This window comes from Telopea speciosissima, chromosome 5, assembly GCF_018873765.1.
Source record: "Telopea speciosissima isolate NSW1024214 ecotype Mountain lineage chromosome 5, Tspe_v1, whole genome shotgun sequence".
NCBI classification, from domain to species: domain Eukaryota; kingdom Viridiplantae; phylum Streptophyta; class Magnoliopsida; order Proteales; family Proteaceae; genus Telopea; species Telopea speciosissima.
In genome coordinates, this window is record NC_057920.1 from 22,642,860 (window position 1) to 22,706,920 (window position 64,061).

The 64,061-nt window shown below is 39.2% G+C and overlaps 5 protein-coding genes across 5 annotated transcripts in view; 1 reads left to right on the forward strand and 4 right to left on the reverse strand.

Annotated features, from left to right (window-relative positions):
* LOC122660920 (NADH dehydrogenase [ubiquinone] 1 beta subcomplex subunit 2) overlaps nucleotides 1-9,551 on the reverse strand; it is a 16,625-nt gene extending 7,074 nt beyond the window's left edge. The window contains exons 1-3 of the mRNA XM_043856177.1: nucleotides 9,343-9,551; nucleotides 8,211-8,256; nucleotides 8,047-8,112 (exon numbers count right to left, since the gene is read on the reverse strand). Coding sequence (XP_043712112.1) covers nucleotides 8,047-8,112; nucleotides 8,211-8,256; nucleotides 9,343-9,455 — 225 coding nt within the window. The 5' untranslated portion in view covers nucleotides 9,456-9,551. The remainder of the gene's footprint in view (nucleotides 1-8,046; nucleotides 8,113-8,210; nucleotides 8,257-9,342) is intronic.
* Nucleotides 9,552-13,450: 3,899 nt separating this feature from the next.
* Nucleotides 13,451-14,545, reverse strand: LOC122662873. The gene has a single exon (XM_043858580.1). It carries the CDS (start codon nucleotides 14,543-14,545, stop codon nucleotides 13,451-13,453), a length of 1,095 nt encoding a protein of 364 aa, XP_043714515.1.
* A 3,637-nt stretch (nucleotides 14,546-18,182) lies between these two features.
* On the reverse strand, nucleotides 18,183-18,767 carry LOC122662874 (uncharacterized mitochondrial protein AtMg00810-like). Its single transcript, XM_043858581.1, has one exon. It carries the CDS (start codon nucleotides 18,765-18,767, stop codon nucleotides 18,183-18,185), a length of 585 nt encoding a protein of 194 aa, XP_043714516.1.
* Nucleotides 18,768-28,134: 9,367 nt separating this feature from the next.
* LOC122660959 (expansin-like A2) lies at nucleotides 28,135-40,657 on the reverse strand. Its single transcript, XM_043856224.1, has 5 exons — nucleotides 40,483-40,657; nucleotides 40,265-40,374; nucleotides 39,990-40,171; nucleotides 39,385-39,762; nucleotides 28,135-28,146 (listed from the first exon to the last, which is right to left on the reverse strand). Coding segments are annotated over exons 1-5 (828 nt in total). The 5' UTR covers nucleotides 40,640-40,657; the 3' UTR covers nucleotides 28,135-28,145.
* An 8,980-nt stretch (nucleotides 40,658-49,637) lies between these two features.
* Nucleotides 49,638-53,393, forward strand: LOC122661628 (probable CoA ligase CCL5). Its single transcript, XM_043857086.1, has 5 exons — nucleotides 49,638-50,949; nucleotides 51,579-51,724; nucleotides 51,854-51,921; nucleotides 52,040-52,142; nucleotides 53,276-53,393. Exons 1-5 carry the CDS (start codon nucleotides 49,719-49,721, stop codon nucleotides 53,387-53,389), a joined length of 1,662 nt encoding a protein of 553 aa, XP_043713021.1. The 5' UTR covers nucleotides 49,638-49,718; the 3' UTR covers nucleotides 53,390-53,393.
* The last annotated feature ends 10,668 nt before the right edge of the window (nucleotides 53,394-64,061 follow it).

Sequence of the window (64,061 nt, forward strand, 5' to 3'; positions counted from 1 at the left end):
TGCTCATATACTTTGATGGTGCCTGGTTGGTTCATGGAATACAATGTGGCGTCCTCCCTCTAAAGGTGTGTCACATTCTTCTTTGACGACAATGGTTGTTTGATAAGAAGGCACAACATTGTAGTTATCTGAATACCTAGTCTTTTAAGAACAACATAGAAATGAAGCTTTTTCCCGCAAAGGACCTCAAAATTATTAAGCTAAAGAAGGTAACGGGATTGCTCCTCCTCCAGCGAGTTGACTCAAATGGCCTCCTTGGTCCTTACCCAAACTTGATAAAGTCGAGTTCTTCTCAAAGGAGGAGAGTCTAAGCAGTAGCATTGGAGTGGTTGGACCGATAAGACCGGGTTAAGAAACCTAAGCCCAAACAGAACCAACCCAAGTAAGTTTTTGGACCAACAAGGGTTGATAAGGAGTTCTTTGCTACTCCGGGATATCTTTGTAATTGCATTTTCTTTTGGTAGGACTCAGCCATACCTAGGAATTGTTTCAAGTTTAGTTTCTTATTTTGTTTTAACTTCTTAGTTGTTTAGATTTTTTACTAAGTTGGATTTGTAATCCCATCAATAGAAGAGGGTGAATAGAATTGAATGAAGAACAGTTGGGTTTGCTTACTTGCGTAATGTGACTATGCTCCCTCTCTCTGTTTCCTCTTTCTCCTTCCAAATCAGGTATTTGTTCCTTAGTTTCCTCCACTACTATTCTTTTTTTCTTTTCTTTTTTACTTACCTTTTACCTATTCCCCATTCCTCCTTCTATACCCTAGTCGTTATTTCTCTTCTCGGTAACGAAACTACCAGTCTGAGAAGAGTTTATTGGAACTCTTCTTTCATAACTCAGATCGACCCCAAACTCTAGGAGATGGATTTCCCTCCTAGGGCGACTCAACCCATAGATTCCTACCCCCAAAACAGCTCCCTATCATAAGACAACCAGAACCCTAGAGTGACCTGACTTCCCTCCTTACCACCAGGTTCTAGTTTCAGACCTAAATCTCTTCCTTCAGGTACTGTTCGGGCCGGTTATCACTGGTATTCAAAGGGGCTAGTAGTGAGGATTATTGGCCTGAAATCTCAGGCCAAATCAAGGTTTTGTGAGTGAGTTCTCCGCATCAAACTCATAGTTCACCGCCTGGTTCTGATATTGGGAGGTTGAAGAGAACCTCCCACCCCCCCTCCCAACAACAATATATTAGATTTTATCCATAGTTGTCACGGCGTCACGGCGATCCAAGTCAGTGGAGGGGTGTCACGTCAAAATATCGACATGGCGAGCATGTCGACCATGTTTTATTTTTTATTTTCTCTATTTTTAATGTTTTAATAGATGTATACTCAAGCCATGTTTTATTTTTTCTCTATTATTTCTCAAGTTTTAAGAAGAAAATTCAGAAATCGAAGAAGAAATCGAAGAGGGAAAGAAGAAATCGAAGAGGGAAAGAAGACAGGAAGAAGAAATCGAAGAAGAAATCGATGAAGAAATCGAAGAGGGAAAGAAGAAATCGAAAGAAATCGAAGAGGGAAAGAAAGACAGGAAGAAGAAATCAAAGAGGGACGCCATGGCGTAGGCCGCCATGCAACCTTCTCCAGTGCCAAGACGCCATGGCGCCGCCATGGCGATGCCATGACAACTATGATTTTATCCCTTATTCCCTTAGGCTATGTTTGGAAGCCAAGAAAAGAAAAATTGAAAAAAAAAATTGAAATTGAAGGGAGAGATAGACACATAAACCACTGATTGTATCATCATGTTTTTGTTTCATTATATTTTTTCTTTTCTTGACTTCCAAACATAGCCTTATTGCCCCTCCCCTTTCTTCTTATTCTTTTTAATCCTTACTTTAGTTTTGCTTCTAAGTTTACCCTCACTAAGTAAATGCTAATCCCCTTTATATCATTGTCTACCAAGAAGAAACTTATTCTGGTTATTTACCAGATTGCCACTCCCCCTTATAAGCCTAGGAATCTTTACTGTTTTGCCACTATACGCATATATTGAAATCCCTATTATCTATTAGGCCCACAACAAACCCAAACAGGGTTTTCAAACCCCGGGATCGCATTAGAAATAGCATCGATTTCTTTCTAAATCGGCATCCACATAGATATCAATCTTTAATGGAAAAAATAAGATAGTTATGGGAATCACATTTTATGCATCTCCACAGCACTAACAATAAAACATACAACTTTCCAAACAATTTCCCGAGCTCAAAGACAAGTTACGTTATACAATACTTTACATTTTCTTCCTTCAACCTCCATAATACACAAAACAAATTACCCAATTTCTGTTAAGTTTTAGAGAGGAAGAAGAAGAGAGGAGAAGAGAGGAGAAGCACTAAGAGAGCAAACACAATTTTGGGGATTATGTGTTATGTCTCAAACTAGAGACTAACTTGCTTATATTGAAAAGAATGAGTAACTACACAGAGGACCCTGGCCTAATACAAATAACAGAAGAAACATAAAAAAACATGGGGTTATGTACAAGAATACCCCTGAAACTACTAATTCTTAACACTCCCCCTCAAGCTGAGTGGTATATGTCATACATGCCCAGCTTGTTCAACAAATAGTCAAAGTGATGAGTGCTAAGTCCTTTGGTGAAGATGTCGGCCACTTGTTCATTTGTCTTCACAAAAGGAGTGCAAATGGTCTTTGACTCAATCTTTTCCTTGATAAAATGTCTATCGACCTCAACATGCTTTGTCCTGTCATGTTGCACTGGGTTGTGGGCAATACTTATGGCTGCCTTGTTATCACAATATAAACTCATAGGTTTAAAGTCTTAAATCCCAATTCTTGAACAAGTTTCTTCAACCACAAGATTTCACACACTCCGTGAGCCATGGCTCTAAATTCTGCCTCAGCGCTCGACCTAGCCACCACAGGTTGCTTCTTACTTCTCCAAGTAACCAAATTTCCACCAACAAAAGTACAATATCCTGAAGCGGATCTTTGATCAGAAATAGATCCAGCCCAGTCAACATCAGTGTATGCTTCAATCCTCAAATGACCATTTCTAGAGAAGAGAAGACCTTTTCCAAGGCATGACTTTAAATATCTAAGGATCCTGTAAACTGCATCAAGATGTCCCATTTTGGGTGCATGCATAAACTGACTTACCACTCCAATAGCATAAGCTATGTCAGGTCGGGTAAGGGAAAGATAGACTAGCTTGCCTACTAATCTCTGATATTTTTCCGCATCTACAAGAGGTTCACCACAATCTTCCCCTAGTTTGTAATTCTGATCAATAGGGGAGGAGACTGGTTTACATCCTACGTATTCTGTCTGTGTAAGTAGATCAAGGACAAACTTCCTTTGACAAACATTGATCCCTTGCTTGGATCTTAAAACTTCAATCCCCAGAAAATACTTCAATGGACCAGGATCTTTGATCTCAAACTGCCGAGCCAAGTAAAGTTTAAGCTTTGAGATTTCAGCCTCGCTGTTTCCCGTGACCATAATGTCATCAACATATACAATAAGAGCTGTAATAGTGCTGCCCTTCCTTTGTATAAACAAAGTGTGAGTGGCTTGACTTTGGGTGTATCCATTCTGTAGGATAGCTTGTCTAAACCTCTCAAACCAAGCCTTAGGAGATTGTTTGAGGCCATAAAGAGCCTTCCTAAGACGACACACTTTTCCATTGCCACCAGGATGCTTGAACCCAGGAGGAGAGTGCATATAGACCTCTTCTTCTAAGTCACCATGTAAGAATGCATTCTTTACATCAAGCTGGTACAATGGCCAATCAAGATTTGCAACCTTTGAGAAAAGTACCCGAATGGAATTATGCATGGCCACTGGAGCAAAGGTTTCTTGATAATCAATGTCATACGCCTGTGTATAGCCCTCGGCAACCAGTCTTGCCTTATACCTCTCCACAGTACTATCAGACTTGACCTTGACTGTGAATACCCATCTACATCCAACAGGAATTCTCCTCTTTGGGAGTTCAACAAGATCCCAAGTGTGATTCTTCTCAAGAGCCACCATCTCTATATTCATTGCTTCTCTCCATTTTGGGTCAGCCATAGGCTTCTGCTACATTCTTAGGAATAGATATGGAGGAGATAGCCACAGTGAAGGCAACACCTGTAGGGGAGATAGAATCATAGGAGACAAACTTGGCAATGGGATTAGTACATGCTCGTGTTCCCTTGCGATGAGCAATAGGGAGATCTAAGTCTGAGGATGTGGAATTAGAGGGAGGTATACCTGTCTCAATGGATGAAGACTCGGGATGAGGAGACAAAAGGGGATTTTGGCAGGTCTTCTTTATGGGAAGCCATGAAGAAGGATTTTGGCTGCCGATCTTCTTTGTATACACCAGTAACTCCCCCTGTTCTCTGTTCACCTATGCACAAGGTGGTTCCTTCTCAACAACAGTATCTACAAAACTCTCTCCCTCAACAAAGTATCCACAAAACTTTTCTTTCCCTTGTCAATGTGAAAAGGGAAAATAGGAACAAGAGTGGAGGAACGAAAGGAAACAAACTCAGGAACCTCTTCAACCTCACCACCAAGGGATGAACACTCCCCCTAAAGAGGTGATTGAAAATACGGGATGGTTTAAAAAAAATGGACATCTTTGGAGAGAAGGCACCAATGGGTAGGAGGGTGATAACATGTGTATCCTTTGGAGGTAGAGGAATACCCAAGAAAGAGGCACTTCAAGGCCTTAGGATCCAATTTAGTGCGGGCAAATTTGCTAATATGGACGTAGCAGATGCAACCAAATACCCTTGGGGGAAGGGAGACAGAAGAAGAAAGTGAGGGTAAGACATCAAGAGGGACTTTGAAGTTCAAGACACTGGAGGGCATATGATTGATAAGAAAGATAGCAGTGAGTTAGGCATCGGACAAAAAAGTTTTTGGAACATGCATTATAAACTAAAGAGACCGAGTCACTTCCAACAGGTGACGGTTTTTTCGTTCAGCAACCCCATTTTGTTGAGGGGTATCAACACAAGCCACCTGATGGATAATGCCATGGTCAGAAAAAAAGGTCTCCAAACCACCATACAAATACTCTCCACCTTTATCAGAACAGACAATCTGAATACGAGTTTGAAACTGGGTATACCAACTCATAAAAATTTTTAAACCCGGCATAGACATCACTCTTTTGTTTCAAGAGATAAACCCAAGTAACTCAAGAGAAGTCATCAATGAAAGAGACAAAGTAGCAGAAGCCACGTAAAGAAGTAACGGGGGAAGGACCCCAAACATTAATGTGAACAATGCGAAAAGGGGAAATAGATCTATTACCAGAAGATGGATAAACTGTCTTACAATTTTTTGCAAAAAGATAAGGTTCACAATGAAAAACATGATTGACAGGAAAAGAGGTAAATAAATGTGGCAACAGTTTCCTCATAACAGAAAAAGAAGGGTGTCCTAAACGCCGATGCCAAAGCAAAATATCCTCCCGTGTACGTCCGCCATGTTGCCCAAACACATAAGATTGAGCTTTCGCAACAGGGGAAGCACAAGTGTCCAGAACATATAATCCATCTACTTCATGTCCACTGCCAATCACCCTCTTCGTCACCAAATCTTGAAACAGAATGGGTAGGAAAAAGAAGATTTAGTCAATTGGCTAACTGAAAGAAGATTAGTAGCAAAGTTGGGAACATGAAAGACGGACTTCAAAGGGATAAATGGAGTAACTTGGATATCTACCTTACCCGAAATGGAAGATAGGGAACCATCAGCAATTTTTACCTTATCTTTCCCAGAACAAACAAAGTAGGAATTATAAAATTGAGACCTACCAATCATATGGTCTGTGGCCCCTGAGTCAATGACCCAGGGAGTGGTGCCAGAAGAGGTAGAGACCTGTAGAGCAGTAGAAGTACTGGTAGCAGTAGAGGAGGAACCATCCAAGTGGGCTACAATCGGGCGAAAAGCAGCTATGTCTTCCTTGGAGAGGGAGGATGGATCTGACTCATGAACTCCAACGTGGGCCTTAGGCCCATTCTTCTTCTGTCCTTTCTGTCCTCCAGATGAAGTAGAGGATGGTTTCCCATGAAGATCCCAACAAAACTCCTTATGCCCAGACTTGCCACAATAGTCACAGGAGAATTGACTTTTACCAGCCCCCTTAGTGAAGGGAGTACGGTCCTGAGGAATGGATGAAACAAGAGCAGAGCGCTCAACAGTGGGGGTGGTCTCCATAGCACCTCTACAGGTCTCCTCATTCTGTTGATAACCACACACCTCCTCCAGGGAGGGAAGACTTGGTCGGCCAAGGATCTGCACCCTTAAAGGTTCAAATTTAAGGTTAAGACCTCTAAGAAGGAGCAAGACCCTCTCCTTCTCAAACAACTGATGCACTTTAGGCTCATCAACAGGACACAGCTGGAGATCTTTGTAGTGATCATACTCCTCCCAAAGTCCCACGACAAGATTATAATACTCAGAGATACTTTTGTCACCCTGGCGCAAGCTAACAATCTGTTGGAGAAGTTGATAAACCTTTGTAGAGTCCCCCACTCTATCGAAAATACGAGCAACACTATCCCAAATGTCTTTGCCAGTCTCCTTGTTCATAAACCTTCTTCCAATCTGTGGCTTCATCGAAAAAATAAGCCAAGTCACCACAAGGGAATTCTCAGTTTCCCATTTGGAGTAACCTAGATCAGTGAATGGAGGAGCCTTAAAGCTCCCAGATATGTATCCCAACTTCCCCCTACTCCGAAGAATGAGCGTCATAGACCGTAACCAATCCAAGTAATTATGATTGTCAAGCTTGACAATGGGGAGCTGAACATTTGGATTCTCATATGAAGGGGTTAAAGGCAAGGCTATTGCAACAGTTGGGATCTCAAATGTCTCAGATGAGGAAAGTGGAGGTATGGCTGTGTCCACAGTTTTTTCACTCATTGTGACTTCAAAGCAAACCCTTAGGGGGCCAAACAACAGCACCGCAAGTAAAAACAGTTGGTTCTCAAGAAACAGTAGCAAAAACAGAGACAAACCAGACCAAAATACCTTGAAATAGCTTGTAGAACTTCACACAATCATCAAAGAGCAACGGAGTAAAAAGGAATAACCTTCCTTACCAAGAAACGATGGTAGATAGCCCAAAAACTCTCCCAAACCAAGCTCTATTGAAGAGCTCTGTCGAATCAACAACTCTGGCTGGCGGAAAAAGGAGCAGAAATGGCCTGGCCGAAATGCAATTCTGACCCTTAGTAGCTTCCAAGAGGCTTGAGGGGATACAAGGGGAAGAAAAAGGACTTTCAAACGAAACTAGAGCACTTGGTTGCTGTCCATTTGGATTGCAAACAAGAGAGAAACAGATCTGAGAAGGTATTCTAGGTTTTCATTCAAAGACCAACAAGAAACAAGGGAAAGGATTTGCTCTTCACCTTCCAAACAGCCTTCTATCATCTTCAAACTCCAGGAGCAAGATGCTCTGATACCATCTTAAGTTTTAAAGAGGAAGAAGAAGAGAGGAGAAGAGAGGAGAAGCTCTAAGAGAGCAAACACGATTTTGAGGATTATGTGTTATGTCTCAAATTAGAGACTAACTTGCTTATATTGAAAAGAATGAGTAATTACACAGAGGCCTTTGGCCTTATACAAATAACAGAAGAAACATAAAAAACATGGGGTTATGTACAAGAATACCCCTGAAACTACTATTCTTAACAATTTCAGCTACAGAAATAGTAAGAATCAACTTTCTAGAATTAAAATTTTTTCCTTTTTTTCCGGGTGGGGGGGGGATGGGGAGGCTTCATTCAGCAGACATCTTAATATTAGCAATTATTCATGTACAGCAATTCTTAGCTGCTCTATGGCATATCCAAATGAACTAAGACTAAAACATCGGAAAAAAAAAAAACTCATGATTGATCTGTTCAAAACTAGAATTAAGCCTGACCCACCCACACATGAGGCCATGTTTATGTTATGTTCTCTTCCCCTCTCCCTTCTCCTCTTCCTCTAGTTCAAATCCTTATCCATTATAACATTGCCTTAATTGATCTAAAATAAACTTCACCAATTTCAGTTTTAGTGTCAATACCTAATGATCATGCGATTCATGGCCATGACCATGGGAGTCATGCCCCTCCCAAGGATGCCGCCAACCCTGTACAGAAAACACCACATGCAAGTGAAACAAGTCCAAGGAGAGGAGAGGAAATGGTACCAATTATAAAGAAAGATAAGACAAAAATTGAAGCTTACCAAGACTACGGGGCCATCTTGCTTAGCCCTGTAGAATACCCAAAACCTACAAAAAACAGAAACAAACCAGTTATCAATCTATCAATAATCAGAGACTCCCAGTTATCATTTCTTTACAGATGTTGTCAGAATCAATTATTCTGCAGGGATTCAGAAAAGAGTTTTCATGATTTTAAGGTTCCCTTATTATGTCTTTCCAATAGTAGAAACCCCTGGAATTAATCCAAAATAGATTCCCACTTCAACTTTAACTTGTTACTGAAAAATACAAAATCAACTCAACTGTTCATGGGTTCCAGCAACCTTCAAGTATTCTACCAACATCATGTCCCAACATATTGTTCAACGAAACCCCCAAAATAGGGAAGGAGAAACATCACAAAACATTGAACTTGTGAAAATAAAGTAGACCAGACAACAACTCCCAATAAACCTGCATTCATCTTAACTAGAAAATCTCCATTGCATTGCATCCTGAACCAGATACTGAAAACATATCCAAACCAATAACTTCAGAGGACGACACCAACTGCCACGAGAAGGGCTACAGAAACAGCTCTAAAGGGATCTGAAAAGCCAAACCAGACATAGACTATATGGAACTGTCCCCGCTGGAATCTCAACCCAACCCTAAAGATCCGATCTTCAGCAACCGAAAGCCCTAATAAACTAGTTCTGTCCTCTACAATAGGACAGATTAAATTATACGTTCAATGGATATACTAATTCTTTGTTATCCGAGGTTTAAGTTTTTTTTCTAACAGTTCTCCTTAATTTCACAATTATCCAACTCATTTTGTTGTTCGTCTAATTCATAATCGAAAACGCCATAGTTTATTCTCTGGCCCAACAGTAATAATCCACGATTCCCAGATAAAAGAGGGGACGAGGATCTGGAAATTCTGAAACAGAGTAAAGAAAAGGAATGCATTTGATTTCTTATAGTACGAAAAGTGATCATCAAAGTGATGACTGATTTTCTCCCCAATTCCAGTTTTATGTAAAGATATCCATTAACTGCATCAATAAAAAATTAATAAACCAATATGGGAACAGAATTAGGATTTGAAGAATAGATAAGTGGAGAAAAGTAGGAGGAAGAAGATTGGAAAGGGGGTTTTGAGTATCGTACCACATGATGGCGCACAAACCCTTTCCGGTGACGGTATGCCATCGCTTAGGGCGATGCATGGTGAAGCCTTTGTAAGTCGTGCTGTGCCCATCGTCTCCATGTCCTCCTCCCATCTCTCTTTCTGTCTCTGAACGAGTTTCGAACACCGAGAACCCTACAGCAATACAGCCTGCTAATAAGTCATTCAAGAACAAGGACCACAAAATGAAATGGGATCAATAAGAGGAGCCGTACCTTTCGAAAATCCGTCGGATTAGAACCCTTGACTATTTTATGTCGAATATTAAGATGCCTGATCTTTGTTTTTTGGGTAAAGATTAAGATGCCGGGATCATGGTTACTAAAGTACTAAGTGCCAGCTTGATAACCTTACTGTTGTTTCTGTGCTGAAACTACGCTGATAAATAGCAGAACAGTTTTTCCCGAAACTGTACTGAGAAACCACTTTTGACCCTCTTGGTAAACCTGTTCTGAAAATGTGCTTATAAGGAAAAAAACCCAACAAGTAAGGTTTGAAATTTACAAGTAACCATGAAAGGGCTTTTACTCTGAATTTCCTAGGAATAAAGAATAACAGAATTCCATGTCTTTCAGCAAAGTTCTACAATTACTCCCATCAATATCTCATGCAAAAACTTCTTGCTGGCAATGACATGGAGCCCTTCTCTTTCAGTGGCTTCATCTAAGAGTGTGTTGATGTTAATTAGTTTAAGGCAGGAGGGTGGGCATAAGGGTGGGAGTACAGGAAGATAAAACAGAACACACACACACACACACACACACAAAATATGTACATTAGCACCAAGGTAACTGATTTCATTTGTAGGAAGGATTGTGATGCTAAATATCATACAACAATTTGAAGACAAAAAGTATTTTACAACACAATATATATACAGCCTGGTTTCACTTGCCTTCTCAACATGTCATCACGTAATTCAAATGCCCTAGTTAATTCTCCATTAACACAACACCCATATATCAATATATGCCAAAGTATCTGGCTTCAACCCCTTGTTCACCATTCTCTCCCATCTTGTTAAAAGTGACTCTGCTTCATCCACCTATGCATCTTTGCACAAAGAGTTAATCAAGGTATTGTAGGCAAACAAATTGGGTATTATTCCCATCTTTTCCAGCTTCTCAACCAGAGCAAAAGCCTCTGCAATATTCCCCTTTCTCCTCAACGCATCAACCAGGCAAGAGCAAACAGCTTCACTGGGAACAAGTCCTAATTCGAGCAATTCATCCATCATTGCCGAAGCCACTCCAATTTCTTCCACCTTGCAAAGGCCAAGAATTAGGGTACAGTACATCACAATGTCAGCTTGCAATCCTTTGTGCCTCAGCAAATTCTTCGCCTCAATAGCCTCCCATACTTTCTGGTTCTTTCAGAGACCATGGATCAAGACATTATAGGTCACAGTGCACAAATTACTCCCATCGGATTCCATGTGATAAATTACATTCTTAGCCCCAGAAAAATCCTTCAATTCACAAAAGCTACGAACCATCGCCGTGTAAACATAAAAATCTGGGCGAACACCAAACCTTAATATCTCTGCAAATATATCCAGAACAATATCAAAACCCTTAATTCTAACTAACCCATTCAATACTACGCTGAAAGGTCGAGAGATTACTTACATCGCGAGGCACTGTCGAACAGAGAGGAGAGTTGCAGAGAAGAAATTAGAGATTTGCAAAATCTAGGGTTATTGATTAGAGAAGAACGAAGGGGAAAATGCTCCAAAGCTATAGAGTTGGAGCATTTCTCTCATCATTGAACCCAATAAGGGCGGCAAAAATCAACAGCAAGCATGCTTCCGTTGAAGAATATCAAACCAGAGAGAGAGAGAGAGAAGAGTTGCAGAGAAGAGAGTATTGCAGAGAATAGAGGGTTGTAGAGATTACAGAGTACCTCGACGGTGGAGGGACAGCAGCGGTTAGCTTCGGTTGGGACAACACTGGTGAGCTTAGCCAGGCACGATGAGAGCTTGGCAAGGTCCTTCGCCGTTCTTGAGAGCTTGAGGACGATGAGAACTTTACAAGTTTTCTCTTTGAGGACAAGAGAGTTGGGAGTGTGTTTTATCGGGCACACTTTTACAACTTGTGCCCAGAAACGACAAAACATGTTGGACACGTTCTGTCAAAAGTCTTCCAGGGAGCATAAATTTTGATTTATGTTTCCAAAAACACTCATAAAAAATACTTCGTTATCAAGCGGTTTTTGGGTGTTTTTCCATTTCTCAGAATGGAAAAACACCAAAAACTGTTTCTCGTAAGGTTATCAAGCGGGCTCTAAGTTCGGGAACGGATACATACGACAGTCAAACAGATTATACGGCAATAATACTTTTCAAAAAATCTGGCGCAATAATACAATATGGTAATAATATGGTACGTGTTTAATACGTGTATAATACGGTTACTATGTAAAATTCGGAAACAAAAATATGGGCATATATTCACTATGCAGTAGACATGTACACCTAATAAACACAATAATAGCATTTACTGATGTGCCTAAATATATAGTTTGATTGGTTAACAAGCCTAGATTCATTACATTCTTTATTGTAGGGATTCGAACGGCCAATCAAAAGGAATGATTGAAATGAATATTGCTTATATCCCTGTTAAAGTCCAAAAAATAACAGTATGAAAAAATATAACCAACAAAGGTCATTGAATAGTTTCCTGAAACTGTGGATCAGGTCATTGAATAGTTTCTGGAAACTGTGGATCAATTTGAACAACAAATTCCTCAATGGAATGAAACAATAAATATGACAAAGTATAACATAATCAAAGTCTAACAGATACTCTACAAAATAAATCAAAACATCAAAGACAAAAATAACACATTATGTGTTATAGAACTATGAAAATCCCACAATATATCTATTACAAGAAAATGTAAAGATCATCCATCAAACTATCCTATGCAATCCACAAAACATAGTTCATATCATCAAGAAAACAAAACATCAATTGGTCCTCAAACTGATGGTGCTTGTGTCTCTAAATCATATGTGAAAGGAGTGATAATAGTACGCAGCTGACTTAAGTTGCCACTATAGATTGGAGCATAAGATTCATTAGAATTAAATGCAGATCCAAGCCCAAACTCTCTATCAAGCCATGTCTGATCATCTTCCACCATTATATCCCCCTCATCTTCAAGTCCAACTCTATCATCATCTTCATTGATTGGAATTTCAAGAAGTTTATCTCACACAATTGAGTCTTTGCTGAATTTTTCAATTTCCTTTGATTTGAGTTTCATAAGGTTATTCATCCTTACATAAATCAAATCTTGCAACATCTCAGGAGAGAGCTTGTTTCTCTTTTTGGTTTGCACAGCTTCAAAAGCACTCCAGTTTTTCTCATATGATGATGAAATACAAGGTTGACTCAAAATGCGAATAGCTATCTTTTGAAGCAAGGGAACACAACTTCCATGCATAGTCGACCATGAACCTACAAACATAAAAGTATAAAAAAAATAATAAAGAACAAATTCATTATTAAATTTATAAAAATAAAGAAGAAATAAAATAAGAATACAACAAAAATTATTAATTTTTTTTTACTTACGTGGATGGCAATCAACCATTAATAAAGAGAGTTCATGAAATAGCTTTTCTTCTTTCTCATAATAATTTCTAAACTCATTTGTAAATTGTCTCTTGTTATCTGGAGAAACCATAGTCTTTATGATATAGATTACTGCTTGTTGTACATCATTTTGGTAGTATAAAATTTTTCCATCATACATAAAAAAAGGATTCAAAAAAACTGCCATCACGCGCACAGGATATATTATGTTTGCCTCTTTTCTACTGTCAAACAATTGCAATAACCTCTTGTTCTTCGATAAATCTCTGTTTCAACGATCTCTGATGGTATTCCTTGCCCTTTCCATAGCCTCATACAAAAATGGACTTGTAGCTCCATCACCATCAACTAGGCGAAGGACTATGATAAGAGATTCTAAAATGGACAACACATCTTTTTCATTCAACCAAAACTCTATACTCTGAATTATTTAAGTTACCATTGCACCCAAATCAGACCTACAGTGCCTGTTGATCCTCCATTCTACTTATGCAACCATAATTCTCAACACATCCTCAACATCAAGAATAGATTTAAGCATTAAAAAATTAGAGGCAAATCTGGTCTTGCAAGGTTTTTTCAATTCTTTGCCTCCTATGCATTCCCTCATTAAAGCTAAAACAATCCCATGCTTGTACATAAAATCAACAACCAACTTTGCCTTGTCAAATACTTCTTTTACCCATGAAATTTGTGCATCAATGTCCTTTAATAGTAATTGCACTCCATGGGCTCCACACCTTACTCTATGAATGTGAGGATATTTCTCCATAATCAAAGAAATTGCAGCCCCATAGTTGGAAGTGTTATCTGAGATAAGTTGAACAACTTTCTTTGGTCCAATTTCCTCTATTATAGGCTCAAGTATATCTTCAAGAAATAGTCTAGTCTTAGAAGAATTAGAGCACTCAAAAGAGTTGAGGAAAACAACCCCCTTGGGTGAATATGCAATAATATTAATGAAGGAACGCTTTTTCATATCAGTCAATATGTTAGACATAATAGTGCATCTTGTAGTAGACCATGAGTCCTTGACTAAAGCAACATAACTTTCAATATCCTTCCTTGCCCTTTGTACCAATTTGGTCTTCAATGTAGAATAACTAGGTACGGCATAACTTAGACCATAACAACAAGCAGAACGTATCATCTGAATGAAACTAGGAGTTTGAATAACATTAAAGGAAATGTTATTCAAAATGAAACAACGAGCCAAATCATCATCAACTTCATCCTTGCTTTTCTGTTTAAACATTCCATCTACACTTGGTTGTTGAAGACTTGAAGACTGACCTATATGTGCTCTACTATCTAGGGGGTTTTGTGAAGTTCCAACATTACATGCAGTGGAATTTTCTCCAGTCTTAGCTTTCTTATTTTTCTTACTTAATGCATGGAGTGCCTCAGCATGGACATCATCAGGCACATTGCTACATATCCCAACATCATTTCCCTTCAAACAAGCTAAATGATATTTTACTCTTGAAATACCACCTGCATACTCCTTGTTATAAAATTTACATTTGAAACGCCCTTTTAAATCTTCCACATACTTCCATAATTGATCTCTTTGTTTAACCATTTTTCCTTAGTGTCCTAATAAACAAACAAATATAAAAAATAAAATAAACATTCCATAATACAAATAAATAAAAAAGGGATTGTTAAGCATGCAAAATCCAAACTCCTTTAATTCAATAACACATTACCAATTAGCTAGCTTGTTACATCCGCACCCAAGATTCTAATGGTTTATCTCTAACCTCGTGACATGTAGATGGTGCTACCATGTATGCTGGTGAGCTGTTCTCGATGATGGTCAAACCCAGCTACAAGATCATTGACTTTGACACGGGTATGCCCGTCGAGGAGAGGTTTCTCAATCGGCAGTGGGGGAAATTCATCGACTGTGATGTCACCGACTATCCTCCCAGTACAAGCCCTAAGAGCGAAGAGTACCGGAGGGAACACCCCGTGTCATGCCATATCGACACTTCGTCTCTCGATGAAGTAAGCATCGCTATGAGGAAACTCATTGGGGTCACGGAGGACACACCGTGACGGGCAAGGGGTAAGCTATTGACCCTATTTACTTTTCGTTACTACCCTCTCATAATTCTGAAGGTCCGGGCTAGTCTGTGGAGCTTTAACAGAAGGGTCGAGATAAGGACGTAAGTCCGCTGGTCAAATTCTGCTACTCTGGCAGATTGACTCTTGTTTAATTAAAATGGCATAACTTCTTCTTCTGAACATCATTTGCTTGCCTAAGGTTGACGCCTACTCCTCACCTATGTTTGTATTGCATCTCACAACACTATTCTGAATCACACAGAACATAGGAGCAAAGCCAAGCTTTATATTCATAAAATAAAATTCATATGCCTTAATGGCTGGTTACAAAAGTATATATAATCTCCAAATATGACTCATAAGTCATAACATGACTAGAATTAACCTAAACCAACTAGTAATCAAACTGGCTACTTAATTGACCAATAAAGACTTAAAACAACTGACTTAAGAACCTCCAGCTGTGTTTGGAATCCTAAACCAACTGGGACTTGTTATAATCATGGTTTAAGAACTCGGTTTCGGTACTGGTTTCACCCAGCCAAAAAAATGAGTTTGGCCAACATGTCGGCGAGTTGGTGAATTTTCTTTTTTTGAACTCGAAGGCTGGTTTCAATGGATTTTAGACCTAGTTTAGGCCTAAAACTTGGTACTCAGCCTATTTTAGGTCATTTAAACACAATGGCACTATCAGATTTTGCAAAAACAAAGTCCAAATAGGAGTTTCACTTCGGACCCTAGGTTGGTAGGTGACGACATACTAAAATACCTTATTCTACACATAATTTAGTAATAGAATGCATTCAATTAATGTAAAACAACTTAAATAAACATTAGAAATGTAGGTAGGGTATTTTACATCAAACTTAACATATATGATGTACTTCTATCCTTGCAAGCCATGTTTTCGAAGCCAGTAAGGCTCCGACTGTGCCACATATGATTCCCATGTCAAATTACTGCTGAAGAAATACCACACAGCTAGACTGTGCCACATAGGAAATGTAAAGTAGGGTATTCTACATCAATCTTAACATATATGATGTACCTCTATCCTTCCAAGCCATGTTTCCGAAGCTAGTAAGGCTCAAACTGTGCCACATATGATTCCCATGTTAAAGTGTTGTTGAACAAATGCGTGCAGTCTACCACACAGCCTAGCCTAGCCTATGCCACATAGGATTCCCATGTCAAAGTGTTACTGAATAAATGGTTTACCTTCAAAATTTCTTCAAATTTGAGATGATTTGTAACAAATCTTACAAGTTTGATGCAAGTAGGATGTTAATTGACGTCTCCGACAAGTTTTCCGTCGAAACAAGGTGGCAAAAGCTCAAAAATCAGCTCACCACTTGTTTCCTTGTCGAGTTCATCGAGACAGTCGAGTTTCTATCGAGATCTCGACTGTCTCGGTCGAGATCTTTCCCATTTTAAACATGGGTTTGATCCACATCTCGGTCAAACCGAGATCTCAACTGAGTCCATGTAACTTTTTATTTTGCCTCCCATCTCGACTCGCTAATTGAAAAAAAAAAAAAAAAAAAAAAAAAAGTTTTAAGCGAGATCTCGCCAAGTTTTTGAACCCCATAATGAAAGAAAATCAACTCATACCATGACTGAACTTTTCTAGATTCCTAATCCAGACTGAACTCGGACACATAAACATAATCAAAATAGGAAAAGAAACTGAAAACAGAACTCTACCTATATAATACTGCATAGAAGAGTAGGAATAGGATTCCTAGAGAAATTAGGAATTCTGAAATTCTTGAAACCAGACGTTGTTCTTCTCTTGGCACTACTGCTAGTGCCTAAATACTGCATCAGTTTTGCAATTGTGAAGTTGGGTGTGAGCTTATGGAGATGATCCATCAGAACTGCATGGACATACTTTGGGGGTGGGTATTCCATTACATGGGAGGGTATATGACTCAATTTGATGCTGAAATTTGACAGATGACCAATCCAAACCTTGACCTGCATAACCAATGATGGGAATTGCTAACATCATCTTGGAAGTAGGGCCATTTTCTGTTAGGTGTGATTTCGGAAGATCAATCCATAGATTTTCCCTTAAAAATATAAATTCTTCTCAGTAAAAGTGATCCTTAATAAGTTTAACAGACTAGCAAGAAACAACCGGAACCAAAATTTTGATAATCTTTGCCTTTGAGATGCACAATTGAAGTTGTAAGAAAAATGAATTTGTTTTGTGTGTTCTTCCTGATGATAATGAGAAAATGCAACAGAGTAAAGCAATAACACATGCCAATTCACAACGTTAGAAATATCAGAAACAAGACCAAAGCATAAAGTCAAAGATTCAGATGGTTTCATACCATATGATATTCATATATGCAGTAGCTCCCTAAACTTCCAGAAGGCAAATCAAGCGGGTATCCAGTTTGAATAAATATCTGCAGATAAGTACCAATAGAGTAAAGCAGTACAAGTTTTTCCTACTTCATGTTATGTGCAAAACATAAAAACCTGGAAGGAAACTTTAAAAGTTTTTCTGAATTATAAAATGATTATAACATCAAAAGGGAAATAGGCTCTTTGGATGCAGTAACAAAAAGATACAAAGCCCCCACCTCAGGATTTTTCACCATCTCTGCAGTAAGGGCTCCTATGGACCCAGGATGCAACCTAACATCATCGTCAAGAAATAACACATACTTGTTGTCTTTATGCGTCCTCTCCACCCCAACCTGCATAGCTAGACACAACATAAATAATGGAACTATTTGATTGAGAGGAATAATTAGACTGCCAGTGTGGCAGCCCTACTTTATTTACAATAAGTGACATACAGGTACAAGTACAATAATGCCCCTATGGACAGATTTACCGTTATACCCATATTACAACACTCCCCCCTCAAGTTGGTGCATAAATGTCACATATGCCCTACTTGCACACTATAGAATGAAACAACTTACTACTTAAACCCTAGGTAAAAAAATCTGTTAACTGATCTCCAAATTTTACAATAGGAATGCATATCAATCCTTGATCTAACTTTTCTTTGATGAAATGATGATATATCTCCACATGCTTGGTGCAATCGTGTTGGACTGGCTTGTGAGCTATACTAATTGCAAACTTTTTGTCATAATAAAGCATTATAGGAAGGGAAACAAGAAGGTCTAGATTTTCAAGAGACCTTGAAGCCACATCAACTCGTAGATGCCATGAGACATGACGAGAAATTCAGCTTGAGCACTAGACCGAGCAAAAACTGCCTGCTTCTTACTCCTCCAAGTAACCAAGTTGTCACCCACAAAAGTACCATAACCTGTGGTAGATCGTCGATAATCTAGAGAACTGGCCCAATCAGAATCGGTAAAGGCCTCAACTTGTAAATAACCATGGGAAGACAGGAGGATTTCCTTTCCTAGTACAAACTTCAGGTAGCACAAGATCCAAAACACAGCTTCTAAGTGTGAGGAATAAGGATCATGCATATACTGGCTTACCAGACTAACATCAAAGGCAATGTCTGGATGAGTGTGGGATAGGTAAATCAGCTTTCCAACGAATCGCTGATACTGACCCTTATCCACTAGATCATCGGTCTTGCTAGAAATATGAACATTTGCTTCAAGAGGAGCATTTGAAAGGTTACAACCCAACATCCCTGTTTCAAATAGAAGATCAAGAGTATATTTCTGATTTTTCATTGAGATAGGAAAATATCCTTGGTGGAGCAGGCAAAACCCCAATACCGACATTACCGAGAAAATAACATAGTTTACCTAGGTCCTTGATCTCAAACTCTTGACCAAGGTAAACCTTCACTCAAGAAATTTCCTCTATGTCACTTCCAATGACTTCAATGTCATCAACGTACACAATGAGAACATCAACCTTAGAACCAGTTCGCTTAATGAACAAAGTGTGATCAGCGTTGCTTTGAGTGTAACCTATAGACACCAACTTTGTGGAATCTCCCAAACCAGGCACGAGGAGATTGCTTTAACCCATACAGGGCTCTGTTGAGCTTGCAAACCTTTCCCTTGGTTTTTTGACATAAGAAACCAAGAGGCATTTCCATGTACACTTCTTCCAGTTCACCATGAAGAAATGTATTCTTGAGTCTTGACATCAAGTTGTTGCAAATCCCATCCTAGATTCATAGCACAAGAAAGAATCACACGGATGGTGTTCATTTTTGCAATTGGTGTGAACATCTCCTGGTAATCTAAACTAAAGTCTGAGTAAATCCTCTTGCAACCAACCTGGCCTTGTACCTATCCACTGTCTCATCCATACTTTGTTTTATAGTGAAATCCCATTTGCAACTCATTATCCTTTTCTATGGTGGAAGAGAGACCAGATCCCAGGTACCATTCTTTTTCAGGACTTGCATTTTTCTTCAATCATGGCTGCCTTCCATTGTGGTTCTGTGATAGCTTCCTACCAATTCTGGGGAATGGAAAAAAATGACAAGGAAGACACAAAGGTATGATATAAAGGAGAAAGAGAGTTGTACGAAACCACCTTAGCAATAAGGTGTTGAGTACAAGATCCCGTTCCCTTTTGAACAACAATGAGTAAGTCAATAGATGGATCAGAAATAATAGGATAATCAAAGTGAGTATTACCTGATAGAAAGTTAAGGCCAGGATCAGGAGATGACGATTGGCTAGATGGTGGTGTAGGTGTCATAGGTGCCACTAAGGTGGTGTCTATTCGCTGCTCACGATGACAATGAACATATACTTTCATGGGCGGCTGAATATGAACATGTGTTTCCCCCAGAACTGAAGGAAATTGAGAGGTAGAGTCATAGGCAAAACTAGGAACAGCCGAAGGCACATCTTCACTAAACATAAGTATCCCTAAAATTCATCTTCCCGTTTCTCGATGGCAGTAGCATCGGCAGTATAGGTTGCCTAAAAGGTGTCATAAAAGTCGAGCTCATGCCACAGACTACACAACTCAGAATAGTATTGAAAAAGAGTTTAGTCTTTCTGCTTGGTCTCATGAAGCTTCTTGCATAGCTCATAAACACGGGCATCATTCCCAACCTGAGAGTATGTGTCTTGAACTGCTTTCCAAATCTTGGTTGTAGTATCCAATAGGAGATAACCTCGAGCAATCTGAGGTTGCATAGAGGTGATGAGAAAGGCCATTACCAAGGAGTTGTTAGAACTCCACTTCCACTGTAACGCATTAGTAGTGGTTTGAATCTAGATTCATAGAGCTAAATTTTATTAGAAGAAGCCATTGTCCAATTTTGCCTCTAGGTGATCTGGAATTCCACTTGAAACCCAAATTTTTACTGTTGTTTTACTACTGGTCCTTTGCCACTGGTCGTTTCGGATCAACCACTTCGATAGACCAGTGCTATTGTCTTGTGTAAATTTCACACCTGGTGTGTGGGGCCCAGTGTCTCGCACCCTGAATCATCTCCCATCACCTAATTTGACCCGTGGGAGTATTGCCCCAGCAATGTGACCATGTGGGGCCCACTTATATGCTTAAGTGCTTAGGAATAGGCCTTGAAATGTGTTTTTCTTTAAAACCAACCTAGCCAAACAGACCCTAGGTCGTCTACCCATATATAAACCATCTTAATTCCAAAAATCTTTCCTTATTCATTTCGTTGGAGGCAAAGGAGAGAAAAGAGAAGTGAAAGAAGGAGAAGAAGAAGAGGATAGGAAGAAAGAGAGCTTGGATTACTCCTTTGTGCTTGAAATCACCAAGGTAATACCCTAACCCCATGATTTTCTCCTCTCTGAACTCTTGCTAGTTCTATTTTGTATCTTTTCTGAGGTATAAACCATAGATTTACCAATCTATTAGCCCCTCTATTAAATCCTTCATATGTATGAGCTTAGGAACCCAAACCCATGAAGATGCAACCTAATCTGTTGCTGTAAATCCTTTTCTTTAGGGTTCCAGAACATAAAACACATTAATATTCAGATGTTAAAATGGTATTGTTAATTGTAGTGGCAACTCATGCTCCCTACATATGAATCCCATGGTTAGAACCCCAAACCCCCATGTATGCAAGCCCAAAACCTCTCCTTGTTTACTCTCTTTAATTTCCAGAACTTAAACCTATCATGTATTTTAGTTGCAGCCATGAAATTAGGCTTTTCTCCCATGCATGTTCGATTTTCCTTTAGGACTATGAAATTTGTCATAGAAGTAACCTACCTGTACTTCCTGAGCTTTAATTCTAGCTTTGGATTTGTAAAACTAAGCCAAAACATTGAAACTATATAAATTTTTTGGCTGTACAGGTACTGGTCAATTGCCACTGGTCGTACCAATCGACCACTACCAGAAACCTTCCCCAAATGCAAGCTTGGTCAGCCCATGGCCTGTAAAACCTTGTACTAAGCCTTTTATGTTGAACCCATTACACCCTTTTCAATTTTTACAGCTGTGATCCTACTGGTCCATTGCCACTGGTCCATTGGATGGACCAGTACAATCGACCACTACAGGGATCTTGGACTTGTGTTGCCTCTGACCTACTCTAAGGTCTGGAACATCTTGCTAAGGGTCATTTGTGTGATCCATGTTGTGAACCATGCCAATCCAGTCCTATTCTTGTATTTGAAGCTTTGGGTTGATTGCCACTGGTCCATTGGATAGACCAGTCCAATCAACCAGTACCAACCTTGAATGAAAAACTTGACCTTAACATAGGGAATTACTTAGAATAGTACCTAGGGACCCCTTTGGTGTGAGACCATGAACCCTTCCTTGATCTTTGTTGCTGCAGCCCTACTGGTCCATTGCCATTGGTCCATTGGATGGACCAGTACCAATCGACCACTGCTACTGTCTTTCCAGATTTGAGTCTGGCCTTGGTTTAAAACTTAAACCAAGGGTACCCCTGGACTCCATAGCTATTTACATAGCTATTAATGTTTGCGTTTAGTTTATTTAACCCTAGGCTTTAACAACTTGTCCGCCAACACGTATCGGAGTGCTTTTGAGGACCGACAGTCCTTCGAGCAAATAGATCTTACCAAAGGTGAGTGGGTTTTGGGTGACTGGTTGGGTTTGAATATACTATTATTTATTATTATGCTACTGGTATCATTATCAAGCATATTGCATACTTGCATTATATAAATCTTGATTGATTGATGTGAATGTGACTGTGAAATGTATTCTTTCTTGTATCGGGTGACGGTGCCGGGAAGCACTGGTGCCGCAACCCCAATTATGTTTATATTACCTTCTATTGCCTGTCATATTGGTCTGTATGCATTGTGCCATGTTGGTACCGGGTGATAGATGGAATGGAACGTTGATGCACCCAGAATACCTCTCGGGACGATAGGACTTGCATGTAGTATATCTGTGACTAGGATCTTTGTTCCCTTATGCTACGACCCTTACCAACAGGGGTTTAGGTATTGGGTAACCAGAGCTCCGGATTCTGTGGAGCGTGAGAGAGGCCAATCATGGTAGTAATGGTTATCGGGGTCTGCCACTGGGTGGTTTTGGTGGCTTCGACAGGCGTAGGCCCCCTGGTGACAATTGAGGTTTCATTGTAGCGATAAGATAAGTGACCCACAGTGACTCTTGAGTTATCACAAGTAGCATACACGATTGACTTAGTTTATGTGCTAGGTGGAAAAATGAATCTAACATGTGCATGCATCATGAACCAATGATAACTATGTGGTTGTTGTTTGTGCATTCCCTTTTTCGCTATCACTAGCTCGGTGGAGCTAACCCCCCTTGTGTGCACCTTTTTAGATGTTGATGCAGGTGATGGTTATCTCGCTGGTCTCGAGGTACAGTCCTCAGATTACGATGACATCAGTACTGAGGATCTAGAGGCGGTGACTGAGGAGCATTGTGATGGATGTCCTTGTGATGACTGTGCCTTCGGGGCATACTGATGGTTGGGACTTGGTCCCTTGATATTTTGTCTTTTGGGGCCTTGAGCCTTGTAATAACATTATCTATCTTACTTAAATTTTGGTGTAGTTACCTCGTGGTTGGCTCAAGATGGAAACTATTAACTATATCTATCACTCAGTAGTTTAAACATGATGTAACTTTTATAGTAAACGCTTTCGCTTGTATTTTCTGATCTTTGGAATATAATATTCCTTATCTTCCGCACTCTGATATTAATGTGTATCAATGTTAGTTAATGACTGTGTATCGGGACACTGCATTTGTGATCCTAGTAGCTTATTGGGATGGCAGGTGTCATCCTAGTCATCCCTTTATTGTATTTTATTCCTTGTTGGGATGGGGGCGTGACATAGCTAGTGTTTAAGCATGCAAAATCCAAACACATTTAATCAAGTAATAACACATTACCAAGTAACTAGCTAGTGTTTTAACATGCAAAATCCAAACACATTTAATCAAGTAACACATTACATTTAACTAATCCACTCTTTTCAAGAGGATTTGCTCAAATTTAAAAAAATATGAGGGTCCTCTTTTTCAGTTTTTTACATTAACTACTTATTGGGTTAATAAGTTTGATCCTGCAATCAAACCAGGTATGCAGTATATTTTGTTCTTCCTATATTCCTATAACTTTAATTCCAAAAAAAAGATTACCCAAATAAAAAAAAATTCAAGTAAAGAGTTATTTCTCATGAAGTGAAGACTGATAATCAAGAACAAGAACAAGAACATTCAAAGATGCAGTCCTGTATACATTAATTAGATATATTATGTTTTCGCTAATGAAATCGCCGAAAAACAAGCAACAATGCATAGAGGAGACCAAATGAATATTGCTAGTCTTTGCTTTAAATAACCTAGCTAATATGGTCTCCCAATGTAATAGTATTGTTGAGGTAGTTTAATTTATTGAGATTAGCTTAATTAAGGTGTTCAACATTGGAGCTCTTCCCCAACCCCACCCCCCACCCCACAGCACAACACTTGGTATTCCGGCATTTTAGAAGAGATGCCACTGAAAATGACTGACAAAATTCCTAAAGGGCAACATCTAATAACTCCTAAGTTGATGAGCTCATTGATAGTGGTGTTATGACGCATAACGTAATAGGGAGCCCACTTAAGAAAATTCCAAATAAAAGCAATGACATCACTGTTAAATCCTAAACAGATAATAAAAAAAACCCATAGAAGATGCAACCTCAACTAACAGAAATCAAATAAAGATGCAGAGATCAAAACACTGTCATAGTTGTTAAATCCCAAATAAAGAAAAACAAGGGAAAAAAAATACTCAATCTAGCTTTTGAAAATAGAAAAAAATTAAAAAGGGGAAATCTCAGTTCATTGAAGCTCATACCTTTGGGTTTCTTGTTGAGCTAGAAAAACACACCACCAGGGTTGATGCTTGTAGAGATAGAATATGCAGCACCGCAAGGAGACACAAGAATATCTCCCTGAAACCAGAACAGCAATGGATATGAAAGAGGAAGAACTAGAGATAGAGTTACCGAAGTAATGGAGATTGTAAGGAATTGTGCCGCCGCTGAGCTACAGAGGACAACGTGGGAGAGAATGGAGAGTCCAAATGTTTCTTGCCCTAGGTTGCAGAGGAGATGCCTGCGCTTCTGCCCTAAAACCAGAACGGGATCTATATGAAAGAAGAAGAAATAGGGTGGGCGAGCGAGCAAGAGAGAGAAAGCAACAGATATGGGAAGTCTGCCGCCGCTAAGCTATAGGAGACCGGGAGGTTTGCTTTGCCCTACGTTGAGAATGGAGAAGTCGAGGATGAAAGGTTTGGTTTGAGTTTTTACTTTTTAGTTTTTACACAAAAACATTGAGACCCCTCTCATATGCGTATTATACGCGTTTCATTCGAGTGTCATACGACAACCCTTAAAATGCACGTATTTATCCGACTCTGAAGTATTATATGCAATACGGCATTTTTTTCATCCAAACATTCGGGTACGCGTATAATACATGCATTTACTAAATATGTGCCTGATCAACGAAGAGCATGCCAATGAGGTGCAGCAAAACAGTATCGTACATTCGAGGGCAACAAAGTCATTTCATGTGCGCAAGAGAGAGAAAGATAAATATAGAAATGTTATTGTACCCTACCCCTTGCATATGTTTAGAATTACATAGCTAGTGGCATTTTCATAAATATACTATCCCTCTTTTATTTTAATTTTCTTTTCATTTTGTATATACTATATATGAGCTGGTTTTCATGCATGGTCGTGTATAAGAGGAATCTTCTACACTGGTTTTTAGTAACCGTCAGATTCAAGGGTTTTACTCTAAACCGTCCAAGGATAAAGTATGGTAGATATTCCTCCTATACAGTTATATTTTCAAATACACATTTATTGTTGTCTTTTGTATTTATCAATAATGATTAAAAAAAATGAATCAAATTCCATTTTTCTCATTATCAGCAACTCAACTAAACCTTTTCTCTTGCACACAAAAAAAAAATTGAACCTTTTCTCTTCCGTAGAATACTCTCTCTTCCGCAAAACACCGGTTGCATCACCTCAATCTCAAATCCCAATCGAGCATAAATCTTTTCACCCTTTTTTCTCTCATCTCATCGCCAGCCTGGAAATTCTATCTCATACTATCTTCTCGTTCTCTGCATTTCTCGGTCGGACGAAAGCTATTTGGATCTATTGCTTAGGGCTTTCTTGCAGTACTGGTAAGCTATCATTCTCCACTCCCTATTGCTCTTTGATCTTTTTGAATTATTTATTTATTTTTACTTAGAGCGTGGGTTGTTGTTATCTTTGAAACTACTCTCGAAGTATCTTCTCGCTCTCTACAAATCACCATTTTATAGAAGTGTTTTTTTTTTCATTGCTTAAGGCTTTCTCATGGTTTAGCCAAAACTATCATTCTCCATACCCTAGCAATTTCTAGTCTTTTTTTTTTTTTTTTTTTTTGGGTGGCTTGAAGTATGTATTCAAATTGTGGATTATTGGTTTCTTTGCGACACTTGAAGTTGGGAAGTTTAATCTTGCCTCTTTTTTTTTCTCTATATTCTTAGAGCATAGTTGATGTTCTAGTAAGCTATCACCCTCCATTCCCTAACGCGCTGGTCTCTGTTTATACGGGAGAAGTCTGAAAAATACCCCCTTCTTTATTTTTTCTTTCCTGAATTTTTTAAAATTTTTTTTTTTTTGGCTTGGAGTTTGTAATTGAACGGTGGGTTATTATATTCTCTTTTGACACTTGAAATCTATGTTCTAGGAAGTGGAACTAGTTGATGCTTGATTATTGTTTTGTAAGGTCAGAAGTCGAAACCATTTAATCTTGTATACCACTGATTGTTGCAAATGCAGGCATCTCTGATCTTACCTTTCAATATGGACACATCAATAGATTATAGCATTCCTTATATGGAACATGGTAAAATATGAGTCATATCAACACCCAAAATATCTTCATATTTATTCTTATGTCCAAGCGCTTATTAGAATTGAAAGTAAATGAAGTGGAAGCCGATGAAGCTATAAGAGAAGAATCAGCAGTCAATAGAAGTCAATAGCCATTAGGAAAATAGTAATTCTGCTTTTGGGGATGATGATAATGATTTTGAATATGTGAATGCTACTGGATTAAACATGGATAGTTTGGAATTTGATTTGGACAATGATGAAAGCTCATCTCTTAAAGAAGCTCCCATTGATCATCAAGCCACACATGCATCTTGTATCCATGAAATCGATGAGAGTTTATTACCTTATATTGGGCAAGATTTTCTATCAATTTCATAATACATATGCCATGGTAATAGGGTTTAGTGTTCAAAAATCTCGAGTAGAGCGTTCACGTAAAAGGATGGAACCTGATGGAAAATGTGTCATATTGTCTATAGAGTTTGTATGCTCACAAGAGGGTCACAAGCAGGTGGACAAAAAAGCTAGAGTTAAGGAATAAAATCGACATGATGAAGTTAGAATTGGATGCCATGCTTCTTTCCGAGTTAGATGTATACATGGAGTTTGGGATGTTGATAGATTCGTTAAGGAGCACAACCATGACCTTGTGTTTGAAAAAGATGCATTTCGTCTCCATTCATATTATAGTGTGACTAAGTTGTGGGTTTTGTCCTTCAACAATATTTGATGTTGTGCAACAAACATTAGGGGCCTATGCTAATGTAGGTGTCTTGGAGCAAGTGCTTATGAACTATTTAAAGCGGAAGAGTAGCAAGTACTTAGGTCGGGATTGTAAGCACATGCTACAATACTTTGATCGTGCTCAATTATAGGATCCCAATTTTATATACTCAATATCCACAAATGACGAAGGTACGTTGAATCGATTATTTTGGGCCGATGGGAGGACAAGAACTGCATATGAAGTGTTTGGGGATGCTGTGGTTTTTTACACAACCTATAAGAAAAACAGATATAGATGGCCATTTGGTCCTTTCACTGGCGTTAATCACCATGATCAATCAATTCTATTTGGGTGTAGACTAATATTTGACGAGACAAATGTATCATTTGAGTTGTTGTTTAATGCCTGAAAAAGGGTAATGGGGGATAGAGATCGAGCAACACTTGCAATAATCAAGGGTAAGGGTAAGGGAATCATAGCATCAATCCCTTGTGTATTTCCAGGGTCAAAACACTGATTTGGCTCTAGGCATATTGGCAAACACACAATAGAACACTGGGGATGTTATTTAATGCAAATGAGGATTTGAAAAATGATTATGGGTATAGTTTATATTGGAAAAAGTCTATGGAAGAATTTAAGATATGTTGAAAAAAATATCAATTGACTAAATAAAAATGGTTGGACATGTATGCTTTACGTGAACATTGGGTGCTAGTCTATTTACGAGGGACCTTCTTTGGTGGTATGAGTTCTACACAGCGTAGTGAGGGCCTTAACTATTACTTCCGAGATTATTTCAAACTATCCACCTCACTTTAGATGTTTGTTAAATAATGTGAAAGGGCAGTCGATCGTCGACGTGAGAAAGAGGTTGGTAAGGATTCTATGACATTGACTACTACCGCAAACATAACTTCAGGGAGCCCAATTAAGTTACAGGCTTTGAAGGTTTATACAAGATCAGTATTTAAGATTTTTAAAAAGCACTCTTACCAGAGTTCTTTTTTGACTGCGAATGAGACACCCTTCGATAGAGATAGTTGAAAATTTTATGTTGGCATTTTCAATGTTCTGAATTAGCATAGATGTGTTGTGACATACAATAAAGCCCAAGATAAAATTAGATGTGCATGCAAGATGTATGAATTCATGAGACTTTGTTGCAAACAAATTTTAAAGATCCTCCAAAAGCTTGATTGCCAAGGGATTCCATTGAAGTATATACTAAATCATGGACTATTGATGCTAGGAATATGATAAGTGCTCGTGACATGAGGGATGATAGGATGGGTGCTATCGTTCCTTGTTATTTCTGAGATTTGCAAGATGTCATTAAGAAGGTCATGGATGTTGCATGCTTATCATGGGAGCATTGTGATGGTGCAATTCTTGGTTTGAAAGAATTTTTTCAAAAGGTTACCCTTATGCCACCTCCTGTTGTAACACATGTTTCACAAGACTTCACACTGCCTAGCGAGTTTGTAGGACTTGGTTATGGGAATGATTGTATGGGCACTCTTAAGAATCTCATACCAACGACAATAGTTGGCCGTCCTAAGCAGTCCCAAGAGAAGCATTCTATGGAAGAAAATAATAAGAGACAAAACAAATATTCGATTTGTAAGGAGCTTGGGCACAATCGGCTCACCAGTAAGAAGGTATACTTTAATTGCATATCTTTTAAACCCTCATACGAACAATCAATTGTAAAATTACTTGCCAAATTTTATATCCCACTTATAAGCTAAATATTTTGTTATATTTGACTCAATGTTTGGTGTTGCAGACAAGGGTTACTATAGCGGGATGACCCATGCTTGTACCGCTCCACACTTAGTGAAGTAAATGGTATGGCTATAGAGGTTCTTCAGTAGGATTTAAAATTGTCGATTTTGAGATAATAGAATGAATCTTAAATTGATTTAAGACTGTTAACTAATACTCATCCAAAAAAATAACAAGAGCTAACTAATAGAAGATAGGAGTTATTTATATCCAATTATAATTGTTTCATGCCTTCTCATTATTCTGTTATGTAACTACTATTTGTTAGGGTTTATCGTCTCATTAGCTAAACTCAACCTAAACATACCATTTAAAGAGTAAGCACATCCAAAATAGAAAGAATTAACAGACAGTGCTACTCTACCACTATTAAAAATAATAGACATGTCAGCATCAAGCAAAATTTCAATTGAAATTAAGTTATTTTCAAAACCAGGAAAGACATTAACATTTTTCAAAGTAAGTATTTTGTCTGATGATAGAACCAAGTTCGCTATCCCTTGTTGAGCCACTTCCACGATGTTTTCATTTGCAACAGTGACAGTCTCTGCGACTTAAACAACATCAGTTAGCAGGTTCTTGTTATTACAAACATGACAAGTCGCTCCAGAGTCTAACCACCAATCTGAAGATGTACTGGCCAACCCCTTACCCTTGCCAACTATGGGGACAAAGTTAGTAGGTTCAGTCTTGTCCACTATCATGTGAACTTCATTCTTTGGTGTGTCAGTGTTTCCTTTCTTAGGACCCCTACACTCATATGCATAGTGACCTCACTTTCCACAGTTGTGGCACTTGCCCTTCTTTTTAAAGTTAGTCTTTTTGACCTCCAACTGTTGGGGTTCTTTCTTAGATGGCTTGGACTTCCTAAGATTTTTCTTGGATTATGAAACTAAATTGGCAGATGCTTGTTGTTGTTTCATCATCTCCAAGTTGTTCTTGGCTCTATTCTCGTCTTCGATTCTAATGAACTGTTTGAGATCATCCAGCCCCATTTGTGCTTTCTTCCTATACATCTCAGTTTTAAAGGAATACCAGGTAGAGGGTAACTTGAAAATAATTGTACCCACTAAGAATGCATCAACAACAGGGATATTCTCTTGGTTCAATTTTGTTCTCAAGTTCTCAAAGTCTGTTATTTGAGGAAGTATTTTCTTGTCTTCTTGAAACTTGAAATCCATGAACTTATCAACCAAGTGGGTCTTTGATAGTTCCTCATCTTTTTTGAATTGGGCTTCTAGGTTTTCCCAAATCTCTTTTGCAGTCTTATATCTACTATAGGTCTCTGTCAGCCTATCTGACAGTCAGTTCAATAGGTAGTCTTTGTAAAAGTTCTCATCACTTATCCATTGGGCTTCAGTTAGATCCGTGCAATCAGAAAATTCATTTACCATAGTGTAGAAAATATTAAGGTACTTCAGTCCAAACTGAGTCCTCCTTTTTCAAGAACTGAACTTAGAGCCACTAAATCTTTCCAATTTGACCATCTTAATTGGAACAACATGTTTCTCCATTATTATGTGATTTATTTATATGTCCAAGGAAAAATTCAAATAAAAATAAATGTTCCAAGGAACAATCACACCTGAGATGGAGAACCCTGGATTTAGGCGGTGGAGGAAGGATCGCGACGTTGCAATGACGTCGATACTCGCGACGTGAATGCTGGTGCTGGTTAGCGCGGGTCGCCGGCTGCAGGTGGCTTTGATTGGTTGTGAATAACCAAAAGCTTTTAACAAGAACGGTGCCTTCAAAATTACCCTTTTTGGATTTCCTTTAACCAAAACCAATTAAACTTTGAGGATAAACCGAATTCTGCTAGATATCCTTTGCTCTCCTTTCCTTTTTTTTTGTGGTCAATCAATCCAATCAAAAACTTAAAAGTTTTGACAAATAAAAAATAAAAGGTTCTCTGCTAAAAACGAATCCAGCAAGCTTCCTTTGGTTTTCCTTTTTTTTTTTTAATCAAATCAAACTTTGATTAATGCTTACGGAATCAATGCAAAATTTGTTCTTTTGTTGCTTTATTGACAATCAATCAAGGCTGCCCATCACTCAATGTTACCCATCAATCAAAGCCTTTTGGAAAACCTATTTGACACACAGAAGACTTCTATTGTTGTTTCAAAATCAGAGTCGTAACCGTGATGAACGAGAGAAGACAAAAACCAGAGTCGCGTACCTTTTTTTTCATTGTTAATCACCAAACCACCAACGCCGATCACCAGAGACGTGATTCCAATAGCTGAAGCCGATCTCTCAAAAAACCTGTAGAATTACGACGTACGATCAACAAGGCACAAACTTGATTCTAAAATCCGAAAAGGTTTTGCACGATTGAGACGAACAATGAAGCCGATCGTTCTTCTCCAAAGCCGATCAAGGAGGGAAACAAAATTAATTTAATGCTTTAAGATTATTAGGGTTTAGGGTTTAAGCATTGGTTGCTTAAAGCATTATACCCTGTGTATCAAGTTTGGAATACCCAGGATGTTGCCTCCAGCTAGTATTTATAGGAAAACTACGGTTTAGGTCAGATGGGCTAATTACTAGATTACCCCTCACAGCCTGAGCCATCATACAAGTAGGATTATATTAGAACATATAAATGGATATTACCATAATACCCTTACACTATTTACACTAATGATTTTCCATTACCCCTGAATAGGAGAGATTATTCTTCAGCTTCATTAACACTAACATTTCTTGTTCCAATGCCTATCCATTTCAAGGTATATATGGATTTTTATGTTATATCTATATACATATTTGGCTTGTATAGGATCTGAATAAGATATGTTTGGCTGTATTTTCTCAGTAGGTCGTAAGTTGGCCACAATGAGTAGTTGCGTTACAACATTATTGTTTAATGCAATATTGGGTATTAGACTTCTTATATATGCTTCATATTTTACATTTTATAATTGTTTTTTACTAGCATGATTTTCTGGCTTAAGATGTAGAATGGATAACAATAATTCAAATAATGTATGTAATTGTTTCTTAGAAGTGTGATTTCAGTCTTAAATGATTGATATTCTTGAAGGAGCTCTGCTAATAAGAAATGCGTATCTACCATTTATAAAGGAACATGGAAAGATAAGCTCCAACTGGTAGTAATCCCAACCTGTATATATATATATATATATATATATAGGGTCATTTCTTATTTTTTGAACATATAAAGAACTTGTGAGACTGAAACACAATCATTTGAGTTCTTATGTCCATTGAAGTGAAAATAGAGGTAAGCTACTCATATCATCTATCACCCTTCCACCTCCAATAAAACTTGCTGGTCTTTCCACCAAGTCTATTCATGTGACGTTCTTCCATTGGCAAGAATTGTGCAATATGACATCTTTAGACTGATGCATCCACCCACAAAAACGTGTTTTGATAGCAGTTTGTTGTGATAGAAGGTCCTTGGGAAATTTAGGACCATAGAAGCAAGCGTGGGTAATTTAATAAGGAACTATGTTTAATTACATTTTCCTTACCCAATATGGAGAGAAAATTTACAAGTGATTTAAAGGAACGGCCTCATCCAAGATAGCCAACAAGGTAAACATCGATCTTTGGACAAAGTTATTGGAGTGAATACTAGAACTCTTCCCATCATAATGTTCAACTTGCAATCTTTCTCATTCTTAACTCTCTCACAAACAAGAATATAGACTACACAATCAAATAAACTGACCAATACCAATTAGCAAAGCTTCAACTGTGAAGATTTCATCCAGTTAAAATAAGGCATACAAAGAGTAACAACTCAAGACAAATTGGTCAATATCAATTAGCAAAGCTTTAACTATGAAGATTTCATCCCGTCAAAATAAGGTATATAAAGAGTAACAACAATGGCAAATTGACCAACACCAATTAGCAAAGCTTCAATTGTGAAGATTTTATATAGCAAAAAAAAAACATACAAAAAGTAACAGCCATAGAGCTTTTGCCTTGAGCATTATAAGGAAATATATACTACTGGGCTAATACACCATCCTACTATAGAGTATCACTTCCGTCCCACTCTAAATCCTTCCAAAATTGAGTACCAACATGAACATTGCAAAATGAAAAAAAAATAAAAAAATATATATATATATATATATCGTAATAAGTAATGAGGAACAAAAAAGAGACAGAAGTCTCCAAAACTGGAAAATCCCCAAAATTCCGACCAAAGAGGTCTATAAACAAGACTTAATCAACTTCACTGAAGCCATAAGCACAGTCGAACAAACAATAGACTACAGCCCAAATATGCAGGAGATCTGCCTGCTTAACCCCAAAAGTCTTCAAGACCTAAAACAAAAATACAATTACGTCCACATCGGACTCATCCAAGTTGCTATCAAACCCCTTCACCGGGAAGGTCTCAATACCTCTGTCCTCTTAGCCCTAAGAGATACTAGGTTCCTCAAATTTGACGACTCCCTGATCGGAGCAATAGAGACCAGTATGTGCTACGGACCCGTACACTTCAACTGCTACCCAGACATAAGTCTAGGTCTCAAAGATGAGAACATATATATATATAAGTTTAATGTTAAGTTCATAACATTATCAGTTGGGAAAAAAAAATAACCCATACAATTAAATTACCTGGCAAAAAAATTGAATATGTGCTCTTGTACTATGTGTCACAATGCATAATTTTGAGGACAACAACCCAATTGCTTCAGCTAGTTCTCCAACAAAGTGCACTATGTTCATTTGAGTACCAACATAAACATAGTACTATAGGATGGAATTGATTTGATGTGTTCCTGTTCAGCTGTATAGTACTATATGATGAAATTGATTTGAACATGGTGCACTTTGTTGGAGAACATAGTACCATGTTCAACGGAGTATTTATCACCATTTATTTCCATATTAGTTATCTTTCCTTTGCAATTCATTTATCTTGTTTTGATTTCAACAAGAACACATCAAATCAATTTCCCTAAGCCTATAGCGGACAAAATGCATCATATTCTAATTGCATAGGGATTAGGGAAATTGATTTGATGTGTTCCTGTTGAAATAATCGAAACAAGATAAATGAATTGCAAAGGGAAGATAACTAATATTGGAATAAATGATAAACAAGGGTATGGAGTCCGTGGACTTAAGTGTGTGTGAAGTTCGCACAGTGTGTTTGTAAGGCTATATATAACCAGCTATATTTTCGTTATAAGTAGTCATTGCTCTACTTTCTTCTTCTTATAGTAAATTGGTACCAGAACCATGTTTGCTTAAGTCCTTCTTAGTCTTATTCGACAGAGCTGAGAGTGAGTGAAAGAGGGAGAGAGAGAGCAAGTGGAGAGAGTTTTTTTTTTTGATAAAGAAGTGGAGAGTGAGTGAGTGAGAGAATGAGAGAGGGGACCTCTTTAAGGAGTAAGAGGATGCGAGAGAGATAGAGAGAGGGAGCTGCAAATAAAGGGAATCTTAAAAATAAAGCTGAAAACATCTTATCAAGGTCGACATTTGACAAGATGTCATCTGCAGCAACAGAGTTCAAAGGCATTTTGCCCTATCCCCATGGGAACCAATGTACAAATTATATTTTATCCAATTTAATGCTGGCTTTTCCTATTGAGTATTACATAAATTGATATGTTTGTCCTCTAGTTACTAAACCAAATCTTGCCTTTCATTACCTAATAATTGCTCTGTCGAATAAGGCTAAGAAGGACTTAAGCAAACATGGTTCTAATACCAATTTACTATAAGAAGAAGAAGGTAGAGCAAAGGATGCTTATAACGAAAACATAGCTGACTATATATAGCCTTACAAACATATTGTACGAACTTCACATACACTTAAGTCCACTGACTCCATACCCTTACAAGCACACTAATGATACAACACAAAAGGTTAAAAGCAATCTTCACCCCATTACAAGATAAAATAAATATAAAAGACAACAGAATTGAGTGACTTTAATCAATATTTGGACCACTGTCACTATAGTAGGACCCATCAAAAAAATAAATGTCTGAAAATCCACGTAGTTCTCCATTATATGATGGATGTCTGGATCCTGAAGGACGTCATTTGTCTCTCATGCATGTCAAGTGGTATTAATAAGACACTTAGGTAAGTAAGAGGGGTCCACTTGATTATGAGAGCACAAGGTGCGCATAAATTGAAGTCATTCTTCCTTTTTTTTCAATATACTGGGCAAATAAGTCATATTCACTGGTGCTTAACAGTTAGAATGTGGGGCTGAAGGCCATATAATGGTTTGACAAGATATTGGGTTCAACAAAGTTGGGGTGGATGTGATCTGGAGGTCTGTGAAAAAGAATAGTGATAAAATTATCATCACTAGGGAGAGAAGACAAGATGTCATTCCATCTGAGGATAGGTGTAAACAGGGTAAGGAGTTTGGCAAAGTATGAGGATATTCGGAGACCTGGATAATCTCTTCGTCCTAGAGGGAGTTGGCTACTAATATACCTGATAAGGTAATGGTGAAGGACAGAAATGGGGAGGCAAAGGACTATGTGGTAGACTATAAAAAGATGCCAGAAAAAGACAAGGAATTCTTTCTCAAAGAGATAGAATTTGTCTATGGTAAAAAGAATGAGAGATGGATGAGAGGGATGACAGACCATCCACTTGTATTATAAATCATATTGGTATACAAAGACTGGGAGGAGGTCTTGGTAGGTTTGTTTGCTGTAAGCTATCATGGTTCTTCCAGAAGTTGTCACTATAGACTTCCGGTGGTAGCCTTAGTAAAAATGGGCTAGGATCTGGGGGTTCTCGGTCGTCAGGGGGTATGGAAGAGGATGAAGCTCCTGGGATTGGGGTAAAAAGCATACAAAGGGGGAAAACAGGTATAATGGTTTGGATTGTCTTTTCTCTTGATATGTTTGACTTTGAATGACCATTTGAAATCATCGGTGAAACCTCCTTTGTTGCGTGGATGAACGCAAAACCAAGCAATTGTGGCTCGCCTCAAAGCAAGATGTGGAATAGAGCTCCCCGGTATTTATAGAATAAGGAGGAGATGAGCGGTTGGGAGAGTCCTAGTATGGTAGAGTCCTTGTTGAAGGTTCTCCGCGTGGCGGAGTGGAGAGTTATTTTGGTCGGACTCTTATTAGGTAAGTCCATCGTGTTCGCCTCCTTGATTCTGGATGTCGTGAGATCCGGGTCAGGGAGCCTCGATGGAGGGGGCTCGCCTACGAGGTCGGCGTGGGTGGCCATGGAGATCGGCCGTGGGTGATGGAGTCGGCCGAGAGTTGTCTAGTGCTAAATCCATGCCGCCGCGAGGTGGTCCGATTGCACTTCAAACATTCAATCATTATTTATCATTATAAGGCGGAGATAACTAATATTGAAATCAATGGATGAGAAGATAAGTAGTACTGAAAGCACAAAATGAACCCTACTATTAAATCATTCATTTAAATGTCCAACAAATTTTGTATGGTGAACAAGAAGTTCAATGGAAGCATTGTAACATATCAATTTTCCTATTCATAACCTCATACTCATTGATTTATAACAAATCCCCGCAGAACCAGAAATTTTCTCACTAATATTGAAATCAATGGATAATCAATTAATCTATTCATTACCTCATACTCAATGAAAATTGTTATTGGGTTTCATTCGGTTTGATTTTGGTTTGGATATCGGTCAGCTTGGTGCGGTCCAATTTTCAGCCGGCCCCGTCATACCGGCATACCCCAACCTAAAACCAAACCGATAAGGATCGATTCGTTTCAGTCCAGGGTTTTTTTTTTTTTGTCGATTTCGGGCGTTTTTACCGGTTAGGGCTAGGTTTTGATACCATTGATGATGACTCTTTAGTTTCTTTTTCACCTTAAAAGGAGAATAAAAAGATTCCTTTCTAAAAGAACGAGGAATAAAAAATTTGCTCTTGTCACATTTGCCTCTAAGACTAATCAAAATTCAAAATATGAAATAAAAGTGCAATATTTTCCTTCAATTAAGTACTTGAAGTGTGCACAAAAAAGTTCTCTTCATTTTTATTTTTTTTGAAAGGAAAATATAGCAACATTGAAAAAATACAAATATGAGGTATTCGAACCAGCTTTTTTATTATTATTAATGGGTTGATGTTCTCTATGCCGAAGCACAGGCTGTGCAGACACGTGGGGGCAGCATTTCCACCATCCATGGAGGCGGGGTGGTCATTTCGCCCACCCCATGTGTCTGGGACAGTCTGCGGCCCCCAGCGCAGAGTACATTTTCCCTGTTATTATTATTATTATTTTGAGTGCAACCAACTTTAGTTTTTACCATGCTAGGCCGCATTATATATTAACTCTGGGTTGGGGTGTCAATTCCAAGTCCAGCTCGATTATTAATCGTGTTGGGCCTAATCCCGCTATGTTTATAATAGGTCGGTCCCGGAGTGGGATTCTAGTCCGCCAAGCGTTTGATCAGACCAACCGATTATAAGGCCGTAGTAGCCTGCCCGGTTAAAGCCCAACCCTTTAATATTGCTCGCAATTTCCATTTTTTATTATTTTTCCCTCCAATGCCCATAAACTAAATACAATTATCATAGAAACATCAATCAAACTGATTGAAAACATCTAGTGTTTTGTAAGAATCTATGGAAATCCTGAATATTTATTATTTCTATTTGTTTCTACTCTCTTCACAAAGAGGGAGGAAGATAACTGATTTGAAATATCTACCTCTCTCTCTCTCTCTCTGCTATGCTGATAGTTTCTGATATATCAATAGGGAGATGTTGATAAACTTGTTGGATAAGCTCTGTGAGTAAGAGAACGCCAAAATGGGGATGGGATCGAGCTCACCTCTCTGTGCATATAATTTTGTGTATCTTCCCATTGATTTCAGACACTTACCATACTCTCTACCTTTTTTAATCTTTCATTTCAGCCTTTGCTTGGAGTTGTTAAAGACAGTTTTAATAATTGCTTTCTCTCTTTTCTCTTTTAATTCCTTCATTCAGTACAAGGGTTAACAAGGATTAACCATTCGTTAACTTCACAAGTAAGGCAGTAGTTGATCGGTTTACAACTTCATAGCATGGATATAAATGGCATCTTTTTGCTACAAGGAAGACTATCAAATCGATGATGCAAGGTTACAGGTCCTTTCATTCTCTTTTCAAACTCTCATTTCTCATCTTTTTATGTGTTTTTGATCAGATTTTCTATTGGGCTGCACTGTTTAGAGCCTGTTTAAAGACCGTCTAGAGTTAAACGTGCCCATAGCCCGGTTAAGGCCCGATTCTAATATTCGATTATAACTTAAGATCGACCGAGCCCGTCCAAGTTTAGCCTGATTAGCTAAGTTGCCGGTCACAGTGCAGGGCTTGAAATTGGTTAAGTCTGATTAGGCCCAACCGATTGACACCCCTTGTCCCTGGGGTGCAGCTGGAGCCGTGCCAACCTGAGCCGGAGTTGGGACTTCCTCATTCTTTTTTGCCACCAATCCCAGCCCATGGGCTCGGGCATGGTTGTAGAATTGCTAACTTGAACTTGGGCTGAAGCAATTGATAATCCCTTCACCCATAGAGTAAAGCCTTTATCAATAAAAAATAATGCTCTCAAAAATATAATCCTTCATATAAATTTGACGATTCCACTCCTAAAATATAACCAACAACAAATGAATTACACTAATCTATAATAAATTAAAGGTAAAGGCCGGCACGTCAGCATTGTGCTCAACCTGAGTTTGTTTCTCTCCCACCCCCTAAACCCCCTACCCTTTGCGTTGAGCCCAAGCACAACCACTCTCTTCAGGAAAGCCAGCCACGTGCCCAACTCCTACATAATTTTTTTTTTTTATTTTGGTAATCCCTCTCCCTAAATTGAATAACCACCATTTAAGACTAAAATTATCATTGAAAAATAAATAAATTTCAAAAGTCCAATAAAATTTTCGTTAGGATAGGTAAAGTCAAATAAATTTGTTATGCAGTTGATGTAAAAGTCAAAAGTAGCAAGGGATTAATAGATATGAGCCATGAGATAGGGTTTTAACTAATGGGTTGGGCCTTAGAGCTTGCACATGTGCAGTGGCCAATGAGAATTACACGTGCAAGCATTGACTTGGGATCTTTTTTTCCTCCAGTTTTCTGCCCGCCCAGTCCCTCTAACAAGAAGGGAGGGCACAATGACCACCCTACCCTTGCCCAAACACATTGCCCGAGTGGGGTACACCTCCCCTTATTAGAGGGACTGAGGAACTAGGCCAGACAGGGAATTGGAGGAGATACTTATTGAGTAAGAGTTTTTACCTTTCAATAATGGAAGCAGGGCGGTATTGTGTCTAGGCGCAGCCGCGCAGGAGCCATGCGTCCAGAATGCGTTTTTTTTTTTTATCCCATGAATGATTTTATAAAAAGTTGGACAAAGAAACATGTTGTACATTGTGGGTCACAAAAATGTGAACATGTTTACAACAATTAGAAGCTCCTTATTTGGCTGCTTCTTTACAAGTAACGAATCAACCTAAAATGTGTATGGACTAAAAAAACTAAACCACTCTAGTAGTTCTACCATATGTACAACTACTTCCAATCCTTATCATCGCAAGTGGAACAACCTTCTTGGGCTATATCACTGATCTGAACACCAGTATCGTATATAACTCCAACCTTCCAATCAGCCGGAAGGACTTTAGTTGCCCACACCCACTTCCCATCATACCCTCCCGTCACCACCAACCGGAACTGCAACGATCCTGCCGGAACCCTACTTGTGTCCCACACCGCTCCATATTTCCTGCTCATGAAATTCCAACTTGAAGAACCAACCTGAGCTACATCCACGCCCATAATGTCCGTTTGCCCACCTTGGTACAGAAACTTGATTGCTAAGTAGTGTGGTTTTTGGCTTGTCTCTTCCACTCGTACAGATAGATTTTGGTTTTTATAATCACAGGGTATCCTGCACCATTCAATCAACAAATTCTACATCAAAATGGGGTCCATTCCTTTAATTTTCGTTCCATTTAGTTGACTTAAATGACACTTATGTACTTACAAAAAATAAATAAATAAATAAAAAATATGACACCTATGTTGATAATTGAAATACTAAATTCTGAAAAAAGATTGAGGCACAAGCACGCAATGTGTTTGGTTAATTGTCCCTAAGAGAAGAAGTCACTTTACCGTTTGTATTCCACGGGGACATTTACAAGCTTCAAAATGTCTTTTGCCATTCCCTTGCGGGCCATAGCCATGAATGCTCTCCCACTGAGAACGAAATCTGTTTGGTTATTCTTCTTATTAAGATCAGTTAAAATAACTTTAGTCCCTTCTCTGCTACACAGGTTCTGGTTCTTGCACCTTATCTGCAACAAAAATAAAAGTCCCCAAATACTTAATTTAACGTACAATCAACAATCAAAACAGAGGGAGATCTGGGAATTAACTGATCGACATACCTGAAAGCAACTTCCACAGCCAACTCCATCTCTATAAATCGAAGAAACAGCAGCAGCAAGGTGTCCACCATTAAAGCCCAAGGCCAAGGAGCTATACCCACAACTGCCAGCTGCGATAAATCAACAAAATAAACATTACCCATCAAGTATTTCAAAGCAATATCATCTGGGTCTCTGCCCTTTCCTCTAAAAATTGCAATTCAAAGAAAGGAACTTACAGGAAAGAGGAGCAGAGGAGGAGAAATAAGTCGCTTTGGATTGATGAACGCATCTGTCGCAAGCAGTTGCAGAGGAGAAGAGAATGAAAAGAAAACACAGGTAGATGGCCATCTTTGTGCGATTCTGATTACGAAAGAAGATAAGATCGTAATCCATTTATAGAGAAGAGTGGAGTACAGATGCTAATAAAAAACATTGACAGAGGTTGTAACGAAAGGGATAGGAATTTGCAAAAACGCGGCGCATAAAGGAAAATTTTTGGGCCATATCTCACCGACTCTCGAATCCCCTTCAGCACGCGCACAAAGTCCACAAAACAGGGAAACAAACAGATGTACTGTTTAAAACTTACCGCTGCTGTACTGCTGTGAGCGACAAAACGGAGTCCAGTTGTGTTTGATTGCTTTTGTTTATTGGTTTTCTTGACTCCATGGATGATATGTCCATGCAAAGAACGAAACTTCCACCATTGACTTCTTGTGGAATTTTTTACCTCTATGAACTTATCTACTCCTGTTCTTAGCTGTCGTTCTAGTTTGTACATAGAGAGAGCACTTTGGCTCTTTCTATGGATCCCTCCGGCCTAATGGTTCTGGTGAAAATGACAAAACAGCATTGGACCTATGGCCAACCTACCTCATAGGTAGGTAATTTGATTAGTAGGGTATTGGTGGGTTTCACATCAAAGATAAAAAAAAAATAGTCTTATATTGGAAATGAATGAAAAATATGGGAGTTTATAGGATACTTTGACACCCTCTTCTTAAATGATTAGGAGGATGAATTCTATCGAAGTCCTTAACAAGTGATATTAAAACCAGATTTGACAGGGTAAGGGTATGGGAACTCAATTTAAATCTTGAATGCTCCCTATTGATGGATAATTGAGAAGAAGATCCATTTTGAGCAGTGCATCAAAGTGAGCTATTACTTCATTTATGTTAGAAATTAACAACACAATGGAACAATGATTTACAAAAGAAAAACGTAGAAGAAGATCAAATACACACAAAACACAGATTTACGTGGTTCACCCAAGGTAGGCTAATTCCACAACTGAGTGATAAGTTGAGCTTTCACTATTTCGATGATAGTGATACAATACAAGCCCTAACCCCCTATATATAGCATCTCGCACAGTACATTATGAAGAAACCCTAATCTCTAAAAATACAAAATTGCCCCCAGTATGAACGACTCCCGAAAATTTGGGTAGAAAAAAGAATCACCAATACTTTTTGAATTAAACTGAGATCAGGCTTCACCAATAACAATTTCTGTTGGAGTGGAATCCGACATAAATGTTTATAGTGTAGTTTTTTTTTTTTGGGTAATAATGTTTGTAGTGTAGCTAATTGTGGGAATGTGGGTTCTAAGAGTAAGGTTGTGGAGTAGTGCTAAATATTGATTCTCTTCACTTCATCACAAAAATAGAGATGAAGAAAGGAATGTGTAAAGTGATCTTGAAGAATCGAGTAGGGTTCTACCAATGTCTATATTTCCCTCTTTCCAAGCAAGAATAATGGCACCAGAAACGCAACAGCTAGCTATGGTCCTAAATCTACAATAGAATATACACTAAAAGATAACTTGTGCTTCCCTAGTTACCACCTAAACCATTCTCTGTGTGGGTGGGTGGAGCTGCCAATAAAGCAAATCGTAAGTCCAATTGCTTTAAACTAAATAGATGGATTTTGTATTGTTGGGATACCATATGACTAGTGCAGGTTTGATCTCAGGTTATAGAGGGGGAGATTATTGAGATGTCGATGCATAAGATAAAAATAGTACTACATCAAATGGGTAATGTGAAGGATTTATAAGGACTTGTGCACCCTCTCCTTAACTCACAACCCACCTTGTGTCATCAAAATCAGATTTTATTACAGGACAAAGTTTTCCTCCACCCATAGAGGATGGTTCACCCACTATCCTAGGGTTTTAGTATATCCCAAAATAGCCTCCCGATACCCATTCCCATCCTTTCCTGTCCCTTGGTGAATGAGATCTCATTCACCGTTGGTGGAGGGAAACTCAATCCTTTATTATATTTTAATTTTTTTATCCTTGAAAATATGAAGTTGAAATAATCTTCAAAATGGTGTATGAATCCATGTGGATCATGCCGAAGTCCAATTTAACTCCATGGCTACCTCTCACAGATGATGAATCTTATGCATTAAATGCAATTTTGGTTCACTTTTATTTTAATGTTATCTTTTTTTATGGAATCAAATTAATATTATTAAACAATGTCTGAGGTGTGGTCATTAATTAGCGTGATTCTAGGTTGGTTCTTTTGGGTGGCTAACATGGGCCAGCAGAATGGTAGGGTGGGACTGAAAAAAAATATATTAGAATTGATGTCCGTGTGATACATGTGAAAAATTCAAGTTAAAAAAAAAAATCAAAATCTTTTTTTTTTTTTGTTAATAGAAAAGAATCAAAATTTAAACAATGAGAATGAGTATAAAAAATGGGAGAATATTCTCTATGCCACAGTGTAGCTTGCATCCAGGCACATGGGCAGTCTGTGCAGGGGGGCAGGATGATCGTTGCGCTCACCCCATGTGCTTGGGCGCAGGCTGTGCTGCGGCACAGAGAACAACGCCCCAGTAAAAAATTTATCCTTATACAAGAGAATTCTTCAATGTCAAATTCGATTTCAAGAACTCTACAAAATTTAAATTCGCTGAAGTTTTATCCAATGTAAAAGAAAACAATTTCTTTTCCGTAACCCATTCCATTAACCTGACTGATCTTATCCATGGTTTAGATATTGATTGACTTGGTTTCCTTCATCACGTACAGTGGCTTTTGTGTTGGAGTTTGCGAGTTCAAATGATTTAATTGGGAAAGAGCAAAAGATGACCCTAAAACATAGACAGGGTACGACACAGTAGCCAAAGCTGATCTACAAGGATAGCTGAAAACATGGGGAAGAAACAGCATTACATAAGAGGGAATTAGCTTCAGATTTCAGTCACAAACAACTATAAGTTTTGTTTGTTTCGGTGTAAAATTTTACCTAGAAAATTTTCACTTCAAAAATTTTGACTTATAAAATTTTACATGTATAAAAGTTTTCCAATACTTGTTTTTTTATGGAAACAAACATTGAAAAACTTTTCAACATGTAAAATTTACCGTGGAAAATTTTTCAGGTAAAATTTAAAGAGATTGGATCAATTTAGATCTCACTACTTACTAGTACTAGTGGGAAAGAGCAAGGTATGGGTATTGGAGTTCTAGTTGCCCTTATTCGGGCCTTTGACACTTCAATTTGATCATTTGATTTCCATCCTCAATAAATGGAAATGCTTCCTATATTAAGCCACTCGAGGATATAAGGTTATGAAGTGTAAATCGATGATTGGGCCTGGGCCAATTCGGGCCGCCGACAAGGGGTAGCCCGCGTGTGACCCAAACGATGGAGTGGGCGGTCACTTGAGTGACCGACTCCTCCCCCTCTTTCTTGTTTGCTTTAGACTTCTAGTGGAAGTCGACAAGGGGGATGCCCATTGGGTTTTGCCTATAATTAGGTGGCTTAAACCTAGAGACATTAATTAATTCATCTTCTTAGAGAAGCCGATCTCTCCCCCTCTTTCAAGTTCTGTGTTTTCTCTTGGGATTCCATCATAGCCTAGGGTTTTGTGGTGTGAAGTTCTCTGTGGAGAAGCTTGTCGTGATCGTGAAAATTCGTTCGGATGCTTGGAATCGGAAGTCGTATTCGATCATCCCTTCCGCTGCGATTCCATTCCTGTGAGGTAAGATCTAAACCTATATTTTATGTGGATTAGAATGCTCATATGCTAACAAAGATGAGGGTTTAGGACCCGTATATGTCTATTCTGCGAAACAAAGACGATTGACTCACATTGACTCACAATGGATAAGACATAGGTCTTCTAGATTTAGGGTAAGTTCAAGGTTACATGCTGGGAAGACTTTACACATCTAGACCTGCTCGAATAAAGGCTGGTTTCTTTCTATGTAGATCATTTATATCAGAATTGTTTACTTAATGACTAACATGCTTCAAAGGAAATCTTAATCTATATTAGACATCATGTATATATGCATATAAAATGTGGCAAAAAGGAAAAGGATAAAGATGACTAAGCCTAGGAAATAATATAGTTGCCCAAGCTGCCTACATACCCTTATTAAGGATCAAGTCAAGTGTAGTAATGGAAAATTTTGACAGTAGTTATACATGGCCATATGTTGGAAATAAATAACATAAACATGCATATCTTATGTGGAATCTAGAAATATTGTAAATATTTTGATTGGAAACCCTTTGCAGAAGACTCCTCTCGGTCTTTCTTCGTCAATAAGGGGAAGTGTGCTGAAAATCGAGCATGACTTCAGACATTTCAGGAATTATATATTTTATGGGGATGATTTTGGGAAAATCCACTGACGATGACCACGTGTTTAGTTGAGTTTCCCAGAAAGATTCCTTTTGGGGTTGGGATTTAGTAATCAAGATGCATATTTTGTTTTGGGCAGCACAACATACGAAATACAATTATTTAAAATGTTTTGGAAATCATTTGGGCAGCATAATGACATACATAAGTAGTTTATTATTTTTGAAAATCCTAAATAGGCATTATATAGACATAAATAAGAGACTTTTTAAGAAATCTATTTATGACAATTTCAACATTATAACAACATAAATAGGAGATGTGGAAATTCTATTTATGTCAATTTCATTATTATAACGACATAAATAGGAGTTTTGAAAATTACTTGAAAGGAAATTTAGACTACTACATAAATGAAGTGAGTTTAGGCCTTTAGGGTTAGGAGACTTACCTATTTGGCCCTTGAAAGGCTTAACCTGATTGGGTGGTGTTCTGACGCTTTTATGAGGATTTCTGTAGAACTTTGACTTAGGGGTGTGTTGGGGATTTCTAGGGTAAAAATCACAGAATCCTCTCTCTCTCTTTCTTCTTTTTTTCCCCCCTCCTTTTTTCTTCTCTTTTTTAGACTACTATTTATAGCAGTCAGGAGGCTAACCCCGGTGCAAGGGCTTTACATGTTGGCGACCAGCCGGTACACCAACAAATTGGGTGAGTTTGCTGGCGCATAGGGGTTTTATGCATCGATGCATGACCCTATACATCGACGAGTTCTGTCGGTGACATAATCGCCTTATTTTGGGTACCTTTAGTGCATAACTTGCGCGTAATGTGCGATTTGTGGGGGAAAACACCTAGGGGCGATATCTACCAATCGGGTCGTCGGAATTTCACAATCCAGGTAGCATCGGAAGGGTTTTCTCATGTACTACCCAATGGTATAAACATTGGGGTAAATTGCGCTAGGAAAGGGGGTTATTTGGCTGCACAATCTTTAGTGGGTTCAACCAATTTTATTTACGAGGTTTGGTGGAGGGGCAAAATTCAGTGTCAACAGGGGAATGCTATTGATTGCATTGCCAAGTTAGAGTTTTGTTGCACTTTTGCTAATATTTGGAAGGAGAGGCACTTTCGTATCTTTCAGAATAAAACCTACGCCTTGGTCATCCATCGTTAGAGATATCTAGACAAAAATTGGGGATTGCCATGTTGCGACTCTCAAGGGAAAGAGATCCCCTTGAAACCTTTTACTTGTAGAGAGTTTGGGGGGGGGGGGGGGTTGGCCCCCATTTGGTCCCTTAGATGATACCCTCGGTTCTGGGGTCTATTGTTCTCTTTTGTTTTTGTTTTTGTATTTGATCCTCTTGTGTTCTCCCCGGTAAGGGAAGTTGGGTTTCTTGTTTGGTGGTGTCTTGGGGCTTCTACCCTCTCATGTCCTTGTGAGGTAGGAGAGTTGCCTTCTTTTGTTTGTATATATTCTTCTGTTCATTGCTAATAAATACTTATAAAAAAACTTATACACCACATTTCTAAGACAACTAGATTGTCACATGGTAGATATAAATTAGAAAGAGCGGGTAAAAAAAAGAATAAGAAAAAAGAGGGTATGCTTGCACATAGGGCCATAGGGGTGTCAAAATTGGGATCAAACTGGGTAAATAAACCCGAATTGAACTGAACTGGTCGAGTCCAAACCAAAACAAGGCCTTATTGGTTCGGCTTTGGCTTGGGGGGGGGGGGTATTACAACCCTGAAACTGAACTGAACCTACCAGAAACCACAAAAACCTGACACTAAATCCGAAACTAGCTCAAAATCCAGACCGAAACCGAACCAAACCGATATGTCCCGATAAGAAATGATAACAGCCTGAAGCTCATTAAAAAAACATATTTTTTTTCGATAATGTTGTATAAATATGTATGTTAAGCTGAACCCAAACTGGGAAAAGAAAAAAAAGAAAAAAAAAAACTGAACCCAAATTAGACAAAAACTGAAATGAATCTAATAACAAACCGAATCGAAACCAAACTTTCCTTATTGGTTTGGTTTCCGATTCACCATTCCCACACCGAAACCAATTCAGCCCGAACCAAAATCGGCATGAACCGATTGATTGACACCCCTACTTGCACACACTCTCTTTATCTCTCTCCTCATTATATAAAATGACCTCACTACCCTTCTATATACGAAACCATTTCTGCACTCATTGTTGCGCTCTGGTATACCATTTGCTAAACAATACTCTCCCAAAAGATAAAAACATAAGAGGAAGAATTCACTGTAAGGGAGTATGGCCTACACACCCACAAGGGGGCTAATGGGAACACATGCGGAAGCATCAACAAAGTGAACATTTCTGCCTTTCACGGGATGGGGCAATCATTTGTCCCCCTTTGTGTCTAGTGCAGGGGCCATGCCACCGCCCCCACCAAAACCATATCCTCAAAATATAATGGTCACTAGCCACCAAAAAAAAAAAAAAAAAAAACCAAAGGAAATTATTACGGCCACCCCTTGAGGTTTACCAATATTTTAAGGCACCTACACTGAGTATCGAAATATCAACCGTTACCCATTTTTACATGGTGATAATAAAAGGGCTGTTAAGTAGTGATGTTAGTGGGTTAATTTTTTTTAAAAGACAATTCTGCCCTTATCAACTTTGAGGAGGGGGATTCAAAAAGAAAAAAAAAAAAATAGCAAAAACGGTTTTAGGGAGACCAGAAGGAAATTATTATGGCCACCCCTTGAGGTTCACCAATATTTTAAGGCACCTACACTAAGTATCGAAATATCAACCATTACCCATTATTAGATGGTGATAATAAAAGGGCTGTTAAGTAGTGATGTTAGTAGGTTAATTTTTTTTTAAAAGACAATTCTACCCTTATCCGCTTTGAGGAGGGGGATTTCAAAAAGATAAAAAATATAGCAAAAAGGGTTTTGGGGGAGATGAAGGAAGCTGAGACACCATCGCTGGACCTTCACCGAGCCACGAAGAACTATACCCAGCGGCTGCTTCTTCTTCTTCTATCTCTTATGTTTCTTCTTTTTCTGCTTCTTTTTCTTCTATAGTGGTACTCCACCTTAACCGAACCCATCTCCCACTGAACTTATTTTTTTCTTCTCAAACCCTACTTCTTTCCATTCCACATCTGAATCGCCATTCCTATTTCTTTCTCTTTTCATTCTTTTTCCTCATTTCTAAATTTGCAATCTCATTTCCAAGGTTCTAAAACTCGGGTTTCGACTAGTCAAAAACCGTTGATCTTGGTTTTAACCATATCTCGGTCGAAACCTAGGACTTTCTCCAGACTAACTCGAACCTTGGTTTCGAGGCTTAGAAGTTGTTTTATTTTGCCCTGATTCTTGTTGTGCGGCCTATTTTTGACATTTTAAACTCAATTCATGCATTAGTTTCATATAAAGAACACTAAAAATATTGCTTGTGGTTTCGATCCAAGTTTGATACTGTATATTGTTCTTGGACATAGTATCGAATAAGGTTTGATCGAAATATAATTCCTTCAATATAAATGAGATTTAAGCAATCTTGAATTTGTTAGAAAGCCTTGTTTTGATAGATCTCCAACAAGTCCAAGATTACTTAAATCTTATTATATTGAAGGAGGTATCTACTAATCAAACATAATTTGGTGTGTATGAATGTTGTCAAAATCGCTCTGAATGAAAATATTTTTTCAAAACAAATGAATATTTTACCGCACTTTTGGTTTTTAGCAATGTTTTACCATATTAAGATATATGAATTTTTTAGATTTAAGAAAAATCCCAACATTAAAAAATTGAAAATTGCACTTACCGTCGAAAATTCAGTTTTTGTTCTTGAACTGTGGGGTTGATTTTTTTTTTCTTGTGGAATTTGATTTTTTAACTATTTTTATTAGATTCAAATAGGGGGTATTTTCTTATTTATGAATAAAAATATTTTAAATGAAATACAAATTTATTTACTTAAATGATATAAGACATAGTGTCTGTCTTGATTTCTGGCATAATAACTTGTTTGTCCTAGTTTCGAATCAAGTTTCCCTTACTTTTGATGGTGTCTGTAATTGATTTTCGTTGATAGATGCCAACGATTTGCATTAGAGAGGGAGAGAAGCAACAACACAGAAGTATGATGATGCACCGTTGGATTGGGTTTTTTTATGTTTTAGTATAAAGCATTAATTTAATAAAATGTATTTTCGAAGCTATCACGGTTTAAAATTTTAAAGTTACAAATCCACAGAACCTGATTTTAGAGAACCTGATCCAGAATCCAAATCTAATTCTTCAAAACAACTGAACCAAACGCTTCCTAAAATATTGGTAAAAACTCACGGGTGCCGTTGATAATTTCCCAAATAAAAAAACCCATGATTCTGTGGTTTTGTTATCCACGTGCATTTTACTTCGTGGACCACACGAAGCCGAGAAGGCTTTACAGGTAGGACAGTCATCACAGTCCTTATAAATCGTGATGAATGTGTAGAAAAATGTGTCGGTGGGTTCCAGTTTGTCCGGCTTATTCTCTTGATCACCACCGTTCAACTAGGGGCCTCAAAACGTGCAGGGTTGGATCAATTTTAAATGAAATGGATCAGGATTCGCACATTGTCCCATCAATGGCCAACTCCGCATGCATTCCTCGCAATAATCGTTTTGTCCACCACTCGCATCACAATCTTTGACCTTTTTCCACCATAGTCGGCTTTAGCTTTACCGTAGTTCGTAAAGCCGTCTCAGTTTCACAGCTAACGAAGTCCACCTACAAAATCATTGTCCTCCTCAAGACATGTAAAACCAAATAGGTTTGTACAGAAGATCGGAAGTTGAGTAAAGTGTTAACCATGGCGTCTGATAGCAAACCCATCGAAATCGATCCAAGGAGCGGCTTCTGCAAATCCGATTCCGTCTACTACAGTAAACGAAAACCCATAGCTCTCCCGTGCAACGAATCCCTTGATGTCACCACCTTCATCTCCTCCCGTGCCCACAATGGTAAGATCGCTTTCATCGATGCCTCCACCGGTCGCTACCTCACCTTCCCGGAAGTCTGGCGTGCAGTTGATTCCGTCGCTTCCTGCCTATCGGAGATGGGTGTTCGAAAGGGCAACGTTGTCCTCCTCCTTTCTCCCAATTCCATCTTCTTCCCAGTTATTTGTCTCTCCGTTATGTCCCTCGGTGCCATCATCACCACCACAAACCCTCTCAACACCCCTCAAGAGATCCGTAAACAGATCGCCGATTCCAAACCCATTCTCGCCTTCACCACTCAACCTCTCCTCCCTAAACTCTCCGGCACCGGTCTTCCTGTAGTTCTAATCGGACAACATGACAACCTCTCTATCAAGCAGGCCAAGATCGTCTCCTCGCTTGAAGATATGATGAAGAAAGATCCGAGTGAACTCAGAAACCGAGTCAGGGAACGAGTGAGTCTAGACGACACGGCCACGCTGCTCTACTCCTCAGGCACCACCGGCGCCAGCAAAGGCGTGGTTTCGTCGCACCGGAACCTCATCGCGATGGTTCAGACGATCGTGAGCCGTTTCAGGTTGGAAGACGGAGAGCAGACCTTCATCTGCACCGTCCCCATGTTCCATATCTACGGTTTAGCAGCGTTCGCATCGGGACTGCTAGCATCGGGATCGACGATCGTGGTACTCTCCAAATTCGAGATGGATGAGATGCTCTCCGCCATCGCGAAGTACCGGGCGACTTATCTGCCGCTCGTGCCACCGATTCTGGTGGCGCTGATCAACCACGCGGAGATGGTGAAGGCGAAGTACGATCTGGGGACTCTACAATCAGTGTTGTCTGGTGGGGCCCCCTTGAGCAAGGAAGTGATCGAGGGGTTCTTGGAGAAGTATCCGACGGTGAGGATTCTTCAAGGGTATGGGTTGACGGAGACCACGGGGATAGGGGCATCGACGGATACGGCGGAGGAGAGCATGCGATACGGTACGGCGGGATTGTTGTCGCCAAGCTTGGAAGCTAAGATCGTTGATCCGGACACTGGTGAGGCCTTGCCGGTCAGTCGGACCGGTGAATTGTGGCTTCGTGGACCCTATGTAATGAAAGGTAAAAGCCAAAACTACCCGTGTGTCTTTTTCTTTTCTCTTTTAGTACGATGTCTCTTTTCCTTTTCCTATGATATAATTACAAAGGAAAAGTTGGAATCTATGAGAGTTAGGGCCTCATATGAGAAATTAATCAGTCTTTTCACCTTTGATATCAAATGTTAGGTTTCGTTTGTTTATCGGATAAAAAAAAGATGGAAAACTTGTGAGGATAGGTCCCATATGTTGTGAGTTGAGTTGATAAGGAAAAGAAAAAAAAGAATGGAATATACATTTTGTAGGGAAGTGAGATTTAGTGGGAGAAAGAGAAATGGACATGGGTTAGGATTCTATGGAAAAGCAAGGAAATAGGAAGATGAGAGAGATAGGCTCAAAAGTAATTTTTCCATGAATGGTGAAAGTGAATGGGGTGGGAAATTCACTAGACAAGAATAAATGCATTTAATAAGTTTGTTTGGAAGTTTTCCATCCCCTACATCCAAAGTTCAAGCACACACATCCTTGGTGTTTTGTGAGCAAATAGTACACTTTTCCCATCCTGTTTTGCCTATCCTACTTTTATCCGACAAACGAACGGACTTAATTTAACACCCAACTTTCAACCTTAAAGTTTGTGTTTCGTATGTGTAGGTTACTTCAGCAATGTAGAAGCAACAACATCGACATTAGATTCACAGGGATGGTTAAGGACGGGAGACATATGCTACATAGACGAGGATGGATACATATTCGTAGTGGATAGGTTGAAGGAGCTTATCAAATACAAGGGTTATCAGGTAGAGATTGATAGCTATTTTTTACATGCAGGATTATATATAGAAAGACAAACATGAGTAGTGCAAACTGACTCATGCATTATTACGTAATGGGGGGTTTGAGTTTGAAATGTTGTGTGAATGTGGCAGGTCCCTCCAGCAGAACTAGAGGCATTGTTGCTTACGCATCCAGAGATTGATGATGCTGCTGTCATACCGTAAGCAATTTCTTTATTACTGTTCTTTATTTTGGTTAAGAATAGTTTCTTAGTAATAGATTGTACTGGATAGCTGACTAAGAAGGATTTGCTGTTGTTGAAATTTGAATTGCCTCAGGTTTCCAGATAAGGAAGTTGGGCAGTTTCCTATGGCATATGTGGTGAGAAAAGCAGGAAGCAATTTGTCAGAGGGTGCTATTATGGACTTTGTAGCTAAACAGGTGAGTTCAAGAAACCATAATAACCCAAATACTAAGAAAAAGGTTGTTAAACCTTTGATTTTGACTTTTCAAACTTGGAAGTGCTCATGTCAACAATTATCATTGTTTCATGTAATTAGTTTAATTCTTAAAAGGGTTCACAGTAGATTTTCGTGGTGTTTATAGTTTTGGGGGAGGGATCTACATGCTCCTAGTAGGGGTGTCAATCAATTCGGGCTGGTTTCAGTGTGGGAATGGTGAATCCAAAACCAAACCTACATGGTTTTTGTGGTTTCAATGCGGTGTTGGTTCGGGTTCGGTTTGTGTTAATAAGTTTGAAATGGTTTGGGTTGGTTTTTAAACCAGTATCAAACCGTTAGCCGTCCTATTTTAGATCAAAACTCATTTGCCTGATGGGGACCTTATCAATTGAGCGGGGCTCCAATTTAAGTTTTACCTTTTCAAATGAACTGAGCTCCATTTTTAAATTTTGACCTTTTCAAATGGGTTGGGCTCCATTCTAAGTTGTTACCTTTTCAAATCAGCTGAGCTCCACTTTTAAGTTTTTACTTTTTCAAATGGGTCGGGTTCTATTTTATTTTTTTTTTTAAATTTATCCAAACAAGTTTGAAAGAGTAATGGAATGGAGTAATTATATATACTTGAAGTGTTTTCGGTTTGTACAGGGTCGGGTTTTTCGGTTCGGGGCTATCGGTTTTCAGTTTGGGTCTATCAGGGGACCATCGGTGTAGCCTGAACCACTCCTAAATTGAGGGATTTTAAATTGTTAAAACCGTACCCTGCCCTATAAGGACTCGGCTTGCCTCGATACGGTTAGATTCAGATCTTAGCAGTTTGAAGTTGGCCGGTTCTGTGCATGTGTTGACACACCTAACTGCTTACATTTATTGGCATTTCCACATAAGCCAATGGATACCTAGGATTGCGTCTCATTTGAATAGACAATCGGGCCTATATATTAAAGGAGGATAGAGTATGTTAAGAAAAAAAGAGAACCCACATGATTATAAAGGAGAAAAAATCTAAAAAAAGTGGGAGAGTGCAATAAGGCGTGCATTAGTGGTAGTATATTTTACATCAATTATTTCCTATAGTTTATTTATTGAGTTGTTAATTAATGTCTGGAAATGCAGGTGGCTCCATACAAGAGAATCCGTAGAGTGGCATTCGTGGGTGCCATCCCCAAGAACCCATCAGGCAAGATTCTTAGGAAGGATCTCATTAAGCTTGCTACCTCAAAGCTATGAGAATAGATGAGTTGGCCTACTCGTTAGTTTAGAGAATAAAATATCCATTTAGTGTGTAGCAGAAAAATGGATCTTCTTGGAAGTTTTTCTTGTAACCTTCTCACCATTTCTGTATCATTTCCGTATACTTATGTATCTTTATTTCTCGGTTACCAATTGCACTCGTAAATTTTTTTGTTTTTTGGGGGTAAAGTTGGGGTTGGGGGGGGGGGTGTTGTCTCTGTTTTTTTTTTTTTTTTTTTTGGCATTTGTTTGTCCGGCTAGCAATCAGATAAGTTTTCATATCCCCCAAGGACCTAGCTAGGCTGTGCAATTCATGCAGAACACTGTCAATGGTTAGATTCATTATGGACCAAGGATATTACCCTTATGGAATAAGACTCATGGAAATGGTTCCCAACTGCTTTTCTTGTTGCAGTGCTTGCAGCAGTCCACTTGCCTCTGCTTCCAATGCACTCCCAGTGTACTCAAAATCTATGAGAGTAGCAAGTTTTTTTCACAAATACTCATACTCCATTATAGCCAACAGAGAACCTTCCGATAACCATAAAGGATTGAGATGGAAGAAAGTAGCTAAAAGTAATCGTCTAAAAAGCCACATTAAGTATAATGAGATGGATATACCATGTTAGGAAGATGATCGAGGATTGCAATAAGTCTAAGTTCATGACCAATTTATCAATGTTCTTCATAATTTTGAACAATTAATTTGACATTTAGTCATCAAACCTTGGTTCCTAACCAACCATAAAAAAAAATAAGACGTAATGGAGAAAATTGAAAGTATGAAAGACATTTTTTTTTCTAGTGAAAGTGGAAAAGGTCACTAAATTTTCAAATAAAAAGGGCAATGAAGGAGTTTGAAGATACTTGGTCGTTTGCCCCAAAAATCCTACTGCTCAAATCCATTTTGCGAAAGGGCAAGACAAAAAGAGATGATACCAATCAAACTCTCTATTACAAATGCAAAAAGTGTACCGATCAACAATATTAAAAAATGACTAAAATTGGCCTTAGTAGCAATGTCTTTATTAAGATTTTTTCACATAAAAGTTTAGACAAGAGGGACCAAAGACATACAAAATCATTTGCTGATTAGGAAGAATTGGATTAGAATATCCTGCAGCTGAAGAAATGAAATTTGTTGCCACCTTGGTTGTCAAAATTCCATTATTTGTTAAGGGAGCAAAAAAGAAAATCATCATGAACATAGTTTGCTAAAAGAATCCTTAAAATCAACAGTACAACATCTTAAAGAAAAATAGAATTGACTAAGGAAGGATTCTAACACCTCCCAATTAATAAATCTGAAACCTTATCAACCTATTGACTATGATACGACATATCCATCTCAAGATATTTATTTCAATATCGAGGAATCCGAGGAATCCAAGGGTTTCTCCAAATATCAATAGAGATACCAAAACCTAATTTCCAACATACTACCATCCTTATTGTTGGGATTACATGAGAGATACTGATTTAGGCCCAAGAACCCCGCTTAAGAACACAATTATAAGATAAAATATTTGAATGTGGGAAATGTAGAGAATCTGAACAGCATTTCAATAATGTGAAGAAGTGTTTATATAATACAAGAGTTGATCTAACGGATCGGAGAATAATCTAGAACCTACCTGACCCACTTGGTCAAGGACTAGTAACTAACCCACGTGGGTTTGCTGAGGTGGCCTTCTCCTTTACACGCCCCCGCAAGCACAGCGGATCAAAGATCGCAAGCTTGGAATGAAGAAGCAAAAACCGAGTCTCTGGCAAAGCCTTTGTTAAAACATCAGCCACTTGATCAACCATGGAGACGTATCAGACTAGAAGACGTTTGGACGCAACAACAATTGGCGACCAAAAAATAGGCCCAAAGTGGAAGTGCCGCGTGCAAGTAACGAAGAATACTCACAACGATCCAATGGACATCCATCGGGGCATGCATAAATTGGGCAACTCTATTGACCACAAAACCAATGTCAGGCCGAGTGGCGGCCAGGTACTGTAACGCCCCCACAGTGCGACGATAATGTGTGCCATCAGATAGAGAAACCCCCATTTCGGCTGATGGGGCAATACCAGAAGCCTTTGGGGTGGAAAGGGGCTTGGCATCCTGCATGTGCGTGAACTCCAATAGATCCTTGATGTACTTTTGTTGGGTAAGGTGGAGACCATCTTGAGTCCGTTGGGCCTCAATACCAAGAAAAAACCGTAAGGTCCCAAGATCTTTGAGAGCAAATGAGGCTAATAAGGCCTTGATAAACTTGGTAATGGCAGAGGCATCGTTGCCTGTAACTAGAAGATCATCAACGTAGATCAAAAAATAGATGACAACAGTAGCGGAGCAATAGATAAACAGAGATGTGTCGGTTCATGTAGCAACAAAGCCTTGAGATATAACAAATTAACTTACTAAGCTTCGTATACCATGCATGCGGAGCTTGCTTGAGCCCATACAATGACTTGCGTAGATGACATACATGCGTGGGTAGAGATGCATCAACAAAACCAGGCGGCTGGGTCATAAACACTGACTCCGTAAGATCCCCGTGTAAAAAGGCATTAGATACATTGAGTTGCCTAATGGGCCAGTTGTGAGTAATAGCCAGAGAGAGGACAATATGAATAGTGATAGGCTTAACGATCGGGCTAAAGGTTTCGTCATAGTCAAACCCAGGGCGTAGGTGAAAACCCTTTGCAACCAAACGGGCTTTGTAGCGCTCAATGGATCCATCCGGGTTTCGTTTAATTCGGAATGCCCACTTGCAACCGATCACATTTTGAGTGGAACAAGGTGGTACCAAAACCCATGTACCAGTATTAATTAAAGCATTGAACTCATCTTGCATGGCTGATCGCCAATGAGAATGGCGGGCTGCTTCGGTAAAACAGGTTGGAACAGAGTCCATAGATGACTGTGTGGCCTCTTTTGTGGTCGCTAAAAGATTTAGGCGAGTAGGAGGAGGCTTCAGAGAGCTAGTACATGATCTGGTGACCATACGGGAAGGCCCAAGAACAAAAATAGCATCATTGGGGACCACCTGGGTGTTTGCTAAATCAGAAACAGATTTCAAAAGGCCACTTGAAGTAGGCCCATGTCCAATTGCAGAACCCAACAGTGCCGAGACAATAGTAGGTAGAGGCCCATTTATTACATTTTCAGTCGAGACAGTAGCAAGTTGGGGCACATTTACAATTACATTGTTAGTAGCATTTATATGCCTAGTTACAGTAGAAATTTCCCTTTCAACATTGGGTATTGGCCCAGATAAAGTAGGAAGTGGTGGGGACCCATCCTCTGATGTGTATGACAAAATAGGCACATCAACAAGCAAGTTATCAACAAGCTGCCGAGTAGTATCCACATTGGAACTCATAAGCAAATCACCAGCAATTTGATTTGTAGTGAGTTGAGTACTATCGTCACCTGTGGTCTATGCACCGTGAGGCTGAGCACTAACAATACTAGGAGTTTGCCGAGGACCAACAGGTAAACTAGAACATGGAAATAAGAGTGGAGACATAGCAAGAAACCAGGAAGAAGGAGGAACAGAAGGAGGACGAGTGGAAACCAACAAAGGATAGGGAAAGTGATCCTCAATAAACTGCACATGTCTAGAGATATAGATTTTGTGTGTAGCGGGATCATAGAAACAATACCCGAGATGAGTAAGGGAATAACCCAAAAATATGCAAGGATGGGACCGAGGATGAAGCTTTGTTAAATCCGTGCCCAAACCCCAGTTTAAAGCCCGGTCTAACCGGTCTGGTTAAACCTGTGTAGAATCGGCGGCGGTGTACTCCAGGGAGCTATGGGCAATGATACTCAAACCCTCCCACAAGATCGTTAACTTTGAGACGGGGGAGGTCGTCGAGGATAGGTTCATCGACAAGGACAGGGGGAGGTTTATCAACAAAGGAGTGTTCTTGGCGTACCCTCCGCAGGTGGACCCGCAGGGCCTGGCCCGATTTGATGTACCGCTTTACGACGACTGGGAGTAAGCCATTATTCTTATGCTCCATTTATAACATAGATAATTGATTGGGCTTGGGTGTGTAGCACCCCTTTAATTAAAGATAGAGATGGCTGATGGGCCTCAATAAGTTGAGGCCCAATAACTTAAACTTGAACCTAAGATGTGGTGTCCATCCAAACAGACCCTAGAACATGTAGGCCTATGGACCAATACCCAGCCAAACAAGCCCTAGGAATCTTTTGGGATAGATAAGGCCAAAAACCAATATTCCCATCTCACACTAAACATAAATCGATTTGGAAGAGAAGAACAGAAAGAAGGAGAGGAAGAAGGAAGAGAGGAAGGGAGGAGGATTCACTCACTCACCATCTCCATTTGGTAGGTCCCCCACCTAACCTCCATCATTTCTTTCATCTCCAATAATCCCTACCCTTTTGGATCTTGGATGGTGTCCTTCCATTAATGGCCTCACCAATCTATTGGAGGAACCATTAATGGAAGGTAATAATGTTTTCTTGTTGTGGAAGGTGACCTTAAATGCCTCCATTCCACCCCATTAGATGACCTAGACCATCAATGCCAACCCTAGCTCAAGGATGTGCAAGCTAGGGCTCATTGCTTCCAAAGCTATCACCTATCTCTTGTGCAAGATTGGGTTTATAAACCCTCTTGATAGTAATAGCTAAAACCCTAGATTAAGGTAACATTCTTGGCCATCATTGTATGGCATGACCCTAGGACATACCCATTTGAGCCTTGGAACCAAAGCCCCAAGTCAAATATTCAATATGAACTTGTTTTTGTAAAAAGGTAGTTATAGTCGGGCTAAAACGGTAGGAGCGGCCCTCGTGCCTTCCTACCTTTTTAAGCCTTGCCTTCCTACCTTTTTCTCTCTGTGAAAAACAGAAGGAGAAATCGGTAGGAACAGTCCAGAAATGCATCTACCGTTTTACAATTTTTACCCTTTTAAACCCCTCTTGATTCCTACTCTTTTGGGGACCTTAGCACTAGTCTCTTGGGTGTCTTTTTGTACAACTAGGGCACCCGAATACGGGGGTCGGCTCACGTTTAACACGCCAGATCATTCACGGCTCGATCTAGCTGAAACTCAAGGTGAGGAAATCGGATACCTGAACCTATGTTTGAAAATGTGTTATGCTTCATGGTTGTGATTTACCTTTATTTACATGTATGAATGGTTATTGACCATGGTTGGTTGAAGGACCATGTGTTGTAAGGAATGTGTTGATTGAAATACTTACATATTACATGTATAAGCTAGGATGCATTTTACTTTAAATTCTTTGATTGCGATATGACATTGGCATGAGAGCATGTGATGTGTGTGTGCGTTGAGATGGATAACATTGTGTGATGTGAATGAATGTGACGTTATATTGAAATGTGAGAGTGGTTAATGATGATGGAATGTGTGAGTGTGATGGGATCCAAGTACCGTAGTGTGCGCCGGGCTTGGGATCAATATTTGTATTGTGATTGTATGTGTGCGTGTAAAGCTGAGGGGAGCATGATGATAGCGAGCCCGGCTGAGGGACTATGGACTCGGCCCCTGGCTTACACGTGTACGTACCCTCTTTTTTTTAGGTATTAGATGTTATTGGTTAAGTCGATATCGTACTCCGTACTACGACCCTTGCCAACAAGGGGTTTATGTGTTGGATAATCCCCCATGGGGACACCAGTGTGTTCCGATTGAGGTGCTGGGAGCGGCGATTCCGAATGAGGACCAGAACCGTGGTAGTGGGATTAATTTTGGGGGTTTGCTAGGTAAACCAATGATTTTGATTGAGGTACTGGGACCGGCGAGTCCGATTGAGGATCGGGGTCGGCAGGCTCCCTGTGCAACTCGAGTTTGACATCGCCGGAAGGCCATCCACGTGAGAGAGATGGAGGACCGGGGATGCTACCTAGGATGTTGCAATAGTAGTATACCTGACTTAGGCATTTCTTTGGTAGGTGGACAATGTACACGTGTAAGTTAGAGGGCGCGAGAGGATAGCGAGCCCGACGTGGAGGGACTATGGACTCAACCTCTGGCCTACATGTGTATGAACCTTAATATGCATTAGATGTATGCTGGTTAGGATGACACTATACTCGATGCTACGACCCTTGCCAATAGGGGTTTATTTGTTGGATAATCCCCCACGGGAAAACCAATGATTTTGATTGAGGACTGGGATCGGCGATTTTGATTGAGGATCGAAATCGTGGTAGTGGGATTAACTTTGGGGGTTTGCTGGGTAAACCAGCGATTTCTATTGAGGTACTGGGATCGACGAGTCTGATTGAGGATCGGAACCGGCAAGCTCCCTGCGTAACTTGGGTTTGACATCACCGAAAGGCCATCCGCGTGAGAGAGATGGAGGGCCTGGGATGCTACCTAGGGTGTTGCAGTAGTACAATACCTGACTTAGAGGTTAGAGTTAGGTGCACATGTGATCATTGATTCATGCATCATGACATTATCATCCATGCATATTGTAACCCTTTGCATGATTCGATTTACTCATTGGGCTCAGTGGAACTCACCCCTCGTGGAAACTTCTTTTTAGATGATGATGCAGGTGGCTCGGAGCCCATGGCCCCTGAGGGCGGCAGTGGCGAGGACTGGTGGGCCCCTGAGGAAGGGGAGCATAGACCAGACTGCTACTGTGAGACTTGCTACTTAGGAGAGTAGCTCCTTGAGATATTGGGCCAGTGGCCCCTTCTTGGGCACTTACTTTTTGGATGCTTACTTCTTTTGGATATTACTTTTGGATACTAACCATTTCATTATTTTGATCCCGTCATGCAGAATGTATTATTTATATACTATGTAATACATAAGTCTTGATGGGATGCCATCATGGTTTCGAGTATGTTGTGGTGGATCATGGAACAGGGATAAACATTGGCCGTATGTTATTATATTATCATTTAGCTTCCGATACTCTGATTTAATTATATTATGTTCTCTCCTGATTATTTATGTCTTGTGCGGTGTGGATGAGTTAGCTTAAATATTGCATCTGTGATCCTGACGGTGTTACTGGAGCGTATTTGTATGCTCCGATCACAGATTCCGATGGTTCGGGAATCAGGGCATGACAACCTTGGTCTTGGCATAAGAATGAAGCCATGGGTAATATAAGCACCCGAACACTCAAAGAAAACCATAGTCAGGAGAAGTCCCAAATAAATGCTGGAATGGAGAATGACCACTAAGGATAAACAATGGTAGCCTGTTGATCAAATAAACAGTTGTTTGAAAGGCAGCAGTCTAAAATGATTGAGGCATACCAGCCTATAGAAGCATTGCAAGGCCTGATTCAACAATAAGACGATGTTTTCGCTCAGCGACACCATTCTGCTCGGGTGTATGAGGGCATGAAAATCTATGGGTAATGCCATGGGTGGCAAAAAAATTGGAGAGTTTCAAAAACTCACCACCACCGTCAAATTAAAATGATCTAATTGGTCTCTGAAAATAGGTTTTCACTAAAGAATTAAAACGGAAAAATATAGCAAAGACATCAGATTTTAGATGAATGGGATACAACCAACAGTATTTACTGTAACCATCTATGAAAACAATGTAGTAATGAAAATGATCAAATGATGTAATAGGAGAAGTGCCCCAAATGTCACTATGAATCAAGTCCAATGGACCAGCACTAATAGAAGGAGAGATAGTAAATGGTAGTTTATGACTGCTAGAACATTTACAAGCATTACATGGAGAAGCTTTACCAGTAAATGGTATTGAAACAGAGGAAAGAAGATGCTGAACATGCTTGGCTGATGGATGACCAAGCCTCCGATGCCAGTTAGTGAAGGAAGCAGCTGCTGCTGAAACAACAAGACATCAACCAACGGACTGCAAGATGGTGAGAGGAAGGGAAAATAGGCCATTGTCACTCTGGCCTTAACAAAGCTTCATGTGTGTCTGGCAGTCCTTAACAATAAAAGAATTGGAGAAAAAAATTCAAAGTAAACGCTGGTATCAGCACAAAATCTAGAAATCGAAAGAAGCTTGCAATGTATACGGGGAACGCACAGAACAACAGATAGAGAAAATGTAAAACCACAGGACATAGCCATAGTAGAACCAAAGTGAGATATAGAAAGGGAATTGCCATTACCTACAATAACATTTTCATTACCAGTGTAGGGTTCGGCTATTGCTAAATTCGAAAAATCTGCAGTTATATGATTATTAGACCCACTGTCCAGAAGCCAAAAATTGGAACCAGGAGAAAAGGGAAAGGCAGTAGAAACAAACGTAAATGCGGAGGAGTAGAAATTAGTACCAAGATAAGCATTGAAGCGTTGAGGGCATTGAGAGGCTAGATGTCCATCAAGACGGCAGATCTGGCAACTGGTGAGTGGTGAATTCATAAAGGAAGGAGAATAATTTGCCGGATTTGCTATGGAAGAACCATGTGGTGGTGAAGTGGCAGCACGGTTCTGATATGAACGACGAAACCGATTCTGATCTCCAGAGTCAAAGTAATTTGGAAAACCAGAGGAATAGCCACCACGAGATCCAGACGAATAACCACCACGATTAGAAGAACTCTGTCTATGATCTGGATAACGACCTTGGGACCAAGAAGAGCCACGATAACCATGGTAACCACGATTCTGAGAACCACGAGACCGATCAGTAGCACCACGAGCAACAACATTTGCCGTCAAGATTCCAGCAGTAGCATTCAAGGTAGTGGAAAACAGATATAATTCTTGAGTAAGTAACAGGCCGAAAAGATCCAAGAAGGAAATGGATTCTGCTCGAAGATGAACAGAAGTCGCAAAGTCATGGTACTCGTCACCCAAACCATAAAGTACAGCAAGAACCAAATCCTCATCAGAAACGGAGTGGTTAGTGGCAGTAAGAGCATATACAATAAAACGAACCTCAAGAAGGTACTCTGTAACAGTAGATGTGCCTTTTTGCAAACGAAGAAGACAATCCTTAAGATCCATTATCCGCGATAGAGACGACGGAGCAAACACCCGAGATAGGGTGTGTCAAGCTTCAAAAGAGGTTTGAGCACTAATAATGTGAGGTGGGTTTCCTCAGATAAAGAGAAAATCATCCAGCTGAGTATTAGTTGGTCCTGCCTATACCAGAGATCAAGGCAGAATCACCAGGTTGCGCCGGAGAATCAGTAGAGTTCGCTGGAGAAGACATTCGAGGAAAGGTTCCATTGACATATCCAAGCAAATTGTGCCCTCGGAGAAATGGAATAAATTGCACTCTCCAGAGAAGAAAATTAGTGGAAGAAAGTTTGAGAGGCAGAGAATGATGGACATTAACTGAAACTAGAGAAGCCATGGAAGGATTTGGAGAAAGAGATTGAGCACCAGAGTGATCATCAGACGCCATGAAAGCAAAAAAAGAAAGAAACTCGTTTGAGGGTATGCTTTGATTACCCTTAAGAAATCGTCTCCATAACAATAAAGGATTATTGAGGAACCTCCAAACTAACCTAATCAACAGGGTTTCATTATGGACAGAATTCAAACAAAATCCCGAGCTTCCCTCTTTTTCTGGGTTTACAGGCATTCATCCAAGGGATTAAAGAAATTTTTTTTTTCCCTAAAAAGATCCTTCCTATCTCCAAAATTTGGAATTGATTTTATCAAGATGCATACAAATTTTCTAGGAAACAAAAAAATATGACATTAATTAAATAGGTACGGATGGAGCTTAAAACTGATTCATAATGAGAATGGACCTCTTTGCTTGTGAAAGCAATGGAATTTTCCGACATGCAAGTTTACTCTGAAGCCTATTGCAAGCACTTTAGTCAAGTGTCTGCTTTTGTTCTACTAACCAAAAGAGGAGCCCCTAGATATACATAAACTCTGACATCTCCCTCATCCCAAGTTGTTGGAGGGAGGGAGAGAGAGAGGAGTATTTGGTAAAAATACATCACTCTAGAGAGGAGTATTTGGGAGCAGTTTTCTGTACGGGAGTGTGACCTATGCCAACACTCCCATGTGTCTATCTCTCTCCTCATTAAAACAAGGGGCCAGAGGTGTCTTTTCACATGGGGAGGAGAGAGATAAACTCATGGGGTGCTGGCGTAGGCCACACTCCCGGACAGAGATCTTTTTCCCTTGCTAAAAATACATCACTCTTTGCAATATTGACTTGTTGACTAGATAGACCTTGGAAAAGTAAAAGAATGGCTTGAATTGATTTGATGTTAGATAAATTCGCCTGACAAAACACAAAAGTGTCATCGGTAAAAAGAAGATGGAAAATTTACGAGGCCAATCTAGATACCTTTATACCTTTAAACGTGTTTAACTTCCTATAAACAGACAACAGCTGTGAAAATCCTTCCATGGTCAAAATAAATAAATGTGGATTTAATGGATACCCTTCTCTAATACCCGTAGAAAGTTCAAAGAAGCCCAAAGACGATTCCTTGAGTTTGATAGAGTAGGAAACAGAAGAAACGAGGCAGCTAACTAAATCACACCAAAATTACTTCAACCGATTGTATGCCTTTGACATGTCTAACTCAATAGCTATCCAACCTTATTTGCCTTTGCAATGACGCATGTAATGAATAATCTCATGTGCAATGATAATATTGTTAGTACTTAGCATTCCTTTTATAAAAACATATTGAAAAAGAGAGACATTTTGATCTAACATTCCTTGAAGCCTTTTG

Coding starts and splice junctions, on each gene's coding strand:
- LOC122660959 (XM_043856224.1), bottom strand. CDS start 40,639: ATGGATTACGATCTTATCTTCTTTCGTAATCAGAATCGCACAAAGATG. Junction 40,375..40,482: donor CTCCTCTGCTCCTCTTTCCT/GTAAGTTCCTTT, acceptor GATTTATCGCAG/CTGGCAGTTGTGGGTATAGC. Junction 40,172..40,264: donor GCTGTGGAAGTTGCTTTCAG/GTATGTCGATCA, acceptor TTTTTGTTGCAG/ATAAGGTGCAAGAACCAGAA.
- LOC122662874 (XM_043858581.1), bottom strand. CDS start 18,767: ATGTCGGTATTGGGGTTTTGCCTGCTCCACCAAGGATATTTTCCTATC.
- LOC122661628 (XM_043857086.1), top strand. CDS start 49,719: ATGGCGTCTGATAGCAAACCCATCGAAATCGATCCAAGGAGCGGCTTC. Junction 50,950..51,578: donor TGGACCCTATGTAATGAAAG/GTAAAAGCCAAA, acceptor TCGTATGTGTAG/GTTACTTCAGCAATGTAGAA. Junction 52,143..53,275: donor TGGACTTTGTAGCTAAACAG/GTGAGTTCAAGA, acceptor CTGGAAATGCAG/GTGGCTCCATACAAGAGAAT.
- LOC122662873 (XM_043858580.1), bottom strand. CDS start 14,545: ATGGTTAAACAAAGAGATCAATTATGGAAGTATGTGGAAGATTTAAAA.